The sequence below is a fragment of the Puma concolor genome, chromosome A2 (genome assembly GCF_028749965.1).
Source record: "Puma concolor isolate L17-30 chromosome A2, mPumCon1.1.hap2, whole genome shotgun sequence".
NCBI classification, from domain to species: Eukaryota; Metazoa; Chordata; class Mammalia; order Carnivora; family Felidae; genus Puma; species Puma concolor.
The window spans coordinates 7,551,720-7,615,001 of NC_141668.1; the positions used below are offsets into that span (position 1 = coordinate 7,551,720).

At 50.2% G+C, this 63,282-nt stretch overlaps 2 protein-coding genes and 1 non-coding gene across 5 annotated transcripts; all 3 read right to left on the bottom strand.

Moving 5' to 3' along the window:
- Nucleotides 1-2,421: 2,421 nt before the first annotated feature.
- TRNAC-GCA (transfer RNA cysteine (anticodon GCA)) lies at nt 2,422-2,493 on the bottom strand. The gene has a single exon. It is a non-coding gene; the product is annotated as a tRNA-Cys (tRNA).
- Nucleotides 2,494-15,573: 13,080 nt separating this feature from the next.
- ZNF783 (zinc finger protein 783) lies at nt 15,574-36,878 on the bottom strand. Of its 2 annotated transcripts, none has more exons than XM_086687468.1 (7): nt 36,298-36,878; nt 29,514-29,915; nt 29,301-29,427; nt 29,008-29,136; nt 21,706-21,834; nt 20,567-20,659; nt 15,574-18,774 (listed from the first exon to the last, which is right to left on the bottom strand). In XM_086687468.1, exons 1-7 carry the CDS (start codon nt 36,301-36,303, stop codon nt 17,933-17,935), a joined length of 1,728 nt encoding a protein of 575 aa, XP_086543594.1. In that variant the 5' UTR covers nt 36,304-36,878; the 3' UTR covers nt 15,574-17,932. The 2 variants fall into 2 exon arrangements, with proteins under 2 accessions (XP_086543594.1, XP_086543588.1); XM_086687462.1 differs by lacking the exon at nt 36,298-36,878 and adding an exon at nt 33,466-33,877.
- Nucleotides 36,879-41,701: 4,823 nt separating this feature from the next.
- ZNF212 (zinc finger protein 212) lies at nt 41,702-56,963 on the bottom strand. 2 transcript variants are annotated; one of them, XM_086687487.1, is made up of 5 exons: nt 56,804-56,963; nt 46,066-46,455; nt 45,807-45,933; nt 43,884-43,973; nt 41,702-43,123 (listed from the first exon to the last, which is right to left on the bottom strand). In XM_086687487.1, exons 1-5 carry the CDS (start codon nt 56,825-56,827, stop codon nt 42,270-42,272), a joined length of 1,485 nt encoding a protein of 494 aa, XP_086543613.1. In that variant the 5' UTR covers nt 56,828-56,963; the 3' UTR covers nt 41,702-42,269. The 2 variants fall into 2 exon arrangements, with proteins under 2 accessions (XP_086543613.1, XP_025785725.1); XM_025929940.2 differs by having other exon boundaries at nt 41,702-43,126.
- Between the last annotated feature and the right edge of the window lie 6,319 nt (nt 56,964-63,282).

Here is a 63,282-nt window from a genome sequence, read left to right on the forward strand (position 1 = left end):
TCCAGGAGTCCATTTCAATGTACGTGAGACTTTCTCATTGTATCCTCTAAATTTATTACTCTCTATTCTGTGTTTGCTATGCTTTTCTCTCTGCATGCTTTCTAATGGACAGTTTTTCGTTCCAATGTTCTAATTCACGATTTTCTCTTTGGCTGAAACTATTCATTGACAGTAACATGGATGTATTCATTGAGGATTTTGTTTTTAAGTTTATTTATTTATTTTGAGAGACAGAGAGAACCAGTGGGGAAGGGGCAGAGAGAGAGGGGGAACAGAGGATCCAAAGCCAGCTCTGTGCTGACAGCAGAAAGCCCACTGAAGGGCTCGAACTCACGAACCATGAGATCATGACCCGAGCTGAAGTCTAACACTTAAGCGACTGAGCCACCTAGGCACCCCCATTGAGATTTAATTTTAGTTATTGATTTGTAGATATAAAATTTCTATGTTCTCATTTCATATCCTCTTAGTTATTGCTTATGCTTTCCAGCTTCCTACTGAAATTTTCAAGCTTGTCTCTTACCTTCTTGAAAACAGTAAGCATTATCTTTGTATAGTGTGTTTCTGGATGTTCTAATACAAAAGTTCCTGTGTTTAGTTCTGCGGCCTGTTCTTTCTATTGATTTTTATTGGTGTTTTTTGCCTCCTTGTGTACATAGTTATTCTTGACTGCCTACTGAACAAGGTATTCAGAAATGTATTTGTAGGACTACTTTGAAGCCAGGTGGAGATGATAATATCCTTCCTTTGTTTTTTGAAGGTATTTGAGGGGCTCTAGCAGTCAGGATACCTTAAGATAATTTCAAGGCTTGAGTTTTCTGGGCCATTCGAATGACACAAAGACCAGCTACAAATTCTTGCAGGAGCTATTTTCATTCAGTTTACCTTCTAGGTGGGCCCAGACTTCTAGCCCCTGGTCCTGAGAGACTTCCAGAAGTTCACTTAGGTTCTCCCCTGCCTCTTCTGGACTGAGGCCCAAAGCAGCTTCTCATGTAGAGCTTCTCTTTCTGTTTCCCATTTGTTCTTTAAATTTTTTTTTTAACATTTATTTATTTTTGACAGACAGAGCGAGACAGAGCAGGAGTGGGGGAGGGGCAGAGAGAGAGGAGGGACACAGAATCCAAAGCAGGCTCCAGGCTCTGAGCTGTCAGCACAGAGCCCGACGTGGGGCTCGAACTCACGAACGGCAAGACCGTGACCTGAGACGAAGTCCCACGCTTAATCAACCGAGCCACCCAGCTGCCCCATGTTTCGCATTTGTTCTGAATCTCCACCCATCTAACTAGTTAGCTAACTAGTTAGTTCCTATCTAACCAGTGAGCTCTTTGAGGCTTTTTAAGTTTTTTAATTTATTTTGACAGAGAGAGAGAGAGAGAGAGAGAGCATGCATGCATGTGTAGGGGAGGGGCAGGGGGGAGAGAGAGAATCCCAAGCAGGCTCTACACTGTCAGCACAGAGCCCGATGTGGGGCTCGGGCTCACAGACTGCACGGTCATGACCTGAGCCGAAACCAAGAGTCAGACACTTAACCAGTTGAGCCACCCTGGCATCCCAAAGCCCTTTGAGGCTTTTAAGGAGCTGTTTGGCAATATTTCCCAGCTTCTTCATTTGTCCTCCTAGGAAAGATCATTTCAAATTACTTTTCTCTTTAAGGAACATGGAGATTGCTTTGCAAGATTCTTTTTTTAATTAATGTTTTTATTTTTTTATTTTTGAGACAGAGAGAGAGAGACAGAGTGTGAGCTGGGGGAGGGGCAGAGAGTGTGGGAGACACAGAATCCCAAGCAGGCTCCAGGCTCCGAGCTAGCAGCCCAGAGCCCCACGCGGCGCTCGAACTCACGAACGGCGAGATCATGACCTGAGCCGAAGTCGGAGGCCTAACCGACAGAGCCACCAGGCGCCCCTCTGCAGGATTCTTCATGCCCATCCTGCGTTTTAAGGAGGGAGCAGGGAGGATGCAGTGGGTCTAAGGCTGTGGTGGAGACAGCACCTCTGAGAAATCCCCAGGGAGAGAACAGAGGCTCTGCTTTTGATACGTTCTCTCATCCGCACAGTCCCTCCCGGGGAGTAGGAAGATGTATGTCCATCCTGAACACGTGGAGGCAGTAAGAACAAAGAGATCGCCTTCTCTCTGGAGATTATAACAAGGTCGAGAAAAATGAGACATTAAGAGAAGGAAAGTGATGTCCCCCCGCAGGCCATGAAGGTCAAGAGTCCCCAGGTAGGTGGGAGCAGACGGGGCCAATTTCGTCAGCCTCTTCAGTCAAATGTGATCCCAGGAGCTATTGTCCGGATGATGCTCGGGGACAGATTCTTGGGGCTGGTCTTGGTGCAGATCCTAAATTCTCATCCCAAGACAGAGCATTAACTTAATGGAGGCAGAAATTCCAATACCTGCTTCAGTAATTTAAAAGGGAGGAGAGGGGGCACCCGGATTTGAACCGGGGACCTCTTGATCTGCAGTCAAATGCTCTACCCCTGAGCTATGCCCCCACCTGCCTATGGCTTCCCATCATCGCCTTTCCACCCAGGCACCGCACTCAGGATCTCTGCGCGCCTGTGTTTTGCTCTCATCGGGATGAGTGTGGTTGTTTCTGGGAACCTCACACTCATCCCAGGGAGAGCCTCCTACCGACTCCAAGCCTCGGGGAAGGTGCTCACTGTGTCACTCATTCATTCACGGACAAAGAACTTTCTGGAGGACATGGACGAGGAGGAGCCCGCTACATGAAGAAGTAGAGGAGGCCAAGGAGGAATAAGGCCAAGGGAGGAGTACGAACAAAGATTTTTGTTTTGTTTTTTAATTTTTTTTTTTAATGTTCATTCATTTTTTTGAGAGAGAGACAGAGCCTGAGCAGGGGAGGGGCGGAGAGAGGGAGACAGCAGAATCGGAAGCAGGCTCCAGGCTCCGAGTTGTAAGTAGGTATAGAGCCCCACGCGGGGCTCGAACTCACGAACCGTGAGATCATGACCCGAGGCAAAGTTGGACGCTTCACTGACTGAGCCACCCAGGTGCCCCAAGAACAAAGAATGTTTTTAATAATTTTTTGTTTTTAGAAAGAGAGTGGGGGAGGGGCAGAGAGAGAGACAGACAGACAGACAGACAGACAATCTTAGGCTCCATGCTGAGTGCAGAGCCTGATGCAGGAGTCCATCCCACAACCATGGGATCATGACCTGAGCCAAAATCAAGAGTCGGACACTTAGGGCGCCTAGGTGGCTCAGTCGGTTAAGAATCAGACTCCCGATATCGCCTCAGGTCATGATCTCACAGTTCGTGGGTTCGAGCCCTGCATCGGGCTCTGTGCTGACAGCACGGAGCCTGCTTGGGATTCTCTCTCTCTCTCCTCTCTCTCTCTCTCTCTCTCTCTCTCTGCCCTTCCCCCACTCGCTGTCCATCTCTCCCTCTTTCCCTCTCTCTCAAAATAAATAAACATTAAAAAGAAAAAAGAGTGGGACACTCAACTGAGCCACCCAGCACCCCCCAAAATGTTTTTAAAGATTGGGTCAGGTGTATCTGCACATCAGTGAGGCTGGAGAACGAGGTCACAAGGAAGGTGTGCCAGGAAACGTTCTGGAAGTCTAGATTCCTGCTAATGCAGTGAGGGTGCTCCCGGACACTGTCTGTGGGGGACAGCCTGTGGCACAGCAGGACCAGCCATGCCCTCATGGAGCCCTCACCGCCACCCCAGAGATGAGGACAGAACAGGACCCATGAGAACTGCTGGCCTCTTTATGAGTTCACGGCCAAAAGTGACCTCGGCAAGGGGGCGCCCAGATTTGAACCGGGGACCTCTGGATCTGCAGTCAAATGCTCTGCCCCTGAGCTATACCCCCAGGCCCGCCTTGGAGCCTTAACTGCACCTCTTGGACTGTGCAGCGGACTTGTCCCTGGACTGTGACAGCCAAGTTCCTGGAGGCGGGCAGCCTGCCCGATGACAGCCCGGCTCTCCCTCTCGTCGCTCACTCCTGCGTTCACATCTCCACACCTACTGACCAGCTCCCGCGTGCCAGGCTGGTCCTCCCTTCGCCTCCCCACTTCCTCTTCCTCCCTGAGCTGGGGCGCTGAGGCGAGGGGTCTCTGTCCGGGTAGAAGAGCAGGTCCGGGACAAGAAGCTGGTCCCGACACCACCCCCCGAGACGCAGAGGACCCCTTTCTCCCTTTCCACCATACGCTCACCCGCTCAGCCCCCGAAATACCATGCAGGAATCTGGGGAACCAGCTCCAGCTTCCCGCTCAAGGAGGGGTGTCCGCCGGGATCGCTTGTGAGCCCCCAGGGCATGGAAAGCCACGGGTCCCAAGACCGGAGCAAAGGCAGGTCGCTCCGTATGGGCAGCGAGAACGGGGAGGCGGCCAGGGGAGGGGAGGGGAGGGACGGTCCCCTGATCTGAAAGGCTGGGCACTGGCGGGGGGGACCCGGCCAAAGAAGGCTCTTCCCACCCTGCCCCCACCCACCCGAGTCCCTATCAACCCCTCCCGGTGCCTTTCCCCCGGAGAAGGAGTCTTCCATAGTCTATGCCGCTCGCAGGGCTTTGGGAAAGTAGCCCTTTGGGGCAGAAATGCTGAGGCAGGCCCCAGAGCCCCCGGGCTGCTGTGCGAAGTGACCGAGCACCCGAAGTGAGTCCACACGTTTGGTGCTCGCCCCCTGAGGCCGCCGGGACACGCCAAAATTGACCGCAGACCCCTTCCATCGGGGCCACCGGCCCGTTGGCCCAAGGGGGTGATATTTTTAGTTCCAACTGACCGTAGGGGAAGGAGGTGGCAACCTGAGGCGGACCAAGGGGGACCCGGTCCCTGGCTAGGCGTCCTGGGGCCTGCCCCCCGCCTCTACGGAACCTCCGTGAACCCAGGCGAGCCCAGCAGGATGGGCACCTTCCCCGGCCAGAAGGCCAGCAGTGAGGCTGCTGGCTGGCTCCCGCTCCGCGTGGGTCTCCCGCCCCTCGGACTCCCTTCCCACCCCCGTGACATCGGGTGCCACGCCAGCGCCCTCTGGGAAGAAGGCTTGTTCGGACAGTTGCCCCAGAAGTGGCTCCAAGGGCTGAAAGAGCCAACGGTGAGCGCCCTGGGGCTGGCAGGACAGGGAGGCAGAAGGAGTTGGCGTGGGTGCAGGGGAGAGAGGCCTCTGGTTAGGCCTGGCCCCTCGGGAGGTGGCCAGAAAGACAGACGCTATGAGGACAGTGGCGGCGGAGGCGCTGGGGAGAGGGAAGGGGCGGTTCTTTGACACTGTTTGAGTTAACTGTGCTTACTGAGAAGAAACCCCACGTAAACATGGCCAAAACGTCCAATTACTCAGGAGAGCAGTGCATGTGGGTTCTAAGCAGGGCAGGGCCGTGCCGTTTTCAACCCGGTGACGCGAATTCTAACAGAACGGGGTCACGGCAGCCGCGGGGAGAGATGACAGGACGGGGAGGCTCCCCGACCGGTTTGTGACACAAAATGTTCAAAAGGTGGTGCTCCTGCTGCATCGTGTTGAGGAAGAAACGGGCACTTTTTACACCGTCATACCATAAAACAAATATTCGGGTTCTTACGTGGAAAATTTCATAAAGCGTTTCCTGATATGTGGTATTTCCAACCATTAAAGAAAACTGGCTTCTCTCTGAGATTGAGAGCCGGGGGTGTGGCTTTGAATTAGGCAAAACCTTTCTTTCTTTCTCTTTCTTTCTTTCTCTTTCTTTCTTCTTTCTTTCTCTTTCTTTCTTTCTCTTTCTTTCTTCTTTCTTTCTTTCTTTCTTTCTTTCTTTCTTTCTTTCTTTCTTCTTTCTTTCTTTCTATTTTAAAGATTTTATTTTTAAGGAATCTCTCCACCCAATACGGGGCTCGAACTCACAGCCCCGAGATCAAGAGTCGCACCCTCCACCGACTGAGCAAGTCAGGCGCCCCAAGTTAGGCAAAATTTTCTTAGACATGACACCAAAAGCTCACTTGATAAACTGGAATTCATCAAAATTAAGCACTTTCGGTCTTTGAAAGACACTGTTAAGAGAGTGAAACGGCAAGTCGCAGACTGGGACGAAGTGTCTGGAAGCCGCGTATCTGACACAGAACTTGGGCCATTAAATACAGAGAACTTTCAAAACGGAGTCAGAAGTAAACAACCCAAATGAAAAAAACGGACAAAAGACCTGCACAGACACCTCACCAAAGAAGACGTATGATGGCAACAAGCACAGAAAAGGATCTTCCACATCACTGGTAATGAGGGAAATAAAAATTAAAACCACAATGAGATCAGGACGCGTGGGCGGCTCCGTCGCTGAAGCGGCCAACTCTCGATTTCGGCGCCGGTTATGATCTCACGGTTGGGAGACGGAGCCTCAAGTGAGGCTCTGCGTGGGGCGTGGGATTCTCTCTCTCCCTCTCCCTGCGCCCCCACCCCCACCCCCACGCCAGCTTGTGCTAAGAAACGACACCGACGACAACACAAGCCACGATGAGATACGACTGCGTCACATTAGCACGCACATCAGGAAGACTGAAGACTGGCCATACCGAGTGTGGGTAGAGCCTGGGCCAGCCACCAACAGCAGTGGCTCAGTCGGTTGAGCGTCCGACTCTTGACTGGGCTTGGGTCACGATCCCAGGGTGGCGCGATCGAGCCCCGCCTCAGGCTCTGTGGCGAGCGTGGGGTCTGGGTGGGATCTTGCCTGCGCGGCCTCCAGGATGCTTCCTCACCGGCCCCGATGGCCCGGGCCTCGGCCTCTCTGCTCTCTGGTTGTGCATCCGTGGTGATGAGCCTCCCCCATCCCTGGTCCCTCAGTGCCTTGACCTCGGCTCCCCCGCGGCCGGAGGACACACAGCTGGGACCCACACGCAGAAGTTGCAACTCTGGAGGTCCCGTCCTCACTCACCTTCATCTCTAACCCTTCCCTGCACGGCGTCCACCCTCCTGCCTGCGCCCTTCTCCTTCCCTCTCCCCCCGCTGTTCAGCTCTTCCCAACTCCCTTCGGCCTCCTACCCAACACAGAGGCCATGCTTCGCCACCAGTCGGCTTCCCTGGTCTGCTGGGGTCCCAGGGAGGGTGGGACCGTGGGGACCAAGGCCGCTGTGGAGCTCCAGGTTCTGGGGGAGACTGTACCAGCCATGTTTTTATTCTCCGTACAGGCCAATCTCATTTTCTTGCGCTCTGCTTTCTTGTGCTTCACAGATCCTGTCTTTTACAAATGGAAGGTTCAGGACCTCGGCGGAGGACGTCACTGCGGACGCGGTGGAAACGGCAAGAGAACTGGGATCACAAGTGGAGAATGAAGAGGGGACGGGGTCGCCGCCATCTCAGGATGAAACCTGGACGGACGAGGAGGAGCAAAGAAAGCGGCTTCCTGAGGTGGCATCTCCTACCGGTGGAGATGTGGCATGTGGCCACCTAAAGACCCTGTTTCCGGGCCTCCCCTGCAAGCAGATGCGGTGTGTGGCTGGTCATCAGTGCGATGTGACAGGCTCTGCGTCCACAGCTACGTGACACGGGACAATGGACTGCCCTGCGCCTTGGTCTCTTTATCTATAATGTGAGTAAACAAAAGGTTGTAATGAGGCTTCACCTGGTCGGTACTGATAAAATACATTGTAAGTACTAAATATGTGCTTATTAAATAAGAAGTAAATAGGGGCGCCTGGCTGGCTCAGTCGGTTGAGCGTCTGACTTCGGCTCAGGTCATGATCTCACGGTTCATGGGTTCGAGCCCCGCGTCTGGCTCTGTGCTGACAGCTCGGAGCCTGGAGCCTGCTTCCGATTCTGTGTCTCCCTCTCTCTCTGTCCCTCTCCCCCTCACGCTCTGTCTCTTTCTCTCAAAAATAAATCAATGTTAAAAAAAAAAAAAAAAAACTACCCTACAACCCAGCCCTACCAGGCATTTATCCAAGGGATACAGGTGTGCTGTTTCGAAGGGACACATGCACCCCCATGTTTCTAGCAGCACTATCGATAAGAGCCAAAGTATGGAAAGAGCCCAAATGGCCATCGGTGGATGAATGGATAAAGGAGGTGTGGTCTATACATACGATGAAGTATTACTTGGCAATCAAAAAGAATGAAATCTTGCCATTTGCAACTCCGTGGATGGCACTGGAGGGTCTTACGCTAAGTGAAATTAGTCAGAGAAAGACAAAATTTATCGTACGACTTCAGTCATATGCGGACCTTAAGAGACAAAACAGACGAACGTAAGGGAAGGGAAACAAAAATAATAGAAAAACAGGGAGGGGGACAAAACAGAAGAGACTCTTAAATATGGAGAACAATCAGGGTTAGTGGAGGGGTTGTGGGAGGGGGGATGGGCTAAACGGGGAAGGGGCTTTAAGGAATCAAGTCCTGAAATCATTGTTTCACTGTATGCTAACTTGGATGTAAATTTTTTTAAAAAGTAAAACTAAAAGAAATTTTTTTTTTTCAAGCAATAAATCAACGTTGACCTTAAAGGGCAAGAACACCGCCCGCCTTCTTGCTTCCTTCTTACTGGCTACAGACACGGGAGTGAGCCGTCTTGAACCACGGCAACAAGCCACATCTGAGGAAGGATAGAGCAACGAACTGGAAGCAGCCTGGGCCTGTGACACCAAGAGCCTGTCCGGGGACAGCACCAGTCACCACTATCTTGTCTAAGTTACTGTTTCATTACTTTGTTTTGTTTATTCAGCCCGTCACACAGCCTGCATGCCACAGTGGTGGGGAGCAAATGTCCTCGGAGGGCTAAGTGACCTCACCAAGGGCACCAGTCTCTAAGATCTCTAAGACCCAAGGTGGGCACAGGGAGTCATTCCTGCCCCTCCTTCCTGCCTCAGGCATCAGGGTAGGCTCACTTTTTGTTACATAAATGAGCGAATGGAGAACATTCCAGGCCACCAGTGTCTCATGGCTATCCACACCATGCAAGGCTGAGCCAGATTCTGCCCCTAGGACTAGGAGGGCTCAGTATGCCCCCTTCTGCGGTGCCACAGTCATGCTGGGGAGACGGCCAGCAGGGCCACCAGGCTGGCTACACGACGGACCGGGCCCCGGACACCAAGTTCCCACCGTGCGGCCAGCCCAGGCTCCCAGAGAGTGACGCGGATCAAAACGCGCCCCACCTTTTCCTGAAGGTTCTTAGGACATTTTGTTAAGTGAAAAGCTGCAGGTCGGTACCCACGGCACGGCCTCCCTGTCGTTTCAACTCTGCGTCTTTCCCCCGTTCCCACGTGTGTGAAACTGCGTGAGAGAGGAGCCCGAAATGCCACACAGCAGAGTGACGGTGTGGGGACCCTCGGGAGGGGTGCGGTGGGGAGGGCGGCCACCACAGAGAGCCCGTCAGCTTCACCTGCACCCTTTGCATTTCTCCGTGAGAATGTTCTCTTGTGAGAAAACATCTGCCGAGTCAAAATGCAAACGCGTGCAAAGGGTAGAGGCTGGTAGTCTCTGTTCGAGGTGGCCGACCCTGGTTCTCAAATGTGGATCTGCCCGGGGTTCCCTGAGGAACCTGTGGGAACCCCGACCCCACCCAGACGTACTGAACGAGAACCACTTCTGCACTTTTCCTAGGACTCCAGAGGAAGAACCTGCCTGTGGAAGCGTCCAGTAAATAAAGAGGTCTCCGGTGCCCCCGTGCTCACAGCAGAGGGTACAAAAACAGCCCCAGAGGGCAAAGCCTGTCCTGGGGGCCAGGGAGGAAACAGAGCTCTCTCCTGTGGAGTCTGGAAAAGCTTACAGAGAAGGTGGAATGCAAGAAAGTAACTGTCAAAACGGCAGGGAGTTCTCAGGCTGCAGGACAGACCCAAGTGCCCCCGAGGACCTCATTCCCCCACCTCCCCAGTGCTCACTTGAGCCCAACTCAGGAGCAAACCCCAGCGCCCTGGCAGAGCTGGGGCCGGGGCCTCTGGCACAGGGGTACCTCCCTGCGAGCTGCCGCCGCCTGGAACCGTGGCTGCCGCGGCCTAGGAACAGCCCAGTCCTCCCGCAACGGCACAGGGGCCCAGCCTGGCGGCCGCGGGAGTCCCACACCACCTCCCCAAGCTCCTGGGGTGGGAGCGCTCACAGAGGCCAACGGAAAGCTCGGCCTACCCGCTCTCCCACTCCCTGCTTCGTCCCGCTGCAGAGGGCCCAGGTACTAGGCTCCCCTTTCTCATCTTACAGGAGACTCAGCATCCTGCTCAGTCTCCGCCTTCTTCCAGCTCTGAGGTCAATGTGACTTCATTCGCCTCCTCAAAGAACCTGCTTCCAAAGTCAGCCTTTCTCCCCAGTAAAATATCTGAGTCTAGAAAGCAGGGAACAGGTGTCTTGGCATGCATGACCTTGGGGTTCGGAGAGAAGGGGCCTCCAGGGTACTGTGCCCTGCTTCAACCAGAGTGGTCCCGCCTTGCCCTGGGTTATGTGTTCCCAGCTGTCATTCAAATCAAGGGTTCCTCACCCCACCCCTCCCAAAAAAGGCTTTGAAAACTGCATATTGATCAGATGAACTGTGGTCATCTGAGAGAGAAAGAAAACCGAGCTACTATTGGCTCATCATTCATTTAACTGCCCAAAGGGCCGTGCAGGGTCCCGGGGAGGGGGGCCATGACACCCGGATGTGGCCCCACCAGTCGGCAGCTCACTGCACCCTCCTCTGTCTCTGTTTCTCCACACGGGGTGGGGCGGCGGGGGGGGGGGGGGGAGAGGGGACTCCCGATACCAGAATGCCCGCACAGGTGAGGGTGGGGGCTGGGCCTGCACTCGTCTTGAGGGGACAGGCTGTGGGGGCTCTCACGCTGCTCTGCCTCCCCCTCCCCTGGGGTCCAGAGGCTTGGTGGTGGCACAGTCTAGGAGGGAGGAAAGGGGGCCTAGGCTGCATGAAGGCGGTGATGGGGCTCGCCTCCGCAGGCCCTGCAGGGAAAGGGTGCCCGCCGGAGGTTTGGAGTAGGGTCCACCCCCGTCAAGATGTGTGGAGGACAGCACTGAGTTTGGGGCGCAGCAGAGCGCCGGTGCTCCCCAGGCAGGCAGTGTGTGTGACCAGGCCGGGAAGAAGGCTCTGATCCTGCTGCCCCACAGGGGACAAAGTGGAATCCAAGAAAGGCAGGGAGAACCCAAAGTCACCTGGTCCAGCCACCCAACTTGCCAGGTGGGGAGACAGAGGCCCGGGACGGGGAGCGAGTCCCATGTGGAGGTCAGCTCTCGGTGCATGTACCCTGCGGCACAGGCCTACTGAGGCCCTCCCTTCCACGCGCTCCCCTCAGCCGGAGGCCTCGCAGCACCCCGGGTCCACCTTCTGGAAGAGGAAAACCTGTGGCCAGGCAAAGGGAAGGAAGGCTCTGGGCCCCAGCCTCCCAAGGAGGAGAGAGGACAGAAAGCTAACTGCTGAGCCGCTCAAAGCAGTGGGAGGATTCAGGTGTGCAAGCTGAGACGGAAGGGGAGTGTGGAAGAGACAAAACCGGCCCAGCCGTGTCTCACACCGACGCGTGAGCGCCTGCGCACTGGCTCTTCGCCCACAGCCCGAAGAACTTCGTGTTCCAGGACTGAACCTCATTTTCTGGACTTGGGGCACCCCTGGAGAGCAGGCCCACAATAAACCCTTCGTGCAGCAGCTTCCTGAGAACTCACAGTGTGCAGCGAGTCCTAGAGGTGCAAGTACAAATCAGGGGCGGCCTCCGCCCACCAGAAACGAACAGGCTGGCAAGTAAATGTGTGGGTACGAGCTGCCCCTGGGGCCACGGGAAGGGCGGTGTGGCCAAGAGCAGTTGCCAACTCACATTTAGTCTCCGTGAGACCTTGGGCAAGTCTTTGAACCTCCCTGCATCGCACTGCATTCTATTAAACCGAAAAAAATGGGAATTATGAATACCTGCTTCCTGCTTGAAGACAGCTGATCAGATGATCTCAAAGTGCTCTGGGTTCTCAAATCCAAGGGGCCCATTGGATTCAATAAAGGAATAAAGCCAAGGACTTTGGGCTTGGAAGCGCCCAGGCGCCAGCCTCTTCCCCAGGGAGACCAGTGTCTCCTGGCTCCTTTTCGTGTGCTCGCAGGGCCCCTTCTGCTGTGTTCCAGGCTGCCTCACTCCTGCCCTGAGAGACACGCGGCCACATCTTCAGTAGTCAGGGACACCTGAAGTACAGGTCGCCCACGCCAATATGGGTTAGTGCCATTTTGGAGAACGGTTCAAACCAGCTCCAGGCTCCTCTCCCTACCCCCAGGCCAGAGGGCATCGCTGGCCAAACCACTGGGCAAATACCGTCTCATCTCCATCGCATCTGCTTCAGGTAAGAGCAGGACCCAGCAGCTGAAAAGATGCGGGACCCGGGCTCCTGGGTGCTCGTCCCCTCCCCTACGGTCACACAGATCTTCTGTGATTCCCCTACCCGAGCCAGCCCTCGCCCTCAGAGACCCTTCTGGAGCAGCAAGCACAACCGTACCCCTCCCAACAAACCCTGCGCCGTCTGCCACGGCAGAGACGTCTCAGCTGTGTCACTTATCTTCTGAGGTTTTTTGAGCCCTTTCAAGTCAATTCGTGGCTGGCATTAAGAGCCAGGAGGTCAAGCATTGGCAGACATGGGGTTCCCCCCACTACGAGTCTGAGGACCCTGCTGAAGGCAAGCAAGCCCTCTCCACCGGCACCAAGTTCCTTGTCGCCCAGGGGGGCAGCCTCGGCACCCAGAAGTTCCCGTTTCTCAGCAGGTTCTCCGTGTTCTCCAGCCGCCTCTGCAGCAGCCCGTACTCCTGCGGCAGGGTCTCCAGCACGGCCCACTTGCCCTCCAGCTGGTTCCCGAACTCCACGGCCGTCCTCTCACAGTCTGCCAGCTTCTTCCCCGCCGTCTCTGTCTGCCTCTCCAAGCTTTGAAGCTGGCAGCCGTGGGACTCCATCCTCTCCACAATCTGAATGGCAGTCAAGATGGCCAGAAGGAAGATCTCTGCAGACTGGATCTGGGCCTCTGGTTGGAGGCCAGTCCCCATACGCCATTCCGGCAACTAGGCACAAGGAGGTGGGTCAGCCACCACGAGAGAGGTACCAGAGCCATTCCCAGCTACAGGAATGCCAGGGTCCTTTGGAACGGGGTTAACTTGTTCTGGGCGCCAGAAGACCTCACCGGTCAGACCCCCAAACAGACCCGAGCTGGCCGACTTTCAGAGACAGCAGACACCGGGCACTACAGAGCCCTCATGGGAAGAGTCTTGAACCAAGACCCAGGGGCAATGGAAAATGAAATAACAAAGCACTACCATCATAAATGGACAGAGTGCAATGGATTCGAATCACGGCTCTGCCACATTAATAGTGACGTTAGCTTAGGTAATGACTTAACCAAACTTGTTTTCTTCATCTGGGAACACAGCCCAGCAGAAGCCAGGAAGTGAGTGAGACAGTCAGATCCAGAAAACTTCCCAGGGGACCAACGCACACTCAGAATGCTATTTCAGCCATCGAGTGTTCTAGAGCACACCACCCCATACTCAGGACTCAGAGGAAAGGCTCTGTTGTTCTGGCTTTGGTATCTTTAAGGCCCTCCCACTCTGACATTCAGTGGCTTGTGACCTACTGACCTGTCTGGGACATTAGGTCCCTGTGACCCAGGTGCTTTGTTGACCAGCCCCAGAGCACCCTCCGCACTAGGAGACCAGGTCCTGGCTGCCAGGAAATAGAGCTAGAAAATGTTGAAAGCCAGCCCTTAAGAGTAGTTAGAACAAAGACATATTTCAAAAACATATCCTGCATGGGCATGGAATATTAATCATGTATTACTAGAAGTAATAAAATAAGAAATTCAGGAATGGCTCAGTAGAGATGGCCAAGGTATAACAGAAACATTCTTGGGGCTCCTGGTGGCTCAGTCGGTTAAGCATCCAACATCAGTTCGGGTCATGATCTCACGGTTCGTGGGTTGGAGCCCCACGTCCAGCTGTGTGCTGACCGCTCAGAGCCTGGAGCCCGCTTCAGATTCTGTGTCTCCCTCTCTCTCTGCCCCTTCCCGACTCATGCTCTGTCTCCCTCTCTCTCTCTTTCAAAAATGAATAAACATCTAAAAAATAAAAAAAATTTTTTAATGGAACTCTACAAACTTGACTCAGTACCTCTCCTGCCATTTGAATCCTGCAAGTTTTGGGGTAGTTGTGAGGATTCAGTGCACTAAAGGTGTAGAAAATCACTCAGCGCGCGTTACTTGCCTTGGCCCATGTTCTATTACTGAAATAGACATAAAAGGCTGTGGGCCAACAATCAGAATGTGTTAGGAACCAAAGACTGATTAGTCCAATTCTATGTGACTGAGGTTCCCCCACGACCTCCTCCAAAAAGCACTTAGCAAAATGTCCAACACATACTAGGTACTGGTCATCAGACATCAGTACTTCCTTCTCTCTTTCACAGCGTAATTGTTCTGTCTCTGAGTCTGGCCTCTGATCAGTACAAGGTGTAGCCTGGTGGAGGAAGATCCCGCCTTCGCACACTAAGGATGCACATTTTATATTCCTGTAATGCCCTGTCACAAACGTGACACCCAGGAATGTATCTAAAATCATTTCCAAGCTATTTCTACCAGGGGAGGACACCCTACCGTCAGAGACAGAGAAAAATCTCATCTTGACACCTCTTGTCACACAGGCCAGGGACAGACTAAGACGAATCCGAGCCGAAACACACAGAACCAAAATTCCTCTATAATGCAGACCCCCTCCCAGTAGCAGTAGGAAGGACTTCTCGCAGCATTTTGGAAAAGAGGGAGGAGGCACTCAAATGCATCCTCACTGAAGTCAGAGTTCAGGCCTAGCGTTTTGTGGGATCCCGAGAATCAGGTGCAAGACTGTGCCACAGGAAAAAAGCGAGGGCCTAGACTGGCGTGAAAATAACCTCCCAAGACAACAGCAACTGGTCTCAGCATGGAAAAGGGGGTGACGATGGGGTGATGGTCTCTCTAAGGTGTCAGTGTTGGGGACGGGGTGGGTGGGCTGAAGGACAGGTCCAAAAGGAAAGCCCTGGAGGGTGTCTCCTGTGAGGACGTTCACGGACCAACCGCCCAACACCCTGACCCACAGAGCTGGTCCACCAAACACCAGGGCTGGCTGGAACCTCGGAAATCTTGTGGCTACGTCCGTAGACTAGTAAACTGGGGCCAAGAAAGGAGAGGGTACTTCGTCCTCGACCTCAGACAGCTCCCCTTGGCCGCTGCGGCCTCAAGCGTCCCGGTCGTCACCCCTCCCCTCAGGCTGAGTCTCCCCAATTCCGGGACATCCTCCGAGAGGGCCGTCCTTACCGGCCCCGGCCCCCCTGCCACGGGCACGCGCGGAGACCTTGCGGCCCAGGGCGGCGGCGTCGCGGCGGCCCTGGCAGGCGGCGCCACTAGCCCCGTACGGGACCCGCCCCGCGGCCCAGAGCCCGCTCTTCATTGGCCAGCCCAGGAAGCTCCGCCCCCGGTCCGCGCGGGCGGCTAGTCCCCGCGGGCTGGGAGCCCGTTCCCCACCGGCCGGCCCAGGAGGTCCCGCCCCCCGCGGCGGAAGCCCCGTCTACGCGGGTACCGGGGTCTCGTGCGCGAATGCAGGCCCAGGCCCGGCCCTTCGGGAGCTGCTCGCCAGCCGGGCGGACAGACTGCGCCGTAGGGCCGACTCCCGGAAAGCAGAAAGCAGGTCATGCGCACGCACTCATTGAGTCCAACATATTTATTGAGCACCCATGAAGGCAAAGGGCCGCCACCGTCACAGTTCTGAAGGGCCTTTAAGCGCCAGGACCCCACCCTTCCTTGTTTACAAAGGAGGAAGCCGAGACCCAGAGCTAGGAGTGAGTCTAAGAGCCAAACCAAGTGCTAGTCTCCAGGACTCTGGAGCACCCCTCTGCTTCTGCACCACGCAGCATCCGTTGATTCATTTGGTGTAAAGAATGCTCCTTGAACACCGATTGAGTGCCAGGCAAACTCCCAAGGCCTTAGCTTTGGAAAAAGGGGGAGCCTGTGCCCTGCGATCACCCCGATCACCCCGGGTTCGCGCGATCACTGGAGTCCCAATATTCACACAGGGCATTTAGCATTAGAAAGGCCCAGGAACTCGGAGCCCTGAGGCATCCCCAGGAAACACCGGAGACCAGCTCTGAGCGCTAAGGGGCAGGCTCAGTGCAGCTACCTTTACACCATATCCTGTCAGAGCCCAGTCCTGACTGGTGAGGCCCCTGGAGAGGGTTGGGAGTGTCAGAGCAGAGAAGCAAGAATGCACAGTAGGGAAGGGTGGCACCCCTTCTTCCAAAGCCCAGGGGAGTGTGGCTGAGCTCGTACAGACTTGTTTACTCGTTCTTGCCCCAAAGGTTATGGCAATGTTCCCATCTGCCCCCAGCTCCGTTCATGATTTGGGGAGAGGCGTGAGGGCAGAGGGGGCCACAAGAAGTGGCCCAGCCAGGGACCCAGGCACCGGGAAGCAGGCCTGAATGCCGGCCATTTCACACAGTGCCAGAAAAATAAGACCGCAGTCAAAACAGCTAAGGACCCATTACTCCAGTTTGAAAATCACCCAAACCAAGAGCTAGTCTCTAGGTAGCACCCACGGTGGTGTTACTTAAGAGGCACAAGATGCTAGCTGCCCTCGATGTTTCCAGGAGGCCTGACGCTGTTCCAACTTCCACGGCTTGAACCTCCTTGCTTGAACCTCTTTGCTGTCGTAAGAATTTGTTCCGCTGAAATACAAAGGGCTCCTAGGGGATGTAGCCGATGGGAATGTCTCACCTCACTCTGCACCCAAAGGACCTTCCACTCACTCCAGAAAATAAAGGTCCTTTCTGAGGGATTCTGGCTGGGGGGGGGGGGGGGGGGAAGGGCTGGAATGGGACAGAGAGGGGGCCCTGAACTTGCAGGATCAAACCACACTCCCCGTTTGCCCCACTGCCTCTAAATCTCTTATGACCCTGAAAACCCTAAGGTGAGGTAGGATGCGCTGGGGTCATTACCCCCTTTGACAAGTGAGGAACCTGAAATGGAAGTGGTTAAGAAAAATTCACCCGGATCTGGCCTTTCTCTGCTACCGGCCCCAAGTTCTTGGAAACAGACCCCTCTTTTAAGGTGGCAAGTCAGGCCCGGCAGCCCAGAAGTCCAGGCTGACTGGCCAGCCTCACCCACACCAGGATCTTCCTGGTGGGGAAGAGCCTCGTATGGCTGGGTCTGCATCTCTCCCTTCAAAGCAGCTACCCCCCTCCCAGCGAGGAGCGTGCATACCCATTAACACTGAGACCTTGGAGGAGGCGTCATCCACTCTCAACTTGTTTCCCCGCTCTCAACTAATAACCAAAGTCAATCATGGATGTTGGAATACGGGACTCACACACCTGGGAAGGCACCTGGTCTCCAGGGCAGCAGCCAAGGAATCCCTGTCAACACCCTGGCTGATGTGGAGAGCCCCCCTGCTGTCCCCACACGCAAGGTGGCAGGGAAATTCCTGCCCCTGGGGGCTCCTGGTCCCCTTTGCAACCACACACGATACTTACAAAAGCATCAGAAAAGCTCCATAAGGAGGGGGGTTGGGGAAGGTTTCAAATAACAAAAGTAGGAAATTCAAATTTCCAGTGCCCACCCTTCAAACTGTCCACTCTGCTGTGACCTCTGTGTACAATAACAAAACTGCAGGCCCTCGGTGTCTCCGTCGCTCCCTACCTGCAAGGGCCACTGTCTCCAGTCCCCCCCGCCCGCCTCCCGTACCTGCCAAAGGCTCTCACCGAAACTGGGCATCCTCTAAACCTCCGAGGATCCTTTCTAAGTCAGGAATGTAGAAAAGGCAGCAAAGAATGACAAACTTAGGAAACTTAGGAAATTCAGGCATCTGGCCACACACAGTCACTAAAAAGGCCACCGCTTCCCATCTGAATGAAAAACGAAAACAAACAAAAAACCTCTCCAAAGCTTCCCAGAATGAGGAACCGGCGTCAGGCACCAGGGGAAAGGCCTGAAGGTGGACAGCAGTCCCGCTGGGGGTGCCCAGGAGAGCAGAGGGCCCCCCCCTGCCCCCGCCCCGCCGGGCTCCTCCCGGGTCAGCCCTCCTCAGTGTGGCTGGGCCTGGGCCGGGGTGGACTCCCCGCGACGGCAGAGGGAGTGGGAAAGTGCGGGCCCGCCTGGCCCCGGGCGTGAGTCTGCATGTGGACAGACAGGTGGTGGTTGCGGTTGAAGGCCCGGCCACACTGAGGGCACTGGTAGGGCCGCTCGCCGGTGTGGATGCGCTGGTGGCGGAAGAGGTCGGACGGCCGGCGGAAGGCCTTGCCGCAGTAGGGACAGGCGGGCCAGCCCTGACTGTCGCCCGTGTGCAGGCGCTGGTGCAGCAGCAGGGTCTTCCGCTGCTGGAAGAAGCGCAGGCACTCACTGCAGTGATATACCTTGGTGGCCTCCGGCCTCCGTCCCATGAACGGACGGCCTGCCAGCGAGCGGCGCGCTCCGGGATCGTCAGGGAGCCAGCGGATGACGGGGCCCGGCACCACCACCTCCCCCGGCTCCAGTGTGGAGTGGTCCTCCCCCCAGCCGGTGGGCGAGCTCCCCGGGGCCTCCCGGTGCTCCTCCTCCACGTGGCTCCGCTGGTGAATGGTCAGGTTGATCTTCAGGCGGAAACTCTGCCCGCAGTCGGGGCAGGGGAAGGTCCGCTCGCGGCGTCGAGGGAGGATGCGGGGTGGCTCCCCGGCGGCCCCTGCGGGCCGCGGGTCCCCCGCCCGCACCCGCGGCACCCCGGAGGCATGAAGCCGCCCAGGGCCCCCAGTCCTGCTCCTGGGCCTTTTGGGCATTCGACACACGGTCTGGCTCCGGGACTCCCCCAGGAAGAGCTGCTCAGGCGTCATCTCGTCCTCAGACTGTGCTTCTGTCTTGATGACCACGCCGCCACCACCACCTGGACAGAGGAATCTCCACTGATTTCCAGTGGGCCACACTGGCCCCCACCCAGGCCACTCGACCCGGTGCTGCCTCCAGGCACATCTCTGGCCACATCTGCACCCATCCTGCACCTACTTGCGCAGAGTCCTTTCTCCTCCACGAGCTCACAGCACAGATCAGGGACTCTGTTCGCTTGGCCCTAGCAAGCAGGCATTGCCTCCTAACATCGTCCAGTCTGTTTACTGTCACGTAGCCCAGAGGCTCCGATGGCCCATCCTGGGAGGCCAAGCTAAGGACATCAGGAGAGAGGAGACAGAGCCGCAAAACCAGGACCCGGGAGGTCAGGCGGAATGAAAGACAATAGGTAGGTGGGGGCAGGGGAGACTGTGGACCCTGAGATACATTGGCCATGCAGGGTCCCCAAGAGTTCTGACAACTTTAGTTCCCGTCTACGAAGGACAGTGAACCCTGGGGCAGCCAGACTAAGTAAGAAGCCTCAGGCCTGAAAGTGGTGGATGTCGTAGCCACACCCTGAGCTACTTATCGACATAACAAATCTACACTGAGCAACCGCCACCTGCCTGCCACCCTGCTCTCTAGTGACAGGCAGGAGGCGCGAGGACCCACACTTCCTCAGTGTGGGTCACTCTGGACTCTGAGGCGGGACTGAGGCATAGGAACTGCCAGAACAGTGGAGAGAAGGGAGACCTGAAGCAGCACAGCGGTCGCAGCAACAGCCCTCAGGGGTCCCTGGTGCTGGGAAGGAAGGTTCCGGCCACAAGCCCTGCTGGAACGCTGCATTCTTCCAAATCCTTTACCTGCCGTTCCCTTCTGAGCTTCTCTGGAATCAGCCCCAACTAGTGGCTTCTCTGACCTCCCCCAGCACCCAGGAGCTCAGCTGAGGCTCAAAAGCTGACAGCGAACCTTACCCTGGGCCCTTTAAGACGAAACCTTTAGCCCTTTCCGAGAAACGTCCAAGGTCTAGGACAAGAGGGATTTCTATTCTTGCTGAAGCATGAACTGAAACCACACCCCGGCAGACTGCAGTGAACCCTTAACTGCAGAACCTCCTGATGTCAGGACCTTGCAGCTCCCTGCCTGATGCAGCTTCCTGGTGACCCGCACAGATAATTCCTGACAGAACTTTATTTCTGTACTAGAAATGGCCCAACTGGGGGTCTCAGGCCCTATTCCCTGTGAAGGCCAAGGGTCCCAGATCTCTTGGTTTGAAGCCCATCCCCAGCTTGGACTCCCACCATGCCACCACCCCGAGGTGGGCCCAAATCTCACCTCTGCTCCCACCAAAGCAGGTACCAGGGTGGAACCAGGTGAGAACCGGATCCCTTTCTATTAGGGCAGAAGACCACCCCAAAGCCAGAATGGGCAACAATTGCTCTCTTTTTTCCTGCTCATCAGGTTGTAAGCCTGGTTTTACGGACTCGAGGCCAGGGAACGAAATTTAAGTCACAGGCCACCACATACAAACTGGGAGACATTGGAAGCTGTGAGCCTGGACCACTTCCCAGGGCTGCTGGGAGGCCTTTCTGTTGCCAGGCCGCAGACTGGGTGCACACAGCTTGTTTTCAAGCAGCACCTTTCCACCAGGTCACATGTGATGGGGGGAAACCAGGACCTACGTGGTCTGGGTCGCCAGAGCCCCAGGGCACCAGTACCCGGGGATGAGGAAGGGACCCCTCAGGAGGAAGCCCCTCACCAGGTCCCACTTCGCCACCTTCCACCCCACTCCCAAGGGCCCCCAAGATCCTCCGAGGCTCTGCTGTGGCCACGGGGCCTCTCCCTTCACTCACCTGGCCCCCTGCTGGGCAGGCTGTCCCTGGGAGGGGAGGCTGGAGATTCCCCACCTGAAGATTCTTCCTCCTGTTTAACCGAGGCTGGTGGACCTGTGAGAGAGACTCCGTGAGGGCCTTTCCCAACAGCGGGCCCTTGATGGACAGCATAGGTATCTCTAAGCAGCCCCCAGACATGTTCGAACGCCTGCCAGGAAGAGGGGGCTCCTGGGCTCTGTCCGGAGGACTGCCCGACCCACTGGAGGACTGCCCACGGCACGGCCTCTGCGTCAGAGGTGAGAGGAGGGCCGAGAAGGCCATGGCCCCGGTTCCCGTCTGGGTCAATGCTGACAACTCCCTGTCACCCAGAGGGTGTGGGGAGGCCCCTGGAGCACAGTGCCAGGTCTGCAGGGGAACAAGGACAGTGAGAAGGTCCTCCCTCTCCTTACACACTGGCCGGGAAGGAGGGACTCGGGAGAGGGAGGGAGGGTCACCTCCAACCTCAGCGAGCTCATATTCACTGGGGGAGGGTCACAGAAATGACTGGAGAGAAGGTGACCCAGCCCGAAGAGTCAGGCCCCTGGAGGAGGAGGAGGAATGGGGGCGGGAGCTGGCGAAGCACAGTCTGGAGGCAGAGAACAAGGCTCTGGTATGCCACACGTTATGCTACATGCCTTCTGCGTGATACTCCATTTCTGGGAATGGATGGACAGAAATGTCCTTCAGACATAAGCAGGCAGAGATCACTGGAAGGGGGGACAGAAGGCACAGAGCCCCTCACGGGCTCCAGAAAGAGGACATCTACGGAGGAATGCCCATGCCAGGGCTGTTCCAGGCATAGGACACAGGTTGCCCAGTTCGTGTGCCCCATGTGCGAAGCCTGAGGAGGCCCAGCGCCTGCCCCCGTGTGCCCTTCCCCTCAGCCCAACCAGGCCTTAGGGACCCACGCCTTTGCTCAGACCATCTTCTGCTGAAAATGCCCTCGGTTCCCAGCCAAAATCTACTCTTCCTCTAAGGCCTGCCTCAGGGGTCCCCTTTCCAGGCAGCCCGGTCCCCGCCACCCCTCCCAGCCGCCAGCTTTAGCCCCCGTTCTCAGCACCGCCTGTCTGGGGCCGCCGTTGAGGTGGCGTCCGCACCCCTGCCCGGTGGCCCTCTCTCACCAGCGATGGTTCCGTCCAGGCTTCCCCTTGCTTCTGGGTCTTGCTGGTGCCTGGGGGCCCGCCCTTCTGTTGGCTCATCCTGGGCAGGGCTGACGGGGCTGAGAATGTGCTCTGGATGTGGAGGGAGGCCTGGAGAATGCAAATCAGGGATGCTAAGGACAACACAGGGATCCCCCACGTGGCAGGAGCCTCTGAGGAACGGCTACCCGCAGTCACTGGGACCGGGGGGCGTCGGGTCAAACCCAGGTTATGATCATGCAGTGGGCTCCACTGACCATTAGTGGCTAAAAGAGAAGGAAAAGGGACAGCACAGTAACTCGTGCAATAGTCCCAGACAGGTCACGACACAGCAGGGCCAACGATCTGGCTTTTGGAGACTCCCAGCTCAGAACGGTACTACAGTGGCTCCCAATCACAAGTCCTACACCAGGCTGATGTATAAGGATCCCCTTGGAAGCACCCCAAGATTCTCATCACCGTGACTTCTGGGTAGGCCTAGAAAGTATGCATTTTTAAAAAAAAGCTTCCGAGGGCAAAAGAGATGAACAAAGAGTTTATGGAATAAGAAATTTAAATGGCCCATGAAAACATAAAAAGATATTCGACCACACTCATAATGAGAGAGGTACCATTAAAAACACACTGTTGTGGGGCGCCTGGGTGGCGCAGTCGGTTAAGCGTCCGACTTCAGCCAGGTCACGATCTCGCGGTCCGGGAGTTCGAGCCCCGCGTCGGGCTCTGGGCTGATGGCTCAGAGCCTGGAGCCTGTTTCCGATTCTGTGTCTCCCTCTCTCTCTGCCCCTCCCCCGTTCATGCTCTGTCTCTCTCTGTCCTAGAAATGGATGAAGCGTTGAAAAAAAAAAAAATTAAAAAAAAAAAAACACCACACTGTTGTATGGGGCTCCTGGGTGGCTCAGTCGGTTGAGCTTCCAACCTTGGCTCAAGTCACGATCTCATGGTTTGTGAGTTCCAGCGGGGCTGGAGCCTGGAGGCTGCTTCAGATTCTGTGTCTCCCTCTCCCCCAACTCACGCTGCAGAAAGAGGGGCACTTGGGTAGCTTAGTCAGGTGAGCATATGACTCTGGAATTCGGCTCAAGTCATGATCTCACAGTTCGTGAGTTCAAGCTCCATGTGGGGATCTGCACTGACACCATGGAGCCTGCTTGGGATTCTCTCTTTCCCTCTCTCTGCCCCTCCCAGGCTCACTTGTGCTCTCTCAAAATACATACATACATACAATAAACATTAAAAAAAACACTGCGTTAAGAAATTAAACGCATACATAAATGTAAACATTTCATGTTCCTGGATGGGAAGACTTAATATTATGGCGTCAATACTACCAAACCGATCTATAGACTCAACACAATCTCTATTAAAGCCTCCATGATATTTTTTACAGAAATAGAAAACCCCATCACTTCTCAGCCTTTTGGCTAAGATCAAGTGTAGAAAGAGAAAAACCCACCCTAAAATTCATATGGAGTCTCAAGGGACCCCCAAATAGCAACAATAATATTGATAAGGAAGAACAAAGTTGAAAGACTTCTTGATTTCAAAACTTACCATGCAGCCTAAAGAAACAGAGAACCAAGACATAAACCTTCACATATCTGGTCCCAAGACCACTCAACGGGGAAAGGACTTTTCAACAAATAGTGCTGGGAAAATTGCACATCCACACGCAAAAGAATAAAGTTGGATCCTTACCTAACTCCATATACAAAAATTAACTCAAAATGGATCAAAGACCTAAATATAAGACCTAAAACACAAAAGTCTTAGAAGAAAACATAGGACAAAAGCTTCAGGACATTGGATTTGGCAATGATTTCTTGGACAGGACACCAAACGCACAGGTAACAAAAGAAAAAAAGAGACAAACAAGACTTCCTGCAAACTTTTAAAATATGTGCATCAAAACATACTATCAAGTTAAGAGGCAATCCCCAGAACAGGAGAAAGTATTTGCAAATCACATATCTGACAAGATATTAATATCTAGAATACATAGAGAGGTCCTAAAACTCAAAACAGATGGGGCACCTGGGTGGCTCAGTTGGCTGGGCATCCGACTTCGGCTCAGGTCATGATCTCACAGCTCGTGAGTTCAAGCTCCACATCAGGCTCTCTGCCGTCAGCATAGAGCCCGCTTGGGATCCTCTGTCCCCTCTCTGTGCCCCTCACCAACTGGTGTTCTCTCTCTCTCTCTCTCTCTCTCTCTCTCTCTCAAAGTAAATGAATAAACTTTAAAAAAAAAACTTTAAAAAAATCTCAATAACAGAAAAACAAACAACCTGACTCAAAAATGGGCAAAGGACTTGAATAGGCGTTTCCCCAAAGAAGATATACGAATGGCCAACAGGCACATGAAAAGATGCCTGGAATCACCCATCATCAGGGAAATGATGGCCACTATCAAAAAGAAACAACAGAAAATAGTAACTTGGTAGGAACATGGAAAAACTGGAACCTTGGCACACTGTAGGTGAGTGTATGGTACAGTCACTAAGGAAAACAGTGTGAGAGTCCTCAAAAAATTACAAATAGAATTACCATATGATCCAGCAATTCCATTTAGAAGTATACACCGAGGGGCGCCTGGGTGGCTCCGTCGGTTAAGTGTCCAGTTTCGGCTCAGGTCTGATCTCACGGTTTGTGGGTTCGAGACCCACGTCGCGCTCTGTGCGGACAGCTCAGAGCCTGGAGCCTGCTTCGGATTCTGTGTCTCCCTCTCTCTCTGACCCTTTCCCGCTCACATTTTGTGTGTCTCTCTCAAAAATAAACATTAAAAAAAATTTCTTTTAGAAGTATACACCGAAAAGAACTGAAGGCAGAGTCTCTAAGAGGTATTTGTACGTGCACGATCGTAGCAGTGTTATTCGCAATAGCTAGAACATGGAAACAACCCAAGTGTCCATCGACGGGATGAATGGCTAAGCAAAATGTGGTACACACATACAACAGAATATTATTTAGACTTATAAAGGCAAGAAATTCTGACACAGGCTAAAACATGGGTGAACCTTAAGGACATCATGCTAAGTGAAATAAGCCAGTCACAAGAAGACAAATGCGGTATGATTCCACTGATACGAGCGACTCGGAGTAGACAAAATCACAGAGACAGTAAGTAGAACGGTGGCTGCCAGGGGCTAGGGGAGGGGGACAGAAGGAGGGAGTACTGTTTAACGGGTATAGTGTTTCAGTTTTACAGTTTACAGTTTTATAAGGTGACGAGAGTTCTGGAGATGGGTGGAGGTGATGACTGCGTGCCATTATGAATGTATTTAATACCATCGAACAGCACACCCAAAAAAGGCAAGGATGGTAAATTTTATGTTATATGCATTTGACCACAATAAGAAAAAGAGAAAAGAAAACAGAAATGAAATACTGATACACAGTACAACACGGATGAACCTTGAAAACATTATGCTAAGGGGAATAAGCCAGAGTCAAAAGACCGCAGATTCTAAGATCCCTTTTATATGAAACGTCCAGGCAGGGCAAGTGTATTGTCAGAAACATGTGTCGTTGCTCAGAGCTGGGGGAGCTGGGAAAGCGTTGGGGGTGATAGCTGCAGGGTACAGGGTTTGTGTCTGAGGTGATGAAAGTTTTATAAAATTGACTGCCGTGTTTGCTGGTTGCGCGTCTCTATGAACATTCTAGAAACCAATGGACTGGACACTTTAAATGAGTGAGTTGCATGGGGAGTTCATTATATCTAATAAAGCTGTTATTTAAAAAAACAAAAAAAAAACTATACTGACATACTTCTTACGTATTAGGTAGACAAAAATTCTACAAGGTTGACCACATTCTCTGCTAGCGGGCCAGTGGGGAAGGAGGCTCTCTTTCACAACACTGAGGGAGATGCAAATGGTAAAGCCCCACGGAGGGGTATTTGGTGGTAACTTCTGGCAAATTTACATATGCCTTTACTTCCCCTGCAGCGCAGTTCCTAGGAATCTATCCCAAAGATACATTGGCAAGAATATGAACTGCCTTCGGCACAACATAGTCCCTTCGGCACGATTTCTATCAGTAAAACACTGGAAATACCCAGAGGTCCGCCAATGGGGACTGGGTAGACGGACTATGGTATATCACGCCACAGAACATTCCACATCCACAAAAGAAAGGAGAAAGATCTCTACCTACACGTGTGAAGCGATCTCCAGGGCAGACTGTGTAAGACAGGGATGTATCTCTGTGTTACTGATCTTTTCAAAAGGAAACACCAGAAGTACCAACAAGAAACTAATACAAATCGTTATCTGTAGGGACAAGGAGGGGACAACGATGGAAATAAGACTTCCCTGAATGTATCCTGTTAAACCAATTTGACTTTGCAAACATAACATGCCTTACATACTCAAATGGCTAAATCAAAAAGTAAAAAGAGCCATTTCTAAAAATCTAAAAATAAATAGAAGCAAATGAACTTAACTGTATATCAAGTTGATGACATAACCACATAGAGAAAATAATTATGTCAAGGGACCTTAAAAAGCATTATTTTGTCTGTAGGTCCCGAATGGAATGCATTCAGAAGACCAAAAGAGCTATACAAAAAAAAAAAAAAAAAAAAAATCTCAGGCTTTAATCAAAAGTGTAATTGTTTAACATTCCCATGTAAAAGAAAAGTGACACACAAGTATCAGATCAAAGAACATTAAATTTGAGTTAGAAATATCACTATGAACTCATGATTTTTTTTCTTTACAAAAATAGCTGTCTTCTCAAAAAAAAAAAAAAAAAACCCACATATTTTCTGAAAAGGTTTAGAAGTAATACCAAAAATTAGCCACTACTAGCACTCATACTGTGGTCTCCAAATATCATTCACCACTGAAAGGAATTAAAACTCCATGGAGAAATTTGTATTCCAGGTCTGGGGTAGGAAATGATTCTAGAACATCTTGAATCTGAAAAGCCACTGAAGTCACACCTACAGGCCAACGTAAGGGGGCTGTCGTGAGCTGAAGATGGGACAATTTAAGCACAAAAAATAATGACTGCGAAGGATTGGCACATATAACATATTCAACAGTCTATGAAGTCACAGTAACAACAGCAACAACGACAATGATGATAATAACGTAAAAAGCTCAAGTATTGGTCACCTTTGCAGGTTTCTAAGGCAATAGCCCTTCATTCTGAAAAATGACGAAGGAAAAGAATTCAGCATCTCTCCTGCCTGTTCTGTACAGACTGCATTTCCGGGGAACTAAAAGAGTTGATTCAGGAAATTACTCTTTACAAAAGAATTTCAGCTATTCGGTGCATAAGGAGGACAGGATTTCACCATTTTGCAACCCCTAATGGAATAACAAATCCGGGCAATCATGTTCAGTGACTACTGATGTCATCAGGTGAGCTGGTGACGGGGAGCTTTGGAAGAGCAGGGGAAGGAAAGCACTGGAAAGCCAGGCGAGCGGAGCCTCTGTGCCTCCTGACGGGCAGCGTGGAGCACACAGCACCACCTCTGAAGTAATCCTGCCCATAAGAGTCTGCCGGAATCCAAACAGGCCTCCCGATCTACCAGTTTATAGGAAATGCAAAAAAATGGAAGAACAATAAATGACACCAAATCCAGAATATGGGAAATAGTGGCATTTAAAAAGGTAAATGACGTGGCGCACCTGAGTGGCTCAGTCGATTATGTGTTAAGTGCACGACTCTTTTTTTTTTTTTAATGTTTATTTCTTTATGAGAAGAGAGCGCAGGAGCAGGGGGGAGGCTCGAACTCGCAAACTGCAAGATCATGACCTGAGCCGAAGGTGGAAGCTTAACTGACTGTGCCACCCAGGTGGCCCAGTGAAGCGCCCCCGACTCTTGATTTCGGCTCAGGTCATGATTTCATGGTTCGGGAGGTCGAGCCCCACATCGGGCACTGTGCTGACAGAGCCTGCTTGGGATTCTCTCTCCTCTCTCTGCCCCTTCCAGGCTCTCGTGCATGCGCACTCTCACTCTTGAAATAAATAACTTTAAAAAAAACACAAAACTATTCAAAAGATAAATGATGTTAGAAGGTCAAACAAATAAATGACGTTAAAGAGGGAGAGGTGGGGCCGGTCCATCAACTGAAGAGCGGGAAGGAACAGAATGTGTAATATACACCAGCCCAGCTGGGCCCGGGGACAGTGCAGAGGTGGGTGAGCCTGGAAAACAAGCTCAGTGTAAGCAGGCACACAGAAGGTCACACCCAGCAGGATTCCATTGACAAGAAACATCTAGAAGAGGCAAATCTACAGAGATGGAAAGCAGGTCAGCAGCCTGGCCTCGGGCTGGGGAGCAAGCAGAGGGAACCGCTAACAACTACAGGTTCGGCTTTGGCGGACAAGAAAGTTCTAAAAACAGACGGCGGTGATGGTCACAACCGTGAATGCAGTAGAAACACGGACTGCGTCGTCTACGAATGGTTTGGCAAGTTAGCTATATCCCAGTAAAGCTGCTAAATGGCGGAGGAGGAGGTGTTCCCAGGCTGTTTTACGGATTTTTTTATAAACCGAATACAACACGTGGACTTTGGTGGACTAGAAATAGAACCCGATACCTATAGGAAATATTTTGGAGACAATCGGGGAAATCAGAACACGGACTTGGGAGGAGATCCTAATCTGCTGGGTGTGAGACAGTGGTATTTTGGTGTTTATGTTCAGAGAAAGGAAAGAAAGAGAAGGATGGAGCCAAGGTGGCAAACTCCCGATCGTTGCTGAATGTGCGTGACCGTCATTCGGGGGGTGCGCTTGCCCTTCTCTCGACTTTCTTCATTTTATTAAAAACAAAAACAAACAAACAAAAACAACCCTCCCAGAAGATTCTGACCTGCTAGAACCACGGTCCTACAGCGCGCCAGCTGGCCAGCTAGGGTCCCGCCCTGGCCGCCCCTCCGAGACGGCCGTCGCCACAAAGGGAAGCCTGTGCACCACAGGCCTCGCAGCCACCGCTTAGGTCGGGGAGCAGAGGTGGGAGGTCCGTGATGCACCGGTGCCAGGAGGGTCACTGTCAGGAATAAGGCCCCACTGACACGATGTGCAGCACACGTGCGCTTTACTTTACGTCTGCCACGCAGTCCTCACAATAACCAACCACTGCCGGCCCCTGTGGCTCTAAGGCGAAAGCCCTCCCCTCCCCCCCAACAGCCTGTGACCAGGCCGGCCTAGGACAGAGTGGGCCCCGCTTTGGGTAAAGGGGCCCGTGCTCCCTTCCTGGCCTCAGAGCACATCTGGAAAGCCCGTCCGGAGAGCAGGGCTCCAATTCGGTGTGCCCACCCCCCACCCCACCCCCACTCACCAGGGCTTGGCCTCCTGGGATGTGCTGCCTCTCTCTTACTCCCCTCCTCATGACCCCACAGGCTTTCAGGACAAGGCTCCTCTCCCCTCTCCATCTGGGTTAGGATGTCCGGTTTGGAGATAGCATAATCTGCGCACAGAATGGAAGGAGAGCTGGGTCAAGACTGGACACCCGCCACCCAGCTGCCCACAGAGATGGAGAGACACGGAGCAGAACAGAAGTCAAAGCGAAGACAGAGACTGCCCTGCCGGAGGCCAATCTGTGAACACAGATCCCCACCTACGCAGCCTTACCCAGGGACACCAGCATCTCGTAGTTGCCCCGCATCACGTGCTTGTAGAGCTCCTTCTGCCACTCGTCCAGCTTGCCCCACTCCGGCTCGGAAAAATACACAGCCACGTCATCAAAGGTCAAGGGCACCTGGAACCACAAGCACCACGTGCGCTCACCCACACGCTTACGGGCACGCCCCGCGCGCTGTCCCACCCCCAGTGCCCGAGGGATACCTTGGGGACCTCCCCCTTGCTGCCCGGGGGCAGCCGCAGGATCCAGAAGTTTCTGTTTCTCAGCAGGTTCTCCATGTTCTCCAGCCGCCTCTGCAGCAGCCCGTACTCCTGCAGCAGGGTCCCCAGCACGGCCCACTTGCTCTCCAGCTGGTTCCCGAACTCCGCGGCTGTCTTCTCGCAGTCCGCCAGCTTCTTCTCCGCCGTCCCCGCCCGCCCCTCCAAGGTCAGCAAGCGGGCCAAGCAGGAATCCACTTTCTTCTCCAAGGCCTGGATGGCGGCCACCACCGTCCACAGTGTGATCTCCGTGGAGTACAGGTATGAGTTCTTCTCAGCAGCTGGCTGGGGTGACAGAGAAGGTGTCGAAGGGCTTTCATCCCCTGTTTGCTTGTCCCTCTCTGGAGCCTGTCCACACGAGAAAGGGGAGATGGTATCACAACGACACGATCAGGGGCGCCTGGGTGGCTCAGTTGGTTGAGTGTCTAACTCTTGATTTCGGCTCAGGTCATGATCTCACAGTTCAGGGGATCCAGCCCCACATAGGGCTCTGCACTGACAGTGAGGCCCCTGCTTAGGATTCTCTCTCCCTCTCTCTCCCTCTGCCCTTCGCTCTGCACCTACAGGTGCACACATTTTCTCCCACAAAATATATAAACATTAAAAAAATATACACAATCCAATGCCTCACAATAACACTTGCCCTGATAAAGCCCCGTCTGGGATCCTGAGGGCCAGCCAGGCAGCAGTGTGGGATGGGAGGCAGGGACATCAGTTAGGACATCAGTTAGTGTAGCCTCAGGGACAGGAAACACCGGCTGGACCAAGGTGTTAGCAAGTGGGAAACAGGAGAAAAAACATGGCCAAAGGCCTGGGTCTCAGGTGACTTCCACCTTGGGTCTTAGTCTCCCCTACAAATGAAGGCACAGGCTTTAAAGCACAGAGGACATGAGGTTTGCAGTGAGAGAGCCTGGGTGCAACTGGCAACTCCGCCCACTGACTTTGGGCAAGGTTTTGACACATCTTTCAACTTCACTTCCGCATCTAGACAATGGAACAATAATCGTGCTCAGGTGGTAGGGTGCTGAGAATTAATGACACAATCTTTGTTGAAAGCACTTAGCACCGCATCATATACGCAATACGCAATACAATACGCAATACGTGCATGCATGCCTGCGCCCTATGTTGATTCAGCTAAGATGATAATGATCAGGATGTTGACAATGATAATGGTTCTGGGCTCAGGGACACAGCATGAAACAGTTCTCATGGGCTTTTTTCTCCCCCTCTTGCATTTCATCACCCTTCGACACCCTGGGAAAGAGCTTCTTTTTTATTTATTTATTTAGAAATTTGTTTTTAATGTTTCTTTATTCTTGAGAGACAGAGACAGGGCACGAGTGGGGGAGGGGCAGAGAGAGGGAGATGCAGTATCCCAAGCAGGCTCCAGGCTCCGAACTGTCAGCACAGAGCCCGACGCGGGGCTCGAACTCACAGAACACGAGATCATGACCCGCACCGAAGCTGGACGCTCAGCCACCCAGGCGCCCCGGTGTGGAATCCGCTTCCGTTCTGTGAGCAGATTAGGTTATCTCTAAACCGGACATCCTAACCCAGATGGAGAGGGGACAGGAGCCTTGTCCTGAAAGCCTGTGGCGCCTTAGCTCAGCGCCTGGTGCACAAGCCTTTCTGGAGCACAAGCCTTTCTGGAGCACGTGCGTGCAATGGCCTGGTCCCGGTACATGGTGCTAAAAGCCTTTGTTGGAAGGATGAACTGACCTCTTGCTCCTCCAGTTCACTCCTCCTTCACGGCCAAACCACCATCAAGTCCTATCCATTTGACTTCCAGACTTAAACCCATCCTCTTTGCTCCCTCTCTCTCCCCTGCCATCACCCGGTCCACCCAGACAGCTGCTGCAATGCTAATTTCCCCTTCTCCTCCATACACTTTCCACAGAGTAGTCAGTAAGCATTAAAAAACAGGCTAGACCATTTTAGCCCCCTGCTCAAAACTCTCCAACAGCTTCCCAGCGTACTTAGAACAGAATCTAAGCTTCTCAGACCTCAGCCTGCCCCCCCGACCTCACTTATTTACTACACTCCGGCCACCCCGGCCTCCTTGGATTCCTGGGACACATAACCCTCCTCCATGTCGGCTTTGGCTCTCCCTGCACCTCTCCGCGTCTGGCTTCCTCTCATCTTTTTAAATTTTTTTTTTTTTCAATGTTTATTTATTTTTGGGACAGAGAGAGACAGAGCATGAACGGGGGAGGGGCAGAGAGAGAGGGAGACACAGAATCGGAAACAGGCTCCAGGCTCCGAGCCATCAGCCCAGAGCCTGATGCGAGCCTGACGCGGGGCTCGAACTCACGGACCGCGAGATCGTGACCTGGCTGAAGTCGGACGCTTAACCGACTGCGCCACCCAGGCGCCCCTGGCTTCCTCTCATCTTTAAGGCTCCAGCTCAAAGCCCCATGGAGACCTTCGCCGACTAACACATCTAAAATACGCCGCGGTGGGTTCCTTCTTTCACAGCACTAATAACCCGTGATGATTCTACCCATCTATCTGTGTTATGGTTTCTTTCCCCCAGAACATGAGTTCCCGAGAGTGTGTTTGTGATTCCCAGTTGTATTTCCGGCTTCTAAACGAGCCCCTCTCTCACCTCGGATGCTCAATTAATACCTAGTGAATGAATGAAGGACTACACAATGAAACAACATTAATTAACAGTTACTGAACACCGGTCCTTGCAAAGGTGCAAGGTGGGAATGCAGAAAAAATGATGTGGCTCTTCCTTCGCCAGGAGAAAAATTCCGTACAGAAACCGTCATGATAAACAACAGTATATGATGGGCTAACAAGAGTTGGGGGCAACTCTGTCCTGTTTGGGCAGTTTCTGGGGAATCTCAGGTACTGTATGATGGCAGAGGGAAAGGAGGGAGTGGGTAGGAATGGTCAGAAAAGGTTCTGAGGCAGTGGCCCTGGGCTGGGTGGGAGCTGGCGCTGTCACCAGTGTAGTCACAAAAATGCTTTCGGGGGGGGGGTGCGGGGGGGGCGGGTTGGTAACCACAGTACTGGCACCCTCATTCTCTCTCCCCTGCACTCGGGGAACCCTAAGGGAAGCACACACCAAACTCATTAAAGAAGAGGGAGAGGAAGTTTCTCCTGTAAAAGGATCCACAAAAATCAAAGTTTCAAAAAGTTCACTGAGATGCGTTAATAGAAGCTATTTATTGAGCTCTGTTTGCAAGTGGTTTTCTGGTGCGTCAAAAATAGCCAAAGGATTCTTTTCTCCGAATTGGGCATACTGCACATTATCGGCCAATATTCTAAAAGAATACAAGTAATCTAATCCAACAGGCTAATCGTAGAAAAAAAAAAAAAAATCTACCTACAATTCCTCTCCTGAGCAGCATTCAATACTTGTCTCTCAGGTAAAAGTAGAACACTGGGTACCTTCGAGGGGGCGTAATTCCAAAGTCCTGGCCGCGGCCTCGACTAGGGGAGTGACCTTGGGCGGGTCCCTTCCCTCAGACTCTGCGGCTGTCAGAACCACATGGTGCTGGGGGCTGGCGACCCTGTCCTCCGTGCGCGCCTCCGGGAAGACAATGGAGGGGGGAGGGGTGGGGGGGGGAACAGCCACTCGGTTCTAATGTGAGGCCTGTCATCTGAGGTGTTACTGGGTAGCCCGGCCTGTCCCCCGCCGTCGGGCCTCCCGGCCGGCGCCTGCCGCCCCGCCTGCCCGTTTGGGCCGCCCTGCCGGTCGGCCCGAAAGCCCGGCCCGGACGCCAGACGGGGTCGGCGGGGCGGACCGAGCGGGCGCGGGCGGAGGCGGCGGGCCAGGAGGCCGCGCCGCGGGGCCGCCCCACGCCGGCCGGGCCGAGACCCTCGCGGGCCCTCGCGGCGGCGGCGGCCCCGGCCCGTCTGGGCGTCTGCGCGCCTGGGCGCTTACCCGGGCGGGCGCCGCTTCGGCCATGGCTGCTCGCGTCCCTCTCTCGGCGGCTCTCCTCGGCCTGGCCTGTCGGGCCTGGCGCAGCGCGCAGGCGGCGGCGGAGGCGGAGCGGAGCCGCCCAGCCTCGGAGCTCCTGCCGGGCGGCCGCGAGCTGCGTCCGAGCCACGTGCCCCGCCGGCCCTTTAAACAAGAGCTGTGCTCGCGGCCGGGCCCGAGGGTGCGCACAGCGCCCCCTGCAGCCCGAAGGACCGCACGCCCGAGGCCCGCGGCCTTCCGCGCGCCCACCCGGGGGAGGGCGGCCGCCCGCCCTGGCCTGGGCCGCGGGAGTGGACGCGGGCGGCGGACCTGCCGCGGGCCCCTCCAGCCCGGCTTCGGCGGGAGGGGGAGCGACCCGCGGACCCCGTGCAGGAGCAGCTTGGTGGACCCAGCCCTGGCCCCTAACCCCTCTAGGACGCTGGGGCCCCAGCGTCCCTCTTGGGAGAATCGGATCAGGTTACTAACGAAACAAGCTTTCAGGACACTAAGAAAATGTGGGAGTTTCCCTTTGTGTGGGGGAGGAAGGGCCGTCCTCAGCGGGGAATCTGAAGTGTATGCAGATTTACCATTTTAACACTTCTAATGGACCCAAAGTGACTATTAGTTTGGGTATACACGTTTTGCCCAGCGGTGGGGTAGGGTGGGACAGATAACTACTTGTTTAGTTTTCCAGAGCAAATAGAAGGCCCTCAGGAAAAAATTATTTCATTTAAAGAAAAAAGAAAAGAAAGAAAAGAAAAGAAAAGAAAAGAAAAGAAAAGAAAAGAAAAGAAAAGAAAAGAAAAGAAAAGAAAAAGAAAAGAAAGGCAAAAAGCTCTCCCTCCCTTCCCCCCCCCCCCCGCCCCCTCCCGGGAATCCTGGGTCTCCTCCTCCTTCCCTGGGGCCTGCTTCCCCAGCAGACACTCCGTCAGTTCAGGCACGCTTTGCAGAGCTCTCTGGAGCCTTCTGTGCCACACCCAGTCTTCACTTGCCCATCAGCCACCAACTGGGGATCTTCTGTAGCTTTGGCTCCCGACTGGGTGTGCAGCAAGAGTAAATCGAACGCTAATTCAGGCCCTGACACATCTTGAGTAAACCACTCAATCTGGGACCCATTTTCCTCATCTAGTTAACCACTGAATATAAAGTAAAATGTGCTTATGCAGTTAAAGTTTTATTTTCTATCTTTTCTGCATTTCCCATTCATCCTAGTTTTTGTTCAAGTCGGAAAACAGTTCCCACTAGAAATTACTCTGCAGTTTTCTTTCTTTTTTTAGTATTTCCTGTTTTTGGAGGGAGGAAAGAAAATTATTTGCCCATATATTTGATCCAAGCAAAAGTGTGGTCAACTGACCTACAATAAAGAACTGACTTTCTCCAAGTAAGGTGCACCCCTAGAATTTGGGGCAAGGTTAGGAAGCATTATTTTATTTTTATTTTTTTAGGAAGTGTTGTTTTTTTTTTTTAATGTTTCTTTATTTTGAGAGAGCACAAGCAGCGGAAGGACAGAGAGAGAGAGAGAGAGAGAGAGAGAGAGAGAGAATCTGAAGCAGGCTCCAGGCTCCCATCTGTCAGTACAGAACCCAGTGGGGGGCTCAAACCGGTAAACTGTGAGATCCTGACCTGAGCCGAAATCAAGAGTCGGATGCTTAACCAACTGAGCAACGCAGGTGCTACAGGAAGTGTCATTTTAATTAAAAAAAATCAAGTCAATATATGGCCTCATTCATTGTGGAGATCCTTGTTGAGATAACCCAGCCTAAGAATTTGCAAATGTGTGCTGAAAAACATTAAGAGTATCCTTAGCATCTTATCAGGGGTTGGTCAGACAAATGTATTAAGGATTATAAAATCCTGGTAAGCTGTGATCTTATAAAATAAGAATTAATGTCCAATGCAAACAGAAAGAGTCTGGAAGATGAGTTGGAGAAGAAGAAAACATTAGTATTTAACAAGCTCTGTTCAGGGAAGAATGCTCTAATTTTTGACAGCCGTCTTAGATTCTTAGAAAGTTTCTGGAAGTCCATGGTAGCCAGCCTTCAGTGTGCATCATGTTCCCCTGGTGCGCTTGTTAAGACACAGACTGCTGGGCACCTGTCTCAGAGTGTCCAAGTCTGAGGCTGGTGGGGGTGGGGGTGACCAGAATCTGTTTTTTTTTTTTTAGCATTTATTTATTTTTGAGAGAGAGAGAGACAGAGCATGAACGGGGGAGGGTGAGAGAGAGAGGGAGACACAGAATCTGAAACAGGCTCCAGGCTCTGAGCAGTCTGCACAGAGCCCGATGCGGGGCTCGAACTCACGGACCGCGAGATCATGACCTGAGCCGAAGTCGGCCGTTCAACCGACTAAGCCACCCACACGCCCCCAGAATCTGTTTTTCTAACTAGCTCCCCGGTGATGCTGATTCTACTGATGTGGTGATCATACTGTGAGAACCACTGCCCTGTTTATCAGGTTCCCACAGCTGCCTCCCATTCCCATGCTCGGATTTTATAAATACATTAAACAAAAAACACACAAACTTTACACCACGATGTGGTTTATTGGGCAGACCAGCCTGGTGTAGCTTTTTTGTATGTATGTATGTATGTATGTATGTATGTATGTATTTACTTACTTACTTACTTATTTATTTAGAGAAAGGAAGAGAGAGAATCCCAAGCAGGCTCCGTGCTGTCAGCATAGAGCCCAACGTGGGGCTCAAACCCGTGAAGCAGGAGATCATGGCCTGAGCTAAAATCAAGAGTCTGACTCTTGATTAACCAACTGAGCCACCCAGGAACCCCCTTGTGCAGCTCTAATAGAAGTTACAATTACCTGCATCCTTAATTATTAATGTTTCTGGTGAGTTTGCTCTTTTTTGGATCATATCTCCTGGGCGTGAATACCTCTCGGTGAGCTGACAACACCGGATTTCCAAAATGGCGGCACAGACCCTGGAGGAACAGGGGTGACTTTGCCAAGGTGTAGGTCACTCTGAAACAGTGTATCCTCAGGCCTCTCCTGCAGAAGGTGGTATCGTCAGAGGTTGAGGCCCACCACACCACCACCTAGGGTCACTCAGCTTGGGGTCAAGATACTCAAGTGCGAGTGCCCTATCGGCACATTATGAGCCAAGGGATAGGCACAGCTCAGAAAAAGAATTCCTGTGGCCCCCTCCACACACACCCTATTTCCAAGCTTGTAACTTAGATTAGGAAATGGGCCCATGCAGAATTATAAAGCATTAGGAAGGGAAGTATTAGCAGAGGGAGACCAGAAGTATAACCACACCCCCCCCCCCCTTCTCCCGGGAGCCTAGTGTAGACAATACTGAGCTCCCTATCCCGGGAATACCCATTATACAGAATCGTTCAACAACCGTGGTGAGCATGTAAGTGCAAAGCTCTGGTACTCAGAGCTATAGAGTCTGGTCCCTGTCTTCAACGTTTATTTATTTTTGGTACAGAGAGAGACAGAGCATGAACGGGGGAGGGGCAGAGAGAGAGGGAGACACAGAATCGGAAACAGGCTCCAGGCTCTGAGCCATCAGCCCAGAGCCCGACACGGGGCTCGAACTCACGGACCGCGAGATCGTGACCTGGCTGAAGTCGGACGCTTAACCGACTGCGCCACCCAGGCGCCCCTGGTCCCTGTCTTCAAAACGCATCACATCCTGTTGGCTCTACCTTAGCGATCTCATCCAATATCCTTATCCGTCACTCTCTTCCCATCGCAGCTGTACCGTCAGGTCTTCATTGGCTCTTGTTGGCCTCAGGAACCTTCTAACATATCCCCTTACCCCAACCAAAAAAAGAAAGAATACAAAAAAACCCACCCCACCTCACATGATGTAACTCTCATTACATTAATATTCCCAAATCACAGCTAGAATCAGTTCACCATTTTGCTCAAACTCTGAGCTCTCCATTACTAACTCAATAAAATCCAAACTCCTGAGGCTGACTGCAACCTATCTTTCCAACCACATCCCCAACTATTCCTCTTCTCACATCCCACCCTCCAGCCAAATCTTATGGTGTTTCTTTGTACATGCCCTATAATGTCTCTTTTGCTTATGTTGCTTCACCGAGAATGTCCTTCTTCCCATCCTTTTTTTTTAAGTTTACTTACTTATTTTGATAGAGCGAGCGGGGAAGGGCACAGAGAGAGAGAGAGAGAGAGAGAGAGAGAGAGAGAATTCCAAGCAGGCTCCACACTGTCAGCGCGGAGCCGGACACGGGGCTTGAACTCATGAACTGTGAGAGATCATGACCTGAGCTGAAACCAAGAGTTGGATGCTCAACCAACTAAGCCACCCAGGCACCCCATCCTTCTTCCCATCCTTAAAGGTCCAGTCCAAAAGTCCTGTCTTATGGCGCCTGGGTGGCTCAGTCGGCTAAGTGTCTGACTTTGGCTCAGGTCATGATCTTGTGGTTCGTGAGTTCGAGTCCCACGCTGGGTTCTGTGCTGATAGTGTGGAGCCTGGAGCCTCCTTCAGATTGTCTCCCTCTCTCTCTGCCCCTTCTCCGCTTGCACTCTTGTCTCTCTCTCTCTCTCAAAAATAAACACACGTTAAAAAAAAAATTCACCTCTCATAAAGCCTTCCCCAACCCCCACAACTAAATGTAATTGTTCTCTGAATTCTTTTTTAAGTAGGCTTCGCACCCAGTGCAGGGCCCAATTTGGGACCTGAACTCACAACCCGGAGATCAAGCCCTGAGCCAAGACCAAGAATTGGATGCTTAACCGACTTAAGAATTCTCTGAATTCTAACAGACCTTCAGCCTCACTTGGGACATATAATTTTACCTTGTATTAGATTCCCTTAACAGCCTGTAAACCCCAAGAGCAAGATCTCTGTCTGATTTAACCGTCCACATCCTCTGCAGACCTTGCACCCGGAGGCTACTCAGATACTTGTGAGCGGACACACTCTCAGGTGGAATGGAATCTTGCACCAGTCTGGGAAAGGGTTATGCAAACACGCAGCACAAGGAGGAGACAGATTTTGATAGAATATAAACTCGACTAGGGCAAAGATCTGTTTTGTACACTTAAATATCCCAAGTATTTAAAAGTGCCTCGGGGCGCCTGGGTGGCTCAGTGGGTTGAGCGTCTGACTTCCAGCTGTTCGTCGGGCTCTGTGCTGACAGCTCGAAGCCTGGAGCCTGCTTCGGATTCTCTGCCTCCCTCTCTCTCTGCCCCTTGTCCGCTCACATCATCTCTCTCTCTGTCTCAAAGATAAACATCAAAACAAAATAATAAATTTAAAAAAATAAATAAAAATAAAAGTGCCTAGATGACAGGTGTGATATAGATTTGTTGAATAAAAGAAACACATGAGGGAAGCGTTCACACAAGGGGGCTTATAAACTGAGCAGCGAGGGACGCCTGGGTGGCTCAGTCAGTTGAGCGTCCGACTTCGGCTCAGGTCATGTTCTCCCGGTTCGTGGTTCCAGCCCCACGTCGGGCTCTGTGCTGACAGCTCGGGGCCTGGAGCCTGCTTTGGATTCTGTGTCTCCCTCTCCCTGGCCCTCCCCTGCTCGCGCTGTCTCACTCTTTCTCAAAAATGAACATTAAAAAAAAAAAAATTTAAACTGAGCAGCGAAAAATAAATAGTATTTGGTTCACAAAGAAGGGAATTCCTGGAAAATGGAAGGCACAGCTTATTCACTAAGTGGCAGGCAGCCCAATGTGGCAGCAGCAAGGATACTTTAGAGAGTGAAAGGGGAAGAAACTCGGAGCAGGTTAGGTTTTAGGCGGTCAAAGTGTAAGTTCTATACTAAAAAGCCGGCTCTTTGTCTTGGAGGAAAGCCCTTCTCCAATTCGTGTGCCAGGACAATGACTCTGGTAGCATAAAGGATGTGGTGAAGGGCAGGAGAGCAGTTAGGCTACCGGACAGTTTAGGTGGGCAACAATCGGGACCCTAATCTGTAGGAAAGGAAGGAGAGAAGACAGGACAGATGAGAGTCACTAATGTTCGGCATTTAATTCTTCCTTATTGTCGATTTAAAATTTTCTAACTTGATCATCCTTGTCCTTCCGACAGCTCCATTTCCCGTTTCCCTCCCGGCACCTAGCAGAGCCGGCAAAAGGTTGGTATTTTGTATCACACTCAAGAAGGCACCGCAGACACAGACGCAGACACAGACCCGGAGATCTTGTTCAAACCTGCAGACTCGGCTTCGGTGGGTCTGAGTCTGCATTTCTACAAAGCTCCCCGGCCATGCCGATGCCGCTGGTGCAGAACCCACGCTTTGGGTAACAAAGACTCAGAACCCAGCCTGGACCCGAGGTGCCTGGTTACGGTCAACCAGAAGCACCCATGGTCAAGTGTATGGGCTCTGAGGCAAGATGGCCTGGGTTGCCAGCAACCTCCGCCGGTCACTTCATCTCGCAGAATGCGAGATGTGAAACGGGGTATAATCGTACCCCCCAAGAGGCTGGTGTGAGGGCTGAGTTCACTTTTAAAAGAGTGCCTCACACATGAGGGCTCAGCAATTATCAGCCATTATTACAGTAGTCCAAAGGCCTGATAAATTGTTCTCCTGCCTCAGGGAACACTTCAACACTGCCAGAGAACCAGAATCCTATCCTGTCCTTTGTTTTTCTCCCCACAATGCCAAAGACTGGTCACATTAAGACACTCAACTGGCAGGTAAGGATATTCAAGGATGGGATTTAGGGGAATCCAGGATGCAAAAAAGCTTGGGGGCAGGAGCCTATAGAAGGAACCTGAAGTAGCTCCAGAGGTTTTCCTACATGTAACAAAGCCCGACACCTCAGCTGAACACGGCGCCTGCGTTCCCTTCATGTTCAATTTCTACACCAAGCCAGTCCCATACCTTACAGCGACCTGCGTTTATTTTTATCTATTTATTTATTCCTTTTTATCCCCACGTCCCTCTCACCGCTCCCATAGGCAACTGTAATGCCTTTAAGGTGTCACTTTTGGTTTCCAGGTGTTCTTACAAAATGTTTTGTGTACGTGCATTTCATATAAATGGTATTGTCATAGATCTCGTCCAGTTCCTTACATTTTCCCACTCGGCACTGCGTGTTTAAGATCAACCACCAATGTGGCCACATGCATATCCAAGCCGACATTCCTGCTACCCAGTACCCCCTGAGATCACACCCTACCTGCCCTCTCTTCCTTCCATCTCCCAACAACCAACACCCAGACTGTGTGCGGCCCTCGATCACAAACATGGTCCCATGAATATCCTCGTACATGCCCTCTTCTCGTCTGTCCTAAACTGAAGTAAAAATGCAGGTCAGGCTGTGACTTTATGCCTCTGTCACTGCTCCAGGTCAGCCACCTCTTCCATATTGTTTGTCTGTCTGGAGAGAGGGAGAGAGGGAGAGAGGGAGAGAGAGAGAGAGAGAGAGAGAGAGAGACAGAGACAGAGACACAAAGAGAGCAGGGGAAGGGCAGAGAGAAGAGAGAGGGAGGCAGAACCTCAAGCGAGGCTTGAACTCACGATCCATGAGACCACGACCTGAGATGAAGAGTCGGACGCTTGGCTGAGCCACCCAGGCGCCCCTCCATCTCGGTATTCTTGACAAAGGGAGAAAAATATCCAACGTGAGCATTTTTTTTTTTTTTTTTTTTGCTAGTAGCAAGTTTTATTCTAGGCAACTGCAAATCATCAAAGGGGACACTCACATAGGACCCAGAAGCCCACTCCCATCTCCCCAGACAACAGTGAGGCAAGCATTCAACACTCCTGAGAAATAAGCATTTCTGCGCTTTTTCTCCACCGTCTCTGGAACGGTCAATCCCAGAACTAATTTGGAACATGTGTCATCTGCACAATCTCAACAACTGGTGTAGTAAGAACAAACTCCAACACCCACTGGAACGAGTCAGACAACCATAAGGAACGAAGTAGTCTTCTACCCTGGGCGGCTGCAGAACCCAGCGAGGACCAGGTGGGAAGAGGGAGAGTACGGTGAGAGACCGGGATTCCCGCGCAGTGAGCTCTTGGCTCCACGAGGGACTCTGTTCTCAGCAGGGGCTTTGCGGGTCTACTCCTACCGCTCTCCTCTGGCTCCTCTGGCTTCAGGTAGCCCCTTGTGAGACTGCCAAGGACCCCCACGACAGGGAGCCCAGCACTCTGCCCCCTGATCTCTGGCCTAACTAAGTGTGGGTGGGCTAGAAGAGCCCCATAAACAAATCCCTCCTAGAGGGTAGGCCCAGTCCCCATGTTAGGAACAACCTCTACAATGCGGGAAATTTAGAAAACAAGGTCAGACTGTATTTTTTTTTAAATCAACTAAAATCTAATTCCAAAAAAGTTTCTTCAGAACAGGGTAAGCAGTCATTTAAATTATGCCCTCTACTTGTTATTAACAAAGAGACTACAAAAGAAGAGGAAAGAGAGGGTTATATGCTTCCCAGAACACTTTCGCCCACCTGCTCGCTCCACTGACCTGACCCAACCTCCCGGGAAGACCCGAGATGCTGGGACAGGCCCTAGAAGCAGCCACCGGTCCCTGCAGGGTCAGAGGGCCAACCCCAGCCCACGAGTATCAGCCCGGATGAGAAAACCAGAGACGTGAAGGTGCCCGAGACAGCAAGCTCCACAGCAGGGTAGAGACGGCAGGGAGAGGCGCGGCCCCCGACTCCTCCTCCTCCACAGTTTTCAGCACAGTGTCTGGGCTCGGCCTGGTGCTTGGCCAAGGGAAGGCAAATCAACACGACTCCCCTCAGGAAGAAGTCAGTCCCTGACTCTGCACAGTGTCTCTTCAGGGGGACCGATGCCAGCCCCTTCGCCCCCCAGACAGACGAGGGGCCGGCACCCTTAAAGCAGGCCGTTGGGCCTTCCCGGCTGCAGGGTCAGCCCACCCCGCTCCCGCTGGTGGATCTTCTGGTGCTGCAGAAGGTGCTGCTTCTGGACAAAGCTCTTCTCACACTCTGAGCAGCTGTAGGGCCGCTCGCCCGTGTGGATGCGCTGGTGCCGCACCAGATCAGATGGGTGGCTGAAGCTCTTGCCACAGTAACCACAGAGGAGGGAACTCCGGCTTTTCCTCCAAGGGATGTGGCCGGGCAGGGCAACCAGGCTGTTGGGCGAGAACCTCTCCTGGACAGAGTGGCCAGCACTGGGCCCGTCCTGCAGGTGGCAGCGCTGGTGGATTACCAGGCTCACCCTGCAGCTGAAGCTCCGCATGCACACATCACACTGATGCAGCTTTGCCCTCTTGGACTGGGGCTTAAGTCGTGGCCTGGGTCTAAGGCTCTCCTCTGGCTCCGAGGCCATGCCCGACTCCGAGTGGGTGTGCAGATGCGCGGCTAGCTGCTGCTTATAGCGGAAGCTGACCTCGCACTCGGAGCATTCGTAAGGGCCAGAAGCATCCCTTTTCAGCTTTACGCCCTGGCCACACTGCTGTTCCAGCTGTACCTGCCTACTAGGCTCCTGCTTCGGGGGGCAGCCCAGAGTGCCGCCACTGCCAGAGTCTCTACCACCCTCGATGGGATCCTCCAGATTAGTGTCTCCAGGGCCTGGATCCAAGAAGACAGAACTACCCTGACCACCCCAGAGTTCAGTATGTTCTGGGCTCAGGAAAGCGTGCTCTTCTGCAATGCCTGAGAATTCTCCAGGAAGATCCGCAGAGCCTTCCTGAGTATACTGTATCTCCTGCTTGATCATAACCCCTTCTGCTGCCAAGAGAAAGAAGATCAACAAAAAAGATCACATTCTAGCACGTTCGGTTTCTTCAGAACTAAACAAACATCCGTGAATTTCAAAAGGGCTCAAATCAAAGCATCCCAGGATCAAGGGAATTAGGATAATTTGGAGGAGAAGGAGACTGGGTTCTAAGACCTGAAAAACTAAACCTATATTCGTGAAGAAAAATCTGAATACTATTTTTCTAGAACAATGTTATAAATGATAGTTCTCTAAGGTTGTCCACAAATTTGTATTCAATTTCTATGAAAAATGGCAAAATACACTATAAAAACTGTACTCATTCAAGAGTGTTAAAATAATGTGAATGATTAAAAAAACAACCCTTAAACCTAAAGCTTCAATATTCACATATCCAGCCCCAATCTTCCTGCACATTCCCCCCAAATTACCTGGCTTATAAATGCTCTGCCTGCCTCTCACCCAGATCTGACCAACTCCTAAGATCTGACCAACCCTATCTTCAATCCTCAGTGGGTTTTAACTAGAACTATTACGTACACTACTCTTACAGTAGTGTGAGGTAGGATATGGTCACGAAACTCAAGACCTTCACAGCGGTAAGGAGGTAAGACTCCTTAGCAGGTGAACTAATGAAAATCATCAAGGAATCTAAAAGAAGTAATACCAGATGAGGTTGCTGACAATGTTTGGCAGTTTAGCAGTAGGAAAGCTCATTACAGGCTGCAGGGAGTAGGGAGAGGGATGGAATATTCTGGTTCCACTCACCTGGGTGGACATCACCAGGGCCTTCCTCCTCCAAGTCACCCAGCATCCCTGTACCCAACTCCGCTTCTTCTTCTGGAGGGCCAAGAACCTCTGGGTTGGAATAGGCACAGTGTGAGCCCAGGAGAGAGTAAAAGCTCACTGGGCACTGGTCAGTTGCCAACGAACAAGGTGACCACTGCCAGAGGGTTGATATTAAAAGCTGAAAAGAGGGGCGCCTGGGTGGTGCAGTCGGTCGAGCGGCCGACTTCAGCCAGGTCACGATCTCGCGGTCCGGGAGTTCGAGCCCCGCATCGGGCTCTGGGCGGACGGCTCGGAACCTGGAGCCTGGTTCCGATTCTGTGTCTCCCTCTCTCTCTGCCCCTCCCCCATTCATGCTCTGTCTCTCTCTGTCCCAAAAATAAATAAAAACGTTGAAAAAAAAAAATTTAAAAGCTGAAAAGAGTAAAGGGCTACCGTTCTTGCCACTTTCCCCTGGCAGTTTGGGACAACTGGAAAATTAGAGATGATTAGAAAGATCTATTCAGTTTGCTGCTGCCTTCCACGCTCCTTCATGCGTTACCATGGCTCAAGGATTCAGCCTCTGGAGCCCGCTCCCCTTCCCCCAGCACCACCCTGCCCTCACTTGTACAGGGTTTCAAGTGCTGCCTCCTTTCAGGGTATCTAATTTCAACCATGCTGACATACTGCAAGGTAAGGCAGGCACCGTTATCCCCAGCTAGGACAGCCGAGGAACCTGCCACTAGAACACATAACAGCCGAGGTCAAGCAGTCCCTTCTCTGGCTCATTTGCTACTTCCCTCTCTGCTCCAGTCATGCTGGCTTTTTTTTTTAATGTTTATTTTTGAGAGAGAGAGAGAGAGTGCAAGTGGGGGAGGGACAGAGAGGGAGAAAGACAGGATCTGAAGCGGGCCCTGGGAGGAAAGCAGAGAGTCCGATGCGAGGCTAAAACTCACGAACCATGAGATCATGACTCGAGCCGAAGCTGGATACTTACAGACTAAGCCACCAAGGCGCCCCACACACTGGTCTTTCTGACATTCCTCCATGGAACTCAGCTGTTTTTTTTTTTAATGTTTATTTATTTTTGAGAGAGAGAGAGAGAGAGAGAGAGAGAGAGCGAGCGCCCTAGTGGGGGAGGGGCAGAGAAAGAGGGAGACACTCCTACAACATTCTTGTCTTTTTTTTTTTTTAAATGTTTATTTTTGAGAGAGAGAGCTGGGGGTGGAGGCGGGTAGAGCAGAGAGAGGGAGGAAGACAGAGGATCCAAAGCGGGCTCTGGGCTGACAGCAGAGAGCCGGATGTGGGGTTCCAACTCCCCAGCTGTGAGATCATGACCTGAGGCAAAGTTGGACGCTTAACAGACTGAGCCACCCAGGGGCCCCCATGGACTTCAGTTTTAAAAGATTTTGTTTACCAAAATCTACTTACTAAGTAAAAGCTAGTCTTTTATATATAAAGATATACATCTATTAAGCAGCACTTGTAATTAACACAAAATAGACATTGAGCTCACAGTGATTGGATGTAAGTCCAGCCAAATGCCAAGAAAACGTTTTGGTTAGCCTGTGCTGCCTGCCTCATCTTAGGTAACAAAGGATTTCTTGTCAAACAGTTTAAGTTTTAAAAACAGCATGAGGAGCCCTGGCCACACTACACTATAATGCATATGACATCTTATCTACTAGTAAATATTGTCAGGAACGGACTATGTGACCGCAGAGAAGAAATACACAATATGCAACACCAAGACCTTTCTAAAAGTCTTCGAGAACTGAGGACCTGGAGATTCCCATTTCTCGACCTGGCCCAGATCGACAGAGGAGCCAAAGCCGACTAGAATCACAGGTGTGGTCTGAGTCACAAGCTACTTGGCCAGGGATGTAAGATGCTGAAAGAGAATTCCAGGGAGAAACTGCTACTTACTCAGAGAGACCAGGGCCTCGTAGTTGCTCTTCATCACATTTCTGTAAAGCTCCTTCTGCCAGTCCTCCAGATTCTCCCACTCCTGCTCCGAAAAGCACCCTCCATCGTTTTCAAGTGACCTGGGCACCTGAAATCACAAACACTGTGCAGTGAGCGCCTCCAGCCACGGCTACGAAGGAAAAGCCAGCAAGTCAGAATCTTAAAGAATAAAAGGCAGGACTCCCCATCTAGCCTAATTCTTAATCCCCAAGGGGACTACCTTGGGGGCCTCCCCCTTGCTGTCCGGAGGCAGCCTCAGCACCCAGAAGTTCCTGTTTCTCAGCAGGTTCTCCATGTTCTCCAGCCGCCTCTGCAGCAGCCCGTACTCCTGCAGCAGGGTCCCCAGCACGGCCCACTTGCCCTCCAGCTGGTTCCCGAACTCCACGGCTGTCTTCTCGCAGTCCGCCAGCTTCTTCTCGGCGGTGCCCGTCCGCCCCTCCAGGCTCTGTATCCGGGCGGCCTGGGCATCCACCTTCTTCTCCACGGCCTGAAGGGCGGCCACCACGGTCCACAGTGAGATCTCTGTGGTTTGCAAATAGGAGCTTTTCTCTGTCTCTTGTGGGGGCAACATGGAAGGAGTCAAAGGTGTGGAGCGGCGTTTCCTCCTGTGCTGAAGAATCAGACACAGGGTCAGTGTCGTTTCCAAACATCACGTAAAGGAAACAATGGGTCCAGTGGGTCCAAGAGTGTTTAAAGCTACCTAGTTTCTACTTTTGTTTTTTTAAAGCATGCTCTTTTACATTCTGATACTGCAAATGATACATGTACGTTGTAATGAGGAAATACTGAAAAGTAGAAGGAAAAAAATTATTTAAAATACCACCATCCAGAAGTAAGCCATTAGAATTTTGGTGTATTTCTGTAAGGTTTTTTTTTTAATGTTTGTTTATTTGAGAGAGAGAGAGAGAGAGAGAGAGAGAGAGCGAGCATGAGCAGGGGAGGGTAGAGAGGAAGACACAGAATCCGAAGCAGGGGGGTGAGATCATGACCTGAGCCAAAGTCAGATGCTCAACCGACTGAGCCACCCAGGCGCCCCTGTAAGGTTTTTGTTAATCTTTTAACTTATCTATTTTTCCACAAAGTTGAAATTATATTGTACATAATATTTTGTTACCTGTTTTTCATTCTCAGCATATTCTCTAAGACCAACAAAGACACAAATCCCCAGTAGGACCTACAGGACTCAACTCCTTTATCTTTGTGCCCAAGCGGTTAGCACAGTAACACCTCCTAAATCCTTCATATATGTTCACTGACATGACGTGATGAAGTCTACTGACATTTGCCTTACGCTTCTCGTTTTTATGATCTGTCCCCGACAGCAGGAAAAGCACTACAGCTGAAGCTCGACATGACTGAAACCAACATCTGGGAAGTCTTCCCACCACTCCCTCTTATCCCCCCCCCCCCCCCCCCCCGCCGTTGGACCACTGCAAGTTGATCTCAGTCCGAAACCCCCAGAGGCTCATGTTCTTTTATATGGCATACACTTTGTTCAAGGCTGCTTCTCCATCCACTGAGACCAAGACACTGAGAGGAAGTATCTTTGGAAGAACAGCTGGGGCCAGGACTTAGGGTCTGGAGAAACAGGGGCCAAAATGCAACCGACGGGCCCCAAACTCAAAACATACGCTTGGCCGTGACCTACTCCAGTTACTCAACTCAGTTCATTATGGAACATGTGGGTTAAAAGCTGAACTATCGCCCCTAAAAAAGATTTAAATGAAAGTTTAACCTAAAAGATCGATACAAATGAAACAAAACAAAATCCTAGGCTTTTGGACAGACTCATTTCATCGCATGTTCTGCTTTTCACTTTCACTCGCTCCTCTCCAGCTTCGTGGAGCCCCCTCTTGCCTTTCTGCCGCCAGCTTTCTGCAGCTTGCTGAGCACTTCAGGCAGACGGGCAGGTGGGTCAGGATCTGAGCAAAGGAGTAATTCCTCTCCTCTTGTACATAACAAAAGGCTGAAAAGAGTGGTTAAATCAAGCTGCTACTTCTGTTTGGAACGATCTATTGAGATGGAAACAATTCAAATGTCTACGGACCAGGTGAATCAATAAACAAACTGGGGTCCATTCTTATGTTACGGGTTGAATTTTGTTTCCCCAAACAGATATGTTGAAGTCCCAACCACCCGTATCTCAGAATGTGATCTTATCTGTGTAACTATTTTTTTTTTTAAGATTTTATTATTTTAAGTAATCTCTATACCTAACATGGGGCTCGAACTCAAACAGCGAGATCAAGAGTCTCATGCTCCATCAACCGAGTCATCCAGGTGCCCCGGAATGTGATCTTATCTTGAGATAAGAATATTTACAGAGATAATCAAGTTACATGAGGTCATTAGGTGGGCTGTAATCAAATATGATTTGGCGTCCTTATGAAAGGGGAAATTTGGGCAGAGACAGACGTGCACTTAGGGGAGACGATGTGAAGACACACACAGGGAGAAGACAACCACGAGACGGTGGAGGCAGAGGTCAGAGTTCTATTGCCACAAGCCAAGAAAATGCCTGGGGCACCAGAAGCAATGAGAGAAGCCTGGAATATCCGATTCTCCAATTCGGTGGACACCCTGATTTCAGACTTCCAGCCCCCAGAACCGTGAAGATGATACACCTCTGGTGTTTAAGCCCCCCAGCTTGCAGTACTTTGTTACAGCAGCCCTAGGGAACTAATATACATACGATAGAATACTAATACATTATTACTATATTAATAATTAACGTATTAATCATACATTAGCAATAAAAAGGAACAAACTATTGACATATGTAACAACATGGATGGATCTCAAATCATTATGCTAAGTGAAAAAGGCCAGACACAAAATGCCACCCACTCTATTCCATTTACATGACATTCAGGAAAGGCAAAATGACAGAGACAGAAAACAGATGAGTGGTAGCCAGGGGCTGGGGCGGGGGTGGGGGGTAAGGGGGTTGGAGGGGAGAAGAAGAGTGAATGCAAAGGAACACTTTCTGGGATGATGGAAATATTCTATATTTTGGTAACGTGATGATAGCTACACATTTGTCAAAACTCACTGAACTGTATGCCTGAAGAGCGAATTTTACCAGATGTAAATTGTATCTCAGTAAGCACAACTTAGAACGCCAAGAGAGAAGAAAATGTTAGCTGCCATGAAAGACGCCATAAACAAAGTCTAAAAAAACAGACAGGGAGAGAATATATGTAAACAGGGTATGAACTGGAAGGAAAAGATAACAACCCCAAAATAAAACTGCAAAGTAAGCAATTGTGAGCGCAGAAACGCAAGTGGTCAAGAAGCAGTCAGGAGTGCAAATATAACCAAGTAAAACTGCTTTTCACCCACCAGGCTGACAACCTTGAAAAAGAGGGATAAGGAGCTACATTCAGAGCTGACTAGGATATAAAACTGGCACTTTCGTAACACTCCCAGAAGGAATGAAAACTACTACAAACTTCAGGGAAGAGTATCTCATAAAAGTCATTAAAAACCCTCTCACCTAGCAGTCCCATTTACCAGAATCCATCTTACAAAAATAAATGGCATTATTTACTGACATCCACACAGAGATTACTGGTAACATCCTTTGGAATAGTCAAAGCCTGGAAATAATCCAGATGTCTGTTCATGGTTAAATAAATTATGGCACAACCAAACAGGACCTTTAAAAATAATGAGTTAGGGGCGCCTGGGTGGCTCAGTCGGTTGAGCTTCCGACTTCGGCTCAGGTCATAATCTCGCGGTTGACGGGTTCAAGCCCCAAGTCAGGCTCTGTTGGACAGCTCGGAGCCTGAAGCCTGCTTCAGATTCTGTCTCCCTCTCTCTCTGCCCCTCCCCCACTCATGCTCTGTACCAAAAATAAACATTGAAAAAGAATTTTTTTAAATAATGAGTTAGATCTATGTGTATGGTTCAGTAGAGTTTTCACCATACACTGCTGGTTAAAAATCCAACTTTTAGGGAAAGAGACTTATTTTAATGTTTATTTTTGAAAGAGAGTGCAAGCAGGGGAGGGGCAGAGAGAGGAGGGACAGAGGATCTGAAGTGGGCTCTGTGCTGAGAGCTGAGAGTTCAATGCAGGGCTCAAACCCAGGAACCACAAGATCATGACCTGAACCTGAGTCAGAAGCTCAACCCACTGAGCCACACAGGCTCCCCAGGAAATATATTTATTATGATCCCACTTTCCTAAAGAAGAGAAGATATACAAGTATATGTTTGTTTCAGCACACAGGGAGGTCTGAAAGATACTCAATAAACTGTTAACACCACTTACCTTCAAGGAGATGAGTGGGAGGGATTTTAACCTTTCCTTGTCAACTATCGTTTGACTTCAACAATAAACATGTATTTTTTTGTAATTTATTTTTTACAGAACTTCCATATTTAAGAGTATTCCTGATGGCAGTGAAAAATACAGTAAGTACACTTACTGGGGCGCCTGGGTGGCTGTCAGTTAGGCATCTGACTTCGGCTCAGGTCATGATCTTGTGGTTCATGAGTTCCAGCCCCATGTCAGGCTGTGCTGACAGCTCAGACCCTGGAACCACTTCGGATTCTGTGTCTCCCTCTCTGTCCGTCTCTTCCCCCTCTCGCACTCTCTCTCTCTCTCAAAAATATGCATTAAAAACCAACCAACCAACCAACCAACCAACCAACCAACCAACCAACCAGTACTCGTATGTTGCCCATACTTCTGGATATTCCAGGGCAGTCCTGCTCGAGTGTTCTATTATACTCAGATCAAGTCTCATACAATGGGACTGCAGCTATGGTCTGAAACCCGTCACCATTAAGCATAAGACACAGTCCTTGCTAAGGAACCTGCAATCTGCTTGACTGAAGTACAAAATAATGAAATAACATCCTAAAGTGGTATTTGATTAAGGTGGACTAAATAGTATTTAAGGTCACTTCCAACTCTGAGATACCATGATTTTTAAATACTGAATAGTTTAAATAAACTACTTAATGCATAAGATCGTATACATCTTATGTAGTGGCAACAAATCACGTAACTACCACTCAGTTACAGATATATAGCCTCTGAAGTCCTCGGTATGACTCTCTGAAGTACTATCCTGAATTTGATTTTTCACTATTTTCTGTTTCATGTTTTCACCAAATGTTTGTTTCCAAAACAATGTATGCTCTTTAGTTTTACATATTTTAGGACTTTACACAAATAGAATCCTTATTTCACAACTCCTAAGAATATCCTGTTGTTGCAGATGGCTGTAATTAATTCATTTTCACTTCTAAATAACAATGTGCCGATACCACGATTTACTTTTCCGTCCCATTACTGACGTGTCCTCCACCTCTGTCATCACAAACAGTGCTGCAATGAACCAGACTGTGCATGGCTCCTAACAGACACAGCCCAGTTTCCTGAGGGTATAGTCCTAGAAAGGGAATTGTCAGCTAATAGGGTAAACATCTCGAACTTCAGTAAATATGCCAAATGTTTTCTAAAGTGGTTGTATCAATTGCACTCCTATCAATAGTATGTGCATATTCTAGATGTTCCCCAATTATGTGTTCCTGTCAGACTAGTATTTTGTCCTAATAGGTCTGAATTGACACGTCCTCATGGTTTCCATCTCCATTTTCCTTGATTACTAAGGGTAAGCATATTTTAAATGTTTATTGGCCATTCAAGTTTCTTCAGTGAACTACTTGCTCAGTCTTTTATCCATTTATCTTTTGGGTTATCTGACTTCCTTACCATCTCAGAATTTCTCTGAAAATTCTGGAAACTAATCTTTATCCATGCTATATGTGTTGCAAATATTGTCTCCTTATTTGTGCATTTGAAAAGTTTCCTTTACTGGGGCGCCTGGGTGGCTCAGTCGGTTAAGCGTCCAACTTTGGCTCAGGTCGTGATCTCACGGTTCATGAGTTTGAGCCCCACATCAGGCTCACTGCTGTCGGCACAGAGCCTGCTTCGAATCCTCTGTCCTCATCTCTCTGCCCCTCTCTTGCTTGCGCTCTCTCAAAAATAGTATTAAAAAAAAAATACTGTATTGCAAAAAACAATGCTAACCATCACCTGAACTTTTAGCAAGTCATAATTACCAGTCACAGAACTTCACAACAAACATAATAATAATGAAAAACTTCAAAATATTGTGAGAATTACCAAATTGTGACCCAGAGACACGAAGTCAGGAAGTGGTATTGGAAAAATGGCACTGAGAGACTTGACATAGGGTTGCCACAAACCTTCAATTTGTAAAAAAACAAAGTATCTGCAAAGTGCAACAAAGCCAAGCTCAATTAATTGAGGTATGCCTGTATATTGATATTATATATTGACAGATATATGGCTAAAAAAATCTCTATCTGTGCTGTCCGACAGCCACTAGAAGCACATAGCTATCTAAATCTAAATTAACAGAAACTCAATTAAAAATTCAGTTCCTCAGCCATACTAGTTACATTTCAAGTGCTTAATAGCCATATATATGTGTATGACTATATGAACAGTGACTATATTTAACAGTGCAAAACAGAGTATTTCCATAACCTCAGAAAGTTCTATTTGATGTGCCACACCTTACTAATTTTTTCTCTGCTTGATAAAAATTAAAGTTTTGTTAGTCTTCTACTATGCTAGTGAATTTTCCTTGTAGTTCTGTCAGCTTTTGTTTTATATATTTTGAGGCTATGTAATTAGATACAAAATATTAGAAATGTCATATCAAGCTGGTAAATTGAGTCTTAACCATTATAAAAGTAGTAGTACCCCTCTAGCTCTAGGAATATTAATATAGTTGAGCTAATTTTCTTTTGATTAATATTAGCTTGGTATGTTTTCTTTTTTCTTTTCTTTTTTTTTTTTTTATGTTTATTTACTCTTGAGAGAGAGAGAGACAGAGCATGAGTGAGGTAGGGGCAGAGGGAGAGGGAGACACAGAATCTGAAGCAGGCTCCAGGCTCTGAGCTGAAGATCCGTGAGATCATGACCCGAGCCAAAGTCAGATGCTTAACTGACTAAGCCACCCAGGCATCCCTCAAATTCTTTTATGTTCAACCATTCCTGTAATTTTATCTTTTAGTTGTACCTCTTATAAACTATATAGTGGGATTTTTTTTTCTCATCCTGACAAATATTGCCTTTTAACTAGAACATTTTGTCCATTTACATTTATTGTAACTGTTGATCTATTTTTATTGATTTTTACCTTGTACTGTTTCTCTTCTCATTGTCTTTGTTTTCTTGTAGATGATTTTTTTTCCTTATCCTATTATTCTCCCTTCTAACTTGCAGGTTTTACAGGCAAGTTCTAGTCTTTTAGCAAATATCTTAGATATTACAGTAAGCATACTTATAAAGGCTTTTGAATAACTGAATTCTGATCTCTTTCTAAGTTTACATCAATGCTTCCATGTATTTTAATTTGCCTTTGTTTTTAACCTCACAAAAGATTGTTTTATTTAGTCAATATTTGTTCAGATTTACCCATTTACATGGATCATCATACTTTCTTACATTTTCAGACTTTGCATTTGGGAAGATTTTCCTTTTACCTTAAGTATACCCTTTATAATTTCCTTTACTGAGAATGTATTGGTAGTAACATGGCAGTTTTGCCTGAAAATACTTTTTTATTTTAATTTTGAGAGAGAGAGAGAGAGAGAGAGAGAGAGAGAGAGAGAGAGAGAGAGAATTCCAAGCAGGCTCCATGCTCAGTGTGAAGTCCAATGCATGGCTCAATCCCACCTTGAGATCATGACCTGAGGCAAAATCAAGAGTTGGACGCTCAACTGACTGAGCCACCCAGGCGCCCCATCTGAAAATATTTTTTTTATCCTTGTCTTTAAAAGATCTTTTACGGAGTATAAAAATCTGGGATCACAGCTATTTTCTTCCAGTTTACTAACATCATTCTAGTTTGTCTGGCTTCCACTGTTGCTGTTGAGAAGCTGGACCCCATGAATCTAGTGACACTTCATTTGAAGGTAATCTCTTCTCTAGCTGCTTTTAAGAATTCTGTCTAGTATTCTCTACTTTCACTATTATGTGTCTAGGTAGAGATTTTTTTGTTTATCCTGATTGGGATCCACTGGGTTTCTAACGTATTTATTAATGTTTGCATTGGTCCTAAATAGCCTCAGTCATTAGCTATTTATCAAACATAGCTTCCAGTGCAGAGTGTTAAGTGTGCATGCGCCTTCCTTCTGGAATTTCAGTTGTTTTTTTTTTTTTTTTTTTTTAACGTACTTTGAGAGAGAAAGCGCAAAAGATATAAAGGATGTGCAAGAGGGGCGCCTGGGTGGCTCAGTCGGTTAAGCGTCCGACTTCAGCTCAGGTCATGATCTCACAGTCCGAGAGTTCAGGCCCCGCGTCGGGCTCTGTGCTGACAGCTCAGAGCCTGGAGCTTGCTTCAGATTCTGTGTCTCCCTCTCTCTCTGCCCCTCCCCTGCTCATGCTCTGTCTCTCTCTGTCTCAAAAATAAATAAAAAGTTTAAAAAAAAAAAAAGATGTGCAAGAGAGCGGAGGAGGGGCAGAGAGAGGGGAGGGACATAGAATCCTAAGCTGGCTCTGCGCTGATGGCAGAGAGCCTGATGTGGGGCTAGAACTCACAAACCCTGAGATCATGACCTGAAGTCAGACGCTTAACTGACTAAGCCATCCAGGCACCCCTTAATATGTTTTTCTTATGTAATTTCAATATCCAGAATCTTTGAAGGTCTACTTTTGTCCATTATTTTTACTGCCTTTTCCTTGTAGTTTTCATTGCTTGTTTGGTAATGGGTTTTTTTTTTTTTTTTTTTTTTTTAACTCAATTTTCCTGTAATTTTATATAGGGGAATTATTTGAAGTCTGAGTCAAATACAGATTCCTCCAGAGAAGATCTGTGTTTATTTCTGATACACAGCAGTACTTTAAACTACATTCTTGGGAGGTGGGGTGGGGTGGAATGCCTGGTTGGCATGCAACTCCTGATCTCAGGGTAGCTGAGTTCAAGCCCCACACTGGGCATGGAGTCTACTTAAAATAATAACTAAGTACATATAAACTACATTCTTGGCTTGAGGTTTCTTAGACCATCCAGGTAGCATGAATTCAGGCAATAAACCCATATCAGAGTCACCATAAATTCTCAAGGGACATCTTGCATCTATCTCCCAGCACCAAGGTTTCACACAATTTTCTGTGTAATGCTGGGAGTTAAGAGCTTACGTTCAGTTCATGCTGAATGCTGCCCTCTGAAGTCTCCACTTTAAGGATTTGGGGCAGGAAGCTTCTTAGACACACACACACACCCACCCCTTAAGTTTTGTCTCCTGGTTTTCAGGTCCTTTGGGACCATAAACACCAAAGATGAATGTTTAGCAAATGCCCTCCAAGTTGGCCTCAGAACTCATCTTTGGGCTCCAAGTATTCTTTATTAACTTACATTTCAGATATATTTAAGTGGTGTCCTCCCCCCTACACCACCCCCCCATTGTTTCTAGCTGTCTTCATCAGGGTGCCTACTTGGTCAGTGTCAAAGGAAAGGTACGGAATCCTCATCTGAAGCGGTAATATCTGAGAACAGACGAAACGATTTAAATACATTCTACAATGACAGATCTTTAAGTTATTTAAAGGGCGGTATGGGATTTTGGTGGATCTTTTAACGCTCTTTTGACAAGGTCTGTTGGTGACACGCATGGAACGGTGCCCTGACACTGACGAGTCAGAAAGAAGTACTCTGGAGGTTAGTAACTTGTCGTCCTGCCCCACTTTAGTACCAATTTGGTCTTGAGGAAAAGCCAAGTCTTTGACTACAACAGCTGAGATGAAAAGGGTCAGAGGAGGCAAATATTATAAACATTTGTGTCTCTGCAATTCAACTGTAACTTCTTGAAAGCAAACACTGCCTTCTCCGAGTCTTCCAGTCCTTTCCCTCTTCCAATCCTTTCCCTCCTAGTTCTTACCCACCTTCTACAAGAATCAAAAAGGAGCAAGTTTAACCTGCTCATGGTAAACTTTTCACCACAGGCTCTCCTTAGCTCCCAATTCTCACAAAGATCTCACATCATTCCAAAAGTGTTTCTAAACCCAGAAATGCTTCGTCAAAAACTAATTTAATTCCCTCTGTCCTTTCCAGAGCAAACCTCCTTGTGTTACCAAATTAACCGCTAGTAAGAAAATGTCAGAGCTAGAAGGATCCTCTGAGATCATCTAGTAAACCAGTCCTAAACTCTCCATCTCTAGCCAAAGAAAGGGAGGCCCAGGGTGTAAACACAGTTGCCTAAAACCAGTCAAATGGGTATTTGAGAGCTGAGTTCCCCAGTTTCCTGACTCCGTAACCGGGATTTTCTTCACCCCCAAGCTCCGTGTCTTGACATCCCCTGAATGGGGACGAATGGGGGCGAATGGGGACCGGGGAAAGGGAGAGAGATCCGAGAGCTTCACAGGCAAAAGCAGCAACTACACTGTGGGGTAATACCTGTCCCCAAAGGGAGGAAGCCCGGCCTGATTTCACCCTGTGGCTGCGACCCAAGTACAGAAGTCTGCAGCAGGAGAGAGTGACAGAAAGAACGAGCAAAACACACCAAGCTGAGAACATGCGGGGAGGCCGTTGAGTCCTGGGGTCCCGGGACACCACGCGCGCTCGCTGGCTGAGATGGCGACCCGGGGTTTCCAAAGCGCGCCACCTCTCCAGCCTGGAAGCGCATGACGAAAAAGTGTGGGGACGGTCGCAAATCCAAGAACACGAAACAAGCCTCGGAGAAGTTTCTCGGCGACGGTGCGTGGCGCTGGGGCTCCGGCCCGACGCGGAAGGAGCCGGAGAGGGGGAGGGCAGAGCCCGGGGGTCGCGGGAGGAGGTCGGCGTTCGCCAGCAGCAGCCCGGGAGCCCCCCGGACCCCCAGCCCCACCGGAGTCCGGACCTCGAAGCCCCGCCCCGGCCAGGAGCTCCGCCATCCCGAACGCGCCCGCCAGTCGGTGCCAGGAGGACCCTTACCCGAGTAGGCTCCGACTCCGCCATGGCTGCCAGTCGCCCCTCAACACCCGGGCCCCGCCTGATAACCCTCGGGCTGCGTGCCGGTCCCCTGGGCGCTCCCTGCCCCTCCTCGAAGCCGCCACCAGTGCCGTGTTGATACAAGGTGCATTGTGGGAGTTCGGCCCTCCGGCGCCAAGAGCTGCTCCCGCCGCTCGTCCTCACCGTGCGGGGTTTCTAGGGCGCCTCCGTGCGGCCGGAGGGTGAACAGCAGCTCGGCCCTTGGGCCCAGACTGTGCGACCTTAGAAGGGCTCTGTCCCTCCAAGTCAAGGGTAGGTTCAGAATTTAAGGCGAACGCGGGCCTCTTCTACGTGCCGAGCGCTGGGCCAGGTGCTTTGAGGGATATAAAAATGTATACAAGTCAGACTTTGCTCTGAGGGAAGAGTATGTCATTTCGTCGGGGAAAAGAGATACGGTCCCAAATGGCAAGTGGTTTTATTCCATTAGTTCATCTGTCATTTGATTTTCTAGAAACTAGAAATACACTTTCCACATCAACAGTGTGGGGTCAAGGTGCCCAGGCCAACTCACTGTATCCTATTAACTATGGTAATCACATGCCATGGAAAATCCAAGATGGCCCTGATTTCAAGTATTTAATCCAGTCCACATGTTACTGTTAGTTGAGGTCTTTGGAATTTTGATTTGGAAAGCACGGCTGCATTTCCATTTGATCACCCAATACAAAACACTAGTGCAACCATACTTGCCTAATTTGTACCACATTGTCTCTATAGAGACAGGCAATGGACTTCCACTTTGAATTATAGGCCTGAGGCTCTTCCCCAGAAAACTAAACTCTTAAGATCAACAGAAAATTATGTTCACACATAACTGACTCCTTCTTAGCATGCAGGGCTCAGTTCAGACTTTACCTCCTTAGAGAGACATTCTCGGTCCACCCTGCCCATAGCCCATCCCAACACACAATCTTGATACTCTGATCAAATTTTTTCACAGCATGATCACTACCTGAAGTAACTTCATCTTGTCATTGGTTTACATGGTAATTACGTCTCTCACTAAAATGTCCCTCCACAGTATATGCCATTTCTTGCACACCGATGTGCTCATAAAGATCTCTGGGTTACTGAATGGTGAATCAGAGAATAGAAATAGATAAACTCACCTCCAAGACAAGGTAGGATATCCATGCTAACCAGATCAACAGGGTGGTCAAGCCGAGGAAACTAGTCAGCCGTTGACATACGTCTAGGGTCTGACCTCCTTTCTCAGACCAACAAAAACTTAGACCCAGAAAAAAAATGGATCATGATTGTGGAGACAGACATGTCAGGACATAGGATACTGGGGTCACCAAGCGGTTCAGTTCTAGAACTCTCTATTTTGCTGCTGTGTTCACCGGGCAGTCTGATGAGGCAGGTTCCCATGTAGCCACTGGGCAACCACATGCAGGGAAGGCTGACACAAATTAGTATCTTTCCACTGGGAATACAAACACCACACCTGAGGGTTGTTCACGGCATTAAAAGGAATAACGTGTGTAAGTAAAGTGTTGATATAGCTGAATGCCTGGTCTATAGCAAACATTCAGTAACAGGTGATTTCTCACCTGTTTGGTACATTTGTGCTTTGGCAGGGTCCAAGCTTAGAGCTGCAATGAATTCACCAAGGTTAATGGTCTTCTCTGGTCTCCTAGAAGCTTCCTATTTGTCCTTTCCCAATGACACTCACATCTTGACACAGGCCTTTAAATAAACGTTTAAATAAAGCTCATAATTGTTCTCATTGATGGCAGTGGTACCAAAGGAACCAAGAAAATATACTTAGTATATTCACCTCTATGTCTGAAAATATACTTAGTATATTCATCTCTCTTAGTATACTCATCTCTACATCTGTAAAATATGAATGTAATATGCAGAGCTGAAGGTGACCTTAGACATTATCTCACCCACCCCCTCATTTCTAGTGACAGAAAAAAGTATCCTTTGAATCACCTATAATACAAATTAAGTTTGAGATAATGTTTCAGCAATGTCTTGTCCTTTAAATTTTCTATCATAGGGGCGCCTGGGTGGCGCAGTCGGTTAAGCGTCCGACTTCAGCCAGGTCACGATCTCGCGGTCGTCCGTGAGTTCGAGCCCCGCGTCAGGCTCTGGGCTGATGGCTCAGAGCCTGGAGCCTGTTTCGGATTCTGTGTCTCCCTCTCTCTCTGCCCCTCCCCCGTTCATGCTCTGTCTCTCTCTGTCCCAAAAATAAATAAACGTTGAAAAAAAAATTAAAAAAAAATAAATTTTCTATCATGCATATGATTTATAGCCTACATATTAACATATATATGTGCGTATATGCCCAAACATTTTTTTTTTTTTTTTTTACTCAAGAAAGGTTATAGACCGTGGCTTTATTCCACTTAGTTGAGACCCTTTCTATTCTGCTCCCCTTACTATCCTGCAAGTCTCTAGATGGCAGAGACAATGTCTTGTGTGCCCCTTCTCGCTCATAAACACCCTCCTGGGGAGCACGCTAGGCTTCCAGGTCAGGGAGAATTCTCGAATGAATACATCTTGGTTCAAACTGCATGCCACCCTCTGGCCCCCATATATGTGTGTACGGACACAGTGGACAGTTAACACACACACATGTGCACACACACAGTGTGTCCACATGTAGCGGACATCTGTTAACTTTGTCAGTCTAGCACTTTTCCCTTCTTCTTCTGGGCATAGATGCACCTTCTTCTCTTTGGGGACGGCTCCTCCCTAGGCTCCAGCCATGTGTACTTGGAAATGGTGGTGCCATCCTGTTGCATGACAATTCCAGGCTGCTGACAGTGATTGCTGAAGCACCTGACTCAAGTCCAATCATAGCACCCTAGCCTCCTGGCCACAGTGATTGAGCCAAGGGTGGCCGTATGACCTAAGCTGGAGCAGTCAGAGTTCTTCCCTGGGGTCTTTCTAACTGGAGCTGAGAGGACAGGTTATTTTCCTCTCTGGTGAAGTTATACATAGATGAGTCAGGAACAGTCTTGTCCCCCATTTTGGGGGGTAAGTGGTTTGAAAGAATGATCCCAACACATAGAAAAGATTAGAGACGAGAGATACATTTTTGTCTATGTCCAGGATTCGTTGTTCAACTGTACCTTTGAGTGTGTGAATGATTCCAGCTTCCTTCCAGAAATGTCCCCTTTCTCCATAGTCGACTAGTCTGCTTCAGGTAGAGGAACTGAATGACTGGGTGACAAGGAGTTGTGTTTTGTCTGTTTTTTTGTTTTTGTTTTTGTTTTTTTTTTTGTAAAGCATATCCTTTTACCCATTTTGAATTTATTAATGTAAAATCTATTCAAAACCCCATAAATGGATTAAAACCTGGTGCCGAAGAAGAATCCCTCTTAGGGAGCAAACAGCATTTTGTTTTGCAAAAGAGTTTTACTGGTCATTTTAATTGTGGGAAAATAGGCCTCAGGGAATGGCTTGGAAGGCAGAAGGTAAGGAAAGATAGAACTAAATTGCTATCTCTTGGGGCGCCTAAGAGGCTCAGTTAGTTGGGCCACCGACTCTTGATTTCGGCTCAGGTCATGATCTCACGGTTCATGGGATTGAGGTCCGAGTGGGGCTCTGTGCTGATGGTGTAGAGCCTACTTGGGATTCTCTCTCTCCTCTGTCTCTGTCCCTCCCCCACTCGCTCACACGCTCTCTCAAAATAAGTAAACATTAAAAAAACCAAAAAACTAAATTGCTCTCAAAGGGGGGAGGGGGTGCGGTGCCCAGGTGGCTCTGTCGGCTAAGCATCTGACTCTTGATTTTGGCTCAGGTCATGATCGAGCCCCGTGTCGGGCTCCACGCTGTCAACAGGGAGCCTGCTTAGGATTCTTTCTCTCTCTCAAAATAAATACATAAAATTAAAAAAAAAAACCTAAATTGCTCTCCTTGATCAATTAGGATTTGGGGAATTCCTTGGATACTCCGGGAGGGGGTGAGGGGCCTCACAAAGGAGGAGGAGAGCTACTTTTCCGAGAGGCAGGTGACACAAGGCCAAGAGTGGGAGATGTTGAATTCCGAGAAATTGCTGATGGTGAAAATTGTTCAAGGTCTTTTAAGAACAGAGATAGTGGATATTTTAGGTCTAAATTTTGGGCCATATGCTGTGCTAGGCTGAGATGAGACCCTCTCTGTAACCACCAAAGTATAAAAGTCTACTAAACATAAGATCTTATCTGGGGAAGGAGCTGCCTGGGCTAATGCAGAACTGAGAGGAGTCAGCAGCATGAAGGCAGACATACTTGAACTTGAGAATCCAGGAAGCGCGGGCTAATGAAGAAAAAGGAAATTTTCCTCAGTCCCACATCCTTGAGATGTGGGGCAGGGGCTGCTGGTTTTGACATTATTTGTAGGATGGGGACTTAAGCCATTTTATAGTTAGAGGATATTGACCCCTAGGGATGGAAGTTGGGGGGACGCTCGGGTAACCAACACTGGCTCTCACTTCCAAGAATGGATATGGGAGCTCCCTTGAATCTTGAATGGGATACTAATCAAAGATAGTTTTCTTTTATAACAGGAGAGAATAAACCTAGAGAAAGTACTACAGTCAGGGATGAGGTGGGTTTAAAACACACCCAGGGGTAGCTGGGTGGTTTGGTTGGTTGAGCGTCCGACCTTGGCTTAGGTCATGATCTCATGGTTTCTGAGTTCGAGCCCCACATTGGGCTTGGTGCCCTCAGCACAGAGCCTGCTTTGGATCCTTTGTCCCCCTCTCTCACATTCTCTCTCAAAAATAAATATGAAAATAATAAAATACACCTAAAGAAGTTTGAGTAGAGGTTCTTGACCTTTAGGACACAGTCATCACACTAGAAAATTCTTATAGAAGGAGGCTTATGGAAGCCTCACAGGGTGGAGTGGGCAGGGAGACGGAGATCCTCACACCCAAGATCCCTCTTCTCAAGAATTACTTTTAGAGGGGCACCTGGCTGGCTCAGTCGGTTAGGTGTTAGACTTCAGGACTTCCGCTCAGGTCATGATCTCATGAGCTTGAGTCCCGTGTTGGGCTTGTGCTGACAGCTCAGAGCCTGGAGCTGCTTCAGATTCTGTGTCTCCCCCTCTGCTCGCTCTCAAAAATAAACATAATTTTTTTTTTTTTTACTCTTTTAGAGATATCCCTCCACAGTGGCTCCCTGAGTTGGTGGCAGATGGAGAGCCAGTCGTGGCCTCCCCCAAATGGTGCCGTCAGGGCCCCAGGCTGATAAGATGCTTTTATTACACGTTTTCCTGACGATAACCACCAGAGATCAATACCCTAAAATACAAGCATAGGCTGGTTCATCTTAACCCTGGGGTGAAGTTTCCTCTTTCACCTTACTTTCCAACAACACCCAATATCCTGGAATATCGGAGTCAGTTATGGTGCCCAGATCCTTGCTGGTAAGAGAACCATCCCCTTGTGTGTTTTCTCATTTTCAGTGGGGTCTAGCTTAAACTTGCTATCTCAAGAGTCCCATTTTCACCCTCTCTGACCTCTCAGAGCTATACACTCTGGGCTTCTAAAGAGTTCTAAAGATTTTGGGGGCGCCTGAGTGGCTCAGTTGGTTGAGCGTCTGGCTTTGGCTCAGGTCACGATCTCACAGCTCGTGGGTTCGAGCCCCGCGTCAGCACAGAGCCTGGAGCCTGCTTCTGCGTCTCCCTCTCTCTCTGCCCTCTCCCGCTCATGCTGTGTCTCTCAAAAATAAACATTAAAAAAATAGGTATTTTTTCAAAGTAGTCCCTACACCCAACGTGGGGCTCAAACTCATGACTCGGAGGTCAAGAGTCACATGCTCTGCTGACTGAAGCAGCCCGGCACCCCTGGGCTTCCCAAGAATTCTAATGGTCCTATGAAGAATCTGTGGCCCAGTAGACCCCAGGCTAATTGACAGCCTGTCTATGGAATAGTCTTGGCATTCAAGGTCCTCCCATGGCCTGGCCTTGACTCACCTTGAAACTGCATCACTGACCAGCTCTTCATCTCCCAGGTATGGCCAGGCCAGACTGCTGTTTTGTGATCTCAATTCATGCCTCCCACCTCGCCTCCCCCTGCCCCATCCAACTCATCCTGCAAGCGGTGACTTCTCCAGTTCTGGAAGGAGACAGAAGCTCTTAGCCGCAGATTATCTCTTAACAGGGAGTCTGGTAGGAAAGAGTTTTACTCTTGTGTCTTTTTTTCTTTTAACCATTTAAAGTTTTACTGCATGCATTAATTTTTAAATTAAAATAGTTAATTTTAATTAACACATCGTCAGAAGGAAAATAAAAATCCACCTTCAAAGCAGGACCCCTGACCTTTGTCCTGCTTCAGTAAGTGGACTCCAGGGTCCACACTGAGGTCCCCTGCTGCCTGGGAGAGGTCCACACTGAGTGTCACCACCTTTGATCAGCTCCTGGGGTGGAGCTCACTCTAGGACATGCCCGAGGCCGGTGCCAGATGCTGGGGTGTCTCGTGG

Bases quoted from the DNA above. Each gene is read 5' to 3' on its own strand.
- ZNF783 (XM_086687462.1), bottom strand. From the start codon at position 33,489: ATGGCCGAAGCGGCGCCCGCCCGG. The intron at 29,916-33,465 runs GTAAGCGCCCAG...TCGTGTGGACAG, and splicing joins CCGAAGCGGCGCCCGCCCGG to GCTCCAGAGAGGGACAAGCA. The intron at 18,775-20,566 runs GTGAGTGAAGGG...TCCTCTGTCCAG, and splicing joins CCTGCCCAGCAGGGGGCCAG to GTGGTGGTGGCGGCGTGGTC.
- ZNF212 (XM_025929940.2), bottom strand. From the start codon at position 56,827: ATGGCGGAGTCGGAGCCTACTCGG. The intron at 45,934-46,065 runs GTAGTCCCCTTG...TTGTGATTTCAG, and splicing joins GCAAGGGGGAGGCCCCCAAG to GTGCCCAGGTCACTTGAAAA. The intron at 43,127-43,883 runs GTGAGTGGAACC...TTCTCTTGGCAG, and splicing joins CCCTGGTGATGTCCACCCAG to CAGAAGGGGTTATGATCAAG.